Source organism: Garra rufa, chromosome 7 (assembly GCF_049309525.1).
Source record: "Garra rufa chromosome 7, GarRuf1.0, whole genome shotgun sequence".
In the NCBI taxonomy this organism is placed as follows: domain Eukaryota; kingdom Metazoa; phylum Chordata; class Actinopteri; order Cypriniformes; family Cyprinidae; genus Garra; species Garra rufa.
In genome coordinates, this window is record NC_133367.1 from 40,046,094 (window position 1) to 40,118,182 (window position 72,089).

General features: G+C 37.3%; 2 protein-coding genes and 1 long non-coding RNA gene across 5 annotated transcripts; 1 reads left to right on the forward strand and 2 right to left on the reverse strand.

Moving 5' to 3' along the window:
* Positions 1-35,813: 35,813 nt before the first annotated feature.
* On the forward strand, positions 35,814-42,688 carry LOC141339039 (uncharacterized). 3 transcript variants are annotated; one of them, XM_073844662.1, is made up of 9 exons: positions 35,814-36,657; positions 38,178-38,343; positions 38,999-39,472; positions 40,218-40,247; positions 40,379-40,446; positions 40,722-40,765; positions 40,967-41,654; positions 41,765-41,845; positions 42,061-42,688. In XM_073844662.1, the coding sequence occupies exons 1-7, from the start codon at positions 36,451-36,453 to the stop codon at positions 41,013-41,015; spliced, it is 1,038 nt and encodes a 345-aa protein (XP_073700763.1). In that variant the 5' UTR covers positions 35,814-36,450; the 3' UTR covers positions 41,016-41,654; positions 41,765-41,845; positions 42,061-42,688. The 3 variants fall into 3 exon arrangements, with proteins under 3 accessions (XP_073700763.1, XP_073700764.1, XP_073700762.1); XM_073844663.1 differs by lacking the exons at positions 40,218-40,247; positions 40,379-40,446; positions 40,722-40,765; ... (1 more) ...; positions 41,765-41,845; positions 42,061-42,688 and adding an exon at positions 40,055-40,202; XM_073844661.1 differs by lacking the exons at positions 40,218-40,247; positions 40,379-40,446; positions 40,722-40,765; ... (1 more) ...; positions 41,765-41,845; positions 42,061-42,688 and having other exon boundaries at positions 38,999-39,902.
* Positions 42,689-46,591: 3,903 nt separating this feature from the next.
* Positions 46,592-47,165, reverse strand: LOC141338348 (uncharacterized). The gene is made up of 2 exons (XR_012355834.1): positions 46,980-47,165; positions 46,592-46,843 (listed from the first exon to the last, which is right to left on the reverse strand). It is a non-coding gene; the product is annotated as an uncharacterized lncRNA (long non-coding RNA).
* A 174-nt stretch (positions 47,166-47,339) lies between these two features.
* Positions 47,340-52,853, reverse strand: LOC141338160 (uncharacterized). Its single transcript, XM_073843716.1, has 17 exons — positions 52,578-52,853; positions 52,010-52,124; positions 51,546-51,626; positions 50,933-51,131; positions 50,603-50,772; positions 50,423-50,524; positions 49,936-50,168; positions 49,677-49,855; positions 49,494-49,584; positions 49,213-49,357; positions 48,787-48,986; positions 48,520-48,637; positions 48,349-48,440; positions 48,163-48,274; positions 47,888-47,974; positions 47,623-47,805; positions 47,340-47,536 (listed from the first exon to the last, which is right to left on the reverse strand). Exons 1-17 carry the CDS (start codon positions 52,677-52,679, stop codon positions 47,340-47,342), a joined length of 2,406 nt encoding a protein of 801 aa, XP_073699817.1. The 5' UTR covers positions 52,680-52,853.
* Positions 52,854-72,089: the final 19,236 nt, after the last annotated feature.

Below are 72,089 nucleotides of genomic sequence, written 5' to 3' on the forward strand. Positions count from 1 at the left end.
TTCTGACATTTCAGGCTCTAACTTCAAAAATCATGCAAAACACTTCTAACACCTTCAGATATGTTTCTCTGTGTTGCAAAATAGGTTTTATTCATGCACAGACTGATATTTTAAAGTGGGACCAAGATTCAGCTTGCATTGCTGGAACCAAGTTTGTTCTGCGCTGAAACGCTGTTTTCTGACATTTCAGGCTCTAACTTCAAAAATCATGCAAAACACTTCTAACACCTTCAGATATGTTTCTCTGTGTTGCAAAATAGGTTTTATTCATGCACAGACTGATATTTTAAAGTGGGAGAGAGATTCAGCTTGCATTGCCTGAACCAAGTTTGTTATGTGCTGAAAAGCCGTTTTCTGACATTTCAGGCTCTAACTTAAAAAATCATGCAAAACACTTCTAACACCTTAAGACATGTTTCTCTGTGTTGCAAAATAGGTTTTATTCATGCACAGGCTGCAATTTTAATTTTGGACCGAGTTTCAGCCTGCATTGCCAGAACCAAGTTTGTTATGGGCTGAAACGCTGTTTTCTGACATTTCAGGCTCTAACTTCAAAATTCATGCAAAACACTTCTAACACCTTCAGATATGTGTCTCTGTGTTGCAGAATAGGTTTTATTCATGCACAGACTGCTATTTTAATTTTGGACCGAGTTTCAGCTTGCATTGCCTGGACCAAGTTTGTTATGGGCTGAAAAGCCGTTTTCTGACATTTCAGGCTCTAACTTCAAAAATCATGCAAAACACTTCTAACACCTTCAGATATGTTTCTCTGTGTTGCAAAATAGGTTTTATTCATGCACAGACTGATATTTTAAAGTGGGACCAAGATTCAGCTTGCATTGCTGGAACCAAGTTTGTTATGTGCTGAAAAGCCGTTTTCTGACATTTCAGGCTCTAACTTCAAAAATCATGCAAAACACTTCTAACACCTTCAAATATGTTTCTCTGTGTTGCAAAATAGGTTTTATTAATGCACAGACTGCAATTTTAATATTGGACCGAGTTTCAGCCTGCATTGCCAGAAGCAAGTTTGTTCTGCGCTGAAACGCTGTTTTCTGACATTTCAGGCTCTAACTTAAAAAATCATGCAAAACACTTCTAACACCTTCAGATATGTTTCTCTGTGTTGCAAAATAGGTTTTATTCATGCACATACTGATATTTTAAATTGGGACCAAGATTCATCTTGCATTGCTGGAACCAAGTTTGTTCTGCGCTGAAACGCTGTTTTCTGACATTTCAGGCTCTAACTTCAAAAATCATGCAAAACACTTCTAACACCTTCAGATATGTTTCTCTGTGTTGCAAAATAGGTTTTATTCATGCACAGACTGTTATTTTAAAGTGGGACCAAGATTCAGCTTGCATTGCTGGAACCAAGTTTGTTTTGCGCTGAAACGCTGTTTTCTGACATTTCAGGCTCTAACTTCAAAAATCATGCAAAACACTTCTAACACCTTCAGATATGTGTCTCTGTGTTGCAGAATAGGTTTTATTCATGCACAGACTGCTATTTTAATTTTGGACCGAGTTTCAGCTTGCATTGCCTGGACCAAGTTTGTTATGGGCTGAAAAGCCGTTTTCTGACATTTCAGGCTCTAACTTCAAAAATCATGCAAAACACTTCTAACACCTTCAGATATGTTTCTCTGTGTTGCAAAATAGGTTTTATTCATGCACAGACTTCAATTTTAATTTTGGACCGAGTTTCAGCTTGCATTGCCTGAACCAAGTTTGTTATGTGCTGAAAAGCCGTTTTCTGACATTTCAGGCTCTAACTTCAAAAATCATGCAAAACACTTCTAACACCTTCAGATATGTTTCTCTGTGTTGCAAAATAGGTTTTATTCATGCACAGACTTCAATTTTAATTTTGGACCGAGTTTCAGCTTGCATTGCCTGAACCAAGTTTGTTATGTGCTGAAAAGCCGTTTTCTGACATTTCAGGCTCTAACTTCAAAAATCATGCAAAACACTTCTAACACCTTCAGATATGTTTCTCTGTGTTGCAAAATAGGTTTTATTCATGCACAGACTGATATTTTAAAGTGGGACCAAGATTCAGCTTGCATTGCTGGAACCAAGTTTGTTCTGCGCTGAAACGCTGTTTTCTGACATTTCAGGCTCTAACTTCAAAAATCATGCAAAACACTTCTAACACCTTCAGATATGTTTCTCTGTGTTGCAAAATAGGTTTTATTCATGCACAGACTTCAATTTTAATTTTGGACCGAGTTTCAGCTTGCATTGCCTGAACCAAGTTTGTTATGTGCTGAAAAGCCGTTTTCTGACATTTCAGGCTCTAACTTCAAAAATCATGCAAAACACTTCTAACACCTTCAGATATGTTTCTCTGTGTTGCAAAATAGGTTTTATTCATGCACAGACTTCAATTTTAATTTTGGACCGAGTTTCAGCTTGCATTGCCTGAACCAAGTTTGTTATGTGCTGAAAAGCCGTTTTCTGACATTTCAGGCTCTAACTTCAAAAATCATGCAAAACACTTCTAACACCTTCAGATATGTTTCTCTGTGTTGCAAAATAGGTTTTATTCATGCACAGACTGATATTTTAAAGTGGGACCAAGATTCAGCTTGCATTGCTGGAACCAAGTTTGTTCTGCGCTGAAACGCTGTTTTCTGACATTTCAGGCTCTAACTTCAAAAATCATGCAAAACACTTCTAACACCTTCAGATATGTTTCTCTGTGTTGCAAAATAGGTTTTATTCATGCACAGACTGATATTTTAAAGTGGGAGAGAGATTCAGCTTGCATTGCCTGAACCAAGTTTGTTATGTGCTGAAAAGCCGTTTTCTGACATTTCAGGCTCTAACTTAAAAAATCATGCAAAACACTTCTAACACCTTAAGACATGTTTCTCTGTGTTGCAAAATAGGTTTTATTCATGCACAGGCTGCAATTTTAATTTTGGACCGAGTTTCAGCCTGCATTGCCAGAACCAAGTTTGTTATGGGCTGAAACGCTGTTTTCTGACATTTCAGGCTCTAACTTCAAAATTCATGCAAAACACTTCTAACACCTTCAGATATGTGTCTCTGTGTTGCAGAATAGGTTTTATTCATGCACAGACTGCTATTTTAATTTTGGACCGAGTTTCAGCTTGCATTGCCTGGACCAAGTTTGTTATGGGCTGAAAAGCCGTTTTCTGACATTTCAGGCTCTAACTTCAAAAATCATGCAAAACACTTCTAACACCTTCAGATATGTTTCTCTGTGTTGCAAAATAGGTTTTATTCATGCACAGACTGATATTTTAAAGTGGGACCAAGATTCAGCTTGCATTGCTGGAACCAAGTTTGTTATGTGCTGAAAAGCCGTTTTCTGACATTTCAGGCTCTAACTTCAAAAATCATGCAAAACACTTCTAACACCTTCAAATATGTTTCTCTGTTTTGCAAAATAGGTTTTATTAATGCACAGACTGCAATTTTAATATTGGACCGAGTTTCAGCCTGCATTGCCAGAAGCAAGTTTGTTCTGCGCTGAAACGCTGTTTTCTGACATTTCAGGCTCTAACTTAAAAAATCATGCAAAACACTTCTAACACCTTCAGATATGTTTCTCTGTGTTGCAAAATAGGTTTTATTCATGCACAGACTGATATTTTAAAGTGGGACCAAGATTCAGCGTGCATTGCTGGAACCAAGTTTGTTCTGCACTGAAACGCTGTTTTCTGACATTTCAGGCTCTAACTTCAAAAATCATGCAAAACACTTCTAACACCTTCAGATATGTTTCTCTGTGTTGCAAAATAGGTTTTATTCATGCACAGACTTCAATTTTAATTTTGGACCGAGTTTCAGCTTGCATTGCCTGAACCAAGTTTGTTATGTGCTGAAAAGCCGTTTTCTGACATTTCAGGCTCTAACTTCAAAAATCATGCAAAACACTTCTAACACCTTCAGATATGTTTCTCTGTGTTGCAAAATAGGTTTTATTCATGCACATACTGATATTTTAAATTGGGACCAAGATTCATCTTGCATTGCTAGAACCAAGTTTGTTCTGCGCTGAAACGCTGTTTTCTGACATTTCAGGCTCTAACTTCAAAAATCATGCAAAACACTTCTAACACCTTCAGATATGTTTCTCTGTGTTGCAAAATAGGTTTTATTCATGCACAGACTGTTATTTTAAAGTGGGACCAAGATTCAGCTTGCATTGCTGGAACCAAGTTTGTTTTGCGCTGAAACGCTGTTTTCTGACATTTCAGGCTCTAACTTCAAAAATCATGCAAAACACTTCTAACACCTTCAGATATGTGTCTCTGTGTTGCAGAATAGGTTTTATTCATGCACAGACTGCTATTTTAATTTTGGACCGAGTTTCAGCTTGCATTGCCTGGACCAAGTTTGTTATGGGCTGAAAAGCCGTTTTCTGACATTTCAGGCTCTAACTTCAAAAATCATGCAAAACACTTCTAACACCTTCAGATATGTTTCTCTGTGTTGCAAAATAGGTTTTATTCATGCACAGACTTCAATTTTAATTTTGGACCGAGTTTCAGCTTGCATTGCCTGAACCAAGTTTGTTATGTGCTGAAAAGCCGTTTTCTGACATTTCAGGCTCTAACTTCAAAAATCATGCAAAACACTTCTAACACCTTCAGATATGTTTCTCTGTGTTGCAAAATAGGTTTTATTCATGCACAGACTTCAATTTTAATTTTGGACCGAGTTTCAGCTTGCATTGCCTGAACCAAGTTTGTTATGTGCTGAAAAGCCGTTTTCTGACATTTCAGGCTCTAACTTCAAAAATCATGCAAAACACTTCTAACACCTTCAGATATGTTTCTCTGTGTTGCAAAATAGGTTTTATTCATGCACAGACTGATATTTTAAAGTGGGACCAAGATTCAGCTTGCATTGCTGGAACCAAGTTTGTTCTGCGCTGAAACGCTGTTTTCTGACATTTCAGGCTCTAACTTCAAAAATCATGCAAAACACTTCTAACACCTTCAGATATGTTTCTCTGTGTTGCAAAATAGGTTTTATTCATGCACAGACTGATATTTTAAAGTGGGAGAGAGATTCAGCTTGCATTGCCTGAACCAAGTTTGTTATGTGCTGAAAAGCCGTTTTCTGACATTTCAGGCTCTAACTTAAAAAATCATGCAAAACACTTCTAACACCTTAAGACATGTTTCTCTGTGTTGCAAAATAGGTTTTATTCATGCACAGGCTGCAATTTTAATTTTGGACCGAGTTTCAGCCTGCATTGCCAGAACCAAGTTTGTTATGGGCTGAAACGCTGTTTTCTGACATTTCAGGCTCTAACTTCAAAATTCATGCAAAACACTTCTAACACCTTCAGATATGTTTCTCTGTGCTGCAAAATAGGTTTTATTCATGCACAGACTGTTATTTTAAAGTGGGACCAAGATTCAGCTTGCATTGCTGGAACCAAGTTTGTTCTGCGCTGAAAAGCCGTTTTCTGACATTTCAGGCTCTAACTTCAAAAATCATGCAAAACACTTCTAACACCTTCAGATATGTTTCTCTGTGTTGCAAAATAGGTTTTATTCATGCACAGACTGATATTTTAAAGTGGGAGAGAGATTCAGCTTGCATTGCCTGAACCAAGTTTGTTATGTGCTGAAAAGCCGTTTTCTGACATTTCAGGCTCTAACTTAAAAAATCATGCAAAACACTTCTAACACCTTAAGACATGTTTCTCTGTGTTGCAAAATAGGTTTTATTCATGCACAGGCTGCAATTTTAATTTTGGACCGAGTTTCAGCCTGCATTGCCAGAACCAAGTTTGTTATGGGCTGAAACGCTGTTTTCTGACATTTCAGGCTCTAACTTCAAAATTCATGCAAAACACTTCTAACACCTTCAGATATGTTTCTCTGTGTTGCAAAATAGGTTTTATTCATGCACAGACTGATATTTTAAAGTGGGACCAAGATTCAGCTTGCATTGCTGGAACCAAGTTTGTTCTGCGCTGAAACGCTGTTTTCTGACATTTCAGGCTCTAACTTCAAAAATCATGCAAAACACTTCTAACACCTTCAGATATGTTTCTCAGTGTTGCAAAATAGGTTTTATTCATGCACAGACTGATATTTTAAAGTGGGAGAGAGATTCAGCTTGCATTGCCTGAACCAAGTTTGTTATGTGCTGAAAAGCCGTTTTCTGACATTTCAGGCTCTAACTTAAAAAATCATGCAAAACACTTCTAACACCTTAAGACATGTTTCTCTGTGTTGCAAAATAGGTTTTATTCATGCACAGGCTGCAATTTTAATTTTGGACCGAGTTTCAGCCTGCATTGCCAGAACCAAGTTTGTTATGGGCTGAAACGCTGTTTTCTGACATTTCAGGCTCTAACTTCAAAATTCATGCAAAACACTTCTAACACCTTCAGATATGTTTCTCTGTGTTGCAAAATAGGTTTTATTCATGCACAGACTGTTATTTTAAAGTGGGACCAAGATTCAGCTTGCATTGCTGGAACCAAGTTTGTTCTGCGCTGAAACGCTGTTTTCTGACATTTCAGGCTCTAACTTCAAAAATCATGCAAAACACTTCTAACACCTTCAGATATGTGTCTCTGTGTTGCAGAATAGGTTTTATTCATGCACAGACTGCTATTTTAATTTTGGACCGAGTTTCAGCTTGCATTGCCTGGACCAAGTTTGTTATGGGCTGAAAAGCCGTTTTCTGACATTTCAGGCTCTAACTTCAAAAATCATGCAAAACACTTCTAACACCTTCAGATATGTTTCTCTGTGTTGCAAAATAGGTTTTATTCATGCACAGACTTCAATTTTAATTTTGGACCGAGTTTCAGCTTGCATTGCCTGAACCAAGTTTGTTATGTGCTGAAAAGCCGTTTTCTGACATTTCAGGCTCTAACTTCAAAAATCATGCAAAACACTTCTAACACCTTCAGATATGTTTCTCTGTGTTGCAAAATAGGTTTTATTCATGCACAGACTTCAATTTTAATTTTGGACCGAGTTTCAGCTTGCATTGCCTGAACCAAGTTTGTTATGTGCTGAAAAGCCGTTTTCTGACATTTCAGGCTCTAACTTCAAAAATCATGCAAAACACTTCTAACACCTTCAGATATGTTTCTCTGTGTTGCAAAATAGGTTTTATTCATGCACAGACTGATATTTTAAAGTGGGACCAAGATTCAGCTTGCATTGCTGGAACCAAGTTTGTTCTGCGCTGAAACGCTGTTTTCTGACATTTCAGGCTCTAACTTCAAAAATCATGCAAAACACTTCTAACACCTTCAGATATGTTTCTCTGTGTTGCAAAATAGGTTTTATTCATGCACAGACTGATATTTTAAAGTGGGAGAGAGATTCAGCTTGCATTGCCTGAACCAAATTTGTTATGTGCTGAAAAGCCGTTTTCTGACATTTCAGGCTCTAACTTAAAAAATCATGCAAAACACTTCTAACACCTTAAGACATGTTTCTCTGTGTTGCAAAATAGGTTTTATTCATGCACAGGCTGCAATTTTAATTTTGGACCGAGTTTCAGCCTGCATTGCCAGAACCAAGTTTGTTATGGGCTGAAACGCTGTTTTCTGACATTTCAGGCTCTAACTTCAAAATTCATGCAAAACACTTCTAACACCTTCAGATATGTGTCTCTGTGTTGCAGAATAGGTTTTATTCATGCACAGACTGCTATTTTAATTTTGGACCGAGTTTCAGCTTGCATTGCCTGGACCAAGTTTGTTATGGGCTGAAAAGCCGTTTTCTGACATTTCAGGCTCTAACTTCAAAAATCATGCAAAACACTTCTAACACCTTCAGATATGTTTCTCTGTGTTGCAAAATAGGTTTTATTCATGCACAGACTGATATTTTAAAGTGGGACCAAGATTCAGCTTGCATTGCTGGAACCAAGTTTGTTATGTGCTGAAAAGCCGTTTTCTGACATTTCAGGCTCTAACTTCAAAAATCATGCAAAACACTTCTAACACCTTCAAATATGTTTCTCTGTGTTGCAAAATAGGTTTTATTAATGCACAGACTGCAATTTTAATATTGGACCGAGTTTCAGCCTGCATTGCCAGAAGCAAGTTTGTTCTGCGCTGAAACGCTGTTTTCTGACATTTCAGGCTCTAACTTAAAAAATCATGCAAAACACTTCTAACACCTTCAGATATGTTTCTCTGTGTTGCAAAATAGGTTTTATTCATGCACAGACTGATATTTTAAAGTGGGACCAAGATTCAGCTTGCATTGCTGGAACCAAGTTTGTTCTGCACTGAAACGCTGTTTTCTGACATTTCAGGCTCTAACTTCAAAAATCATGCAAAACACTTCTAACACCTTCAGATATGTTTCTCTGTGTTGCAAAATAGGTTTTATTCATGCACAGACTTCAATTTTAATTTTGGATCGAGTTTCAGCTTGCATTGCCTGAACCAAGTTTGTTATGTGCTGAAAAGCCGTTTTCTGACATTTCAGGCTCTAACTTCAAAAATCATGCAAAACACTTCTAACACCTTCAGATATGTTTCTCTGTGTTGCAAAATAGGTTTTATTCATGCACAGACTGATATTTTAAAGTGGGACCAAGATTCAGCTTGCATTGCTGGAACCAAGTTTGTTCTGCGCTGAAACGCTGTTTTCTGACATTTCAGGCTCTAACTTCAAAAATCATGCAAAACACTTCTAACACCTTCAGATATGTTTCTCTGTGTTGCAAAATAGGTTTTATTCATGCACAGACTGATATTTTAAAGTGGGACCAAGATTCAGCTTGCATTGCTGGAACCAAGTTTGTTATGTGCTGAAAAGCCGTTTTCTGACATTTCAGGCTCTAACTTCAAAAATCATGCAAAACACTTCTAACACCTTCAAATATGTTTCTCTGTGTTGCAAAATAGGTTTTATTAATGCACAGACTGCAATTTTAATATTGGACCGAGTTTCAGCCTGCATTGCCAGAAGCAAGTTTGTTCTGCGCTGAAACGCTGTTTTCTGACATTTCAGGCTCTAACTTAAAAAATCATGCAAAACACTTCTAACACCTTCAGATATGTTTCTCTGTGTTGCAAAATAGGTTTTATTCATGCACAGACTGATATTTTAAAGTGGGACCAAGATTCAGCTTGCATTGCTGGAACCAAGTTTGTTCTGCGCTGAAACGCTGTTTTCTGACATTTCAGGCTCTAACTTCAAAAATCATGCAAAACACTTCTAACACCTTCAGATATGTTTCTCTGTGTTGCAAAATAGGTTTTATTCATGCACAGACTGCAATTTTAATTTTGGACCGAGTTTCAGCTTGCATTGCCTGGACCAAGTTTGTTATGGGCTGAAAAGCCGTTTTCTGACATTTCAGGCTCTAACTTCAAAAATCATGCAAAACACTTCTAACACCTTCAGATATGTTTCTCTGTGTTGCAAAATAGGTTTTATTCATGCACAGACTTCAATTTTAATTTTGGACCGAGTTTCAGCTTGCATTGCCTGAACCAAGTTTGTTATGTGCTGAAAAGCCGTTTTCTGATATTTCAGGCTCTAACTTCAAAAATCATGCAAAACACTTCTAACACCTTCAGATATGTGTCTCTGTGTTGCAGAATAGGTTTTATTCATGCACAGACTGCTATTTTAATTTTGGACCGAGTTTCAGCTTGCATTGCCTGGACCAAGTTTGTTATGGGCTGAAAAGCCGTTTTCTGACATTTCAGGCTCTAACTTCAAAAATCATGCAAAACACTTCTAACACCTTCAAATATGTTTATCTGTGTTGCAAAATAGGTTTTATTCATGCAAAGACTGCAATTTTAATTTTGGACCGAGTTTCAGCTTGCATTGCCTGAACCAAGTTTGTTATGTGCTGAAACGCCGTTTTCTGACATTTCAGGCTCTAACTTCAAAAATCATGCAAAACACTTCTAACACCTTCAGATATGTTTCTCTGTGTTGCAAAATAGGTTTTATTCATGCACAGACTTCAATTTTAATTTTGGACCGAGTTTCAGCTTGCATTGCCTGAACCAAGTTTGTTATGTGCTGAAAAGCCGTTTTCTGACATTTCAGGCTCTAACTTCAAAAATCATGCAAAACACTTCTAACACCTTCAGATATGTTTCTCTGTGTTGCAAAATAGGTTTTATTCATGCACAGACTTCAATTTTAATTTTGGACCGAGTTTCAGCTTGCATTGCCTGAACCAAGTTTGTTATGTGCTGAAAAGCCGTTTTCTGACATTTCAGGCTCTAACTTCAAAAATCATGCAAAACATTTCTAACACCTTCAGATATGTTTCTCTGTGTTGCAAAATAGGTTTTATTCATGCACAGACTGATATTTTAAAGTGGGACCAAGATTCAGCTTGCATTGCTGGAACCAAGTTTGTTCTGCGCTGAAACGCTGTTTTCTGACATTTCAGGCTCTAACTTCAAAAATCATGCAAAACACTTCTAACACCTTCAGATATGTTTCTCTGTGTTGCAAAATAGGTTTTATTCATGCACAGACTGATATTTTAAAGTGGGACCAAGATTCAGCTTGCATTGCTGGAACCAAGTTTGTTCTGCACTGAAACGCTGTTTTCTGACATTTCAGGCTCTAACTTCAAAAATCATGCAAAACACTTCTAACACCTTCAGATATGTTTCTCTGTGTTGCAAAATAGGTTTTATTCATGCACAGACTTCAATTTTAATTTTGGACCGAGTTTCAGCTTGCATTGCCTGAACCAAGTTTGTTATGTGCTGAAAAGCCGTTTTCTGACATTTCAGGCTCTAACTTCAAAAATCATGCAAAACACTTCTAACACCTTCAGATATGTTTCTCTGTGTTGCAAAATAGGTTTTATTCATGCACATACTGATATTTTAAATTGGGACCAAGATTCATCTTGCATTGCTGGAACCAAGTTTGTTCTGCGCTGAAACGCTGTTTTCTGACATTTCAGGCTCTAACTTCAAAAATCATGCAAAACACTTCTAACACCTTCAGATATGTTTCTCTGTGTTGCAAAATAGGTTTTATTCATGCACAGACTGTTATTTTAAAGTGGGACCAAGATTCAGCTTGCATTGCTGGAACCAAGTTTGTTCTGCGCTGAAACGCTGTTTTCTGACATTTCAGGCTCTAACTTCAAAAATCATGCAAAACACTTCTAACACATGATGTTTCATTAACAAAGTTCGGGAGAAGCGCGTCAGATACTTAGCGTAAACAGCACAAGAGGAGCCCACTCAAGTCAATCAGCGCCATAGGTTTAAATACAGCGGACTCACCTCCATTCACTTGATGGTTTATCAGTAACTGGTTCGCCCGTCCGCTACTACGTCGCAAAGACAAACTGCCACAAGAGAAGACGATTCCGACTCTCCTCCGGCCGGCTCCAGGACCGTGTCTTCCCCGCATTTCGCTTCAATTGAGCCCCAGGCCTCATCTCGCGGCCGCCGCTCGGCCCAGACCGCCTCACAACGCCTCGGCCTGCCCTCGCCTCCATCGGCGAGAACACCAGCCGATTCCCCAGCATCATCCGCTCGGTCAGGCAATCAATTCCGCCCATAGACAAACGGACTATGGCGAGTATGAAACTAGCGCTGGCAAAATCCGATGTCCAGCCTTCACGCAAGTTAAACAAAACAGAATTATTTAACTTGTACAATAATCTGCAACTAACTAAACCTCTAACCCCGAAGTCGACCAAAAGGAAACACAAACCTCCGGCCGCGCCGACGCCAATGTCTTTCTCCCGTGCGAGGCCTCTCACAGGGCTGGGAATCGATTCCAAAGAATCGATTCCGAAGCATTAGGAATCGAGAGTCGATTCCAAGTTTGGAAGTTTGGAATCGATCCCATCAAGGGGAATTGACTCCTTATTCAGAGCCGTGTTCAGTTCAACAACTTATATCTATGTACATAGATGCCTGTCAAACGAAAGACTGCATCCCACGAAGGCTGCATATCTCAGCTGCTAGTCATCAAATGTTGCCGAACGTTTTCGGCGATCCATGAAAATAAACTGAATGAAACGATCATTACAGAGCTCGTCTGAAGCACCCATTAATTCGGCTCTTGCTCACTGATAATTATTAAAATTCTGTTAGATCGTTTTAATAAACTAGTCCAAAAAACTATAAGTTATTTTACGATGGGAGTCACCCATGTTGTCCACAAATTTGAGCGCTGCACGACGGAATAGACGTGAGAATGCAGAGAGCACCAATCAGTGGTCTCTAGAACGCACCTGATTGACAGCTAATCCACAAGCTCTAACATTGGTGTTGTTGTTAAAGTTGTTTATTTTGTTTCACTGTATCGTTTGCTAATTTTGTGCGACGCATACGGTTAAAGTAAATATCATTCAGCTGAACTGTGGACATTAGACACTTCAAGACTTGTTTTAGTATTGCAATAAATGCATGTCCACTGCTGAGCCCTGGGTTATGACTAATTCCATGGGCAATGCAGACAAATTACAATTTAAAATCTGTCAGAGCTACAAAAATATTGTACATTTTCATATTTTTACAATGAAGCTTCATATTATGAGAAAGCTACTTTCTTTGACTTCAATATCCTGCAGTCATTGCAAAATTAGCTTCATCCAATTTAAATGGCAAGAATTGAAAACAACAGTGAGGAAATCGATTCTGAACCAGGAATCGAAATTGATTCCAAAAATTTCGGAATCAAACAACCCTACACAGAACAATGGCCGCAGCCCAGCCCTCCACCGCAGCTCCTCCTCAAGCAATGCCTGGGCCCGCAGCCCAAGCCAGCGTTTGGCCGCTTCGTCTGCCAATCGCAGCCCTGGCCACCAACCTTTTTTCTCGTGGAGTTCGCAGCCCAAGCAAGCGCTTGGCCACCAGTCTCAGCTCCGCCGCCCGCCCCCGGCAGCTCGGGGCTCACAGCTCAAGCGAGCGCTTGGCCACAATGGCCGCCTCACACAGCCCCGCCTCTAGCTGCAGTCAGCTCGGATCTCGCAGCTCAAGCGAGCACCTGGCCGCACTGGCTGTCACACACAGCCCCGCCTCCAGCTCATGTCAGCTCGGATCTCGCAGCTCAAGCGAGTGCTTAGCCGCACTTGCCGCCTCACACAGCCCCGCCTCCCACTGCCGTCAGCTCGGATCTCCCAGCTCGAGCGAGTACCTGGCCGCACTGGCTGTCACACACAGCCCCGCCTCCCTCTGCCGTCAGCTCGGGGCTCGCAGCTCAAGCGAGCGCCTGGTCGCACTGGCTGCCTCACACAGGCCCTCCACCAGCCTCCTACAGCTCACTCCTCCAACCACAGTACTCGCTCTTCACTGCAACACCAATGCCGAAGCCAAAAGACCTGCTAATCGCTTCTGGTTCCAAAAACATCTCAAGTCCGTCCTGCAATCATCAGGCATCCCAGCAGGAAATTTCTCAAGCCACTCTTTTCGCATCGGGGCAGCAACGTCAGCAGCCCAGAAAGGCCTCTCTAAACAGCAGATCCAAACCCTAGGAAGATGGTCATCAGAAGCCTTTCAGAGCTACATCAGAACTAGCCAGTCACATATCAAAGAAGCCCACCAAACCCTCATCAGCCCATAAGCCACCCAAAGTAACCTTCTCCAGGTCTCCCTATCCCCCCGCCTGGTGCAATGCTAGGAGTCTTGATCTCCCACCATTGCCATGAGAGCCCTCCCAGGCGGGTCTTTTTCTCCCTCCCGGCCCGGCGGGCCTAACCCTACACCTTTCCCCTGCCTGGTGCAATGCTAGGAGTCTTGATCTCCCATCATTGCCATGAGAGCCCTCCCAGGCAGGTTCTTTCACTTTCCCTTCCCGCCTGGCCGGCCAGACTCTACGCCTCCTCCCCCCGCCTGGTGCAATGTTAGGAGTCCCGATCTCCTATCATTGCCATGAGAGCCCTCCCAGGCGGGCTTGTCTTTCCGCCTCCCGCCCAGCGGGCCAAACGTCATGCCTTCCTCTGTCCGATGCAACGTCCCTGCCTGGTGCCATGCTAGGAGTCTTGATCTCCTATCATTGCCATGAGAGCCCTCCCAGGCAGGTTCGTTCAGTTTTCCCTTTCCACCCAGTGGGCGGGCCAAACGCTACACCTTTCCCCTGCCTGGTGCAATGCTAGGAGTCTTGATCTCCTATCATTGCCATGAGAGCCCTCCCAGGCAGGTTCGTTCAGTTTCCCCTTTCCACCCAGCGGGCGGGCCAAACGCTACACCTTCCCCCTGCCTGGTGCAACGCTAGGAGTCTTGATCTCCTATCATTGCCATGAGAGCCCTCCCAGGCAGGTTCGTTCAGTTTTCCCTTTCCACCCAGCGGGCGGGCCAAACGCTACACCTTTCCCCTGCCTGGTGCAATGCTAGGAGTCTTGATCTCCTATCATTGCCATGAGAGCCCTCCCAGGCAGGTTCGTTCAGTTTCCCCTTTCCACCCAGCGGGCGGGCCAAACGCTACACCTTCCCCCTGCCTGGTGCAACGCTAGGAGTCTTGATCTCCTATCATTGCCATGAGAGCCCTCCCAGGCAGGTTCGTTCAGTTTTCCCTTTCCACCCAGCGGGCGGGCCAAACGCTACACCTTTCCCCTGCCTGGTGCAATGCTAGGAGTCTTGATCTCCTATCATTGCCATGAGAGCCCTCCCAGGCAGGTTCGTTCAGTTTCCCCTTCCCACCCAGCGGGCGGGCCAAACGCTACGTCTTCACCCTGCCTGGTGCAATGCTAGGAGTCTTGATCTCCTATCATTGCCATGAGAGCCCTCCCAGGCAGGTTTTTCTCTCATCCCCCCCGCCTGGTGCAACGCTAGGAGTCTTGATCTCCCATCGTTGCCAAGAGAGCCCTCCCAGGCGGGCTTTTCATTCTACCTCCCCGCCGGTGAGAGCCCTCCCGGTCGGGCCTACATACTCGCCGCCCACAAGCGAGACTCATCTATCCAACGCCACGTGCCATAATCTCCCGCCTATCATCTCAGTAGTCCTTCCGACCCCAAACCACGTACTCCAACATCAACAGCTGGCAGGGCCTACCTGACTGTAGCCTCAAACCAGAGCACTCTGGCCTGCCTACCTGCCATCTTCCCGATCATCAGCCCCCGTCACATTAGTGTCTATTTTGGGGGGTGTCTTTAATCCGGCGGCTGTCCTTCTATCTATTTGCTTTTTGGGGGGTACTCTGGGTTCGGGCCATCCCCGAGCTCGGAGCCCTTCACCGGACAGCACGCCAAACATGCATTTCTATTCTCCGGCTAATTATATGTAAGCGCGAACTCGTGAAATGATGTTTCATTAACAAAGTTCGGGAGAAGCGCGTCAGATACTTAGCGTAAACAGCACAAGAGGAGCCCACTCAAGTCAATCAGCGCCATAGGTTTAAATACAGCGGACTCACCTCCATTCACTTGATGGTTTATCAGTAACCCTCCACCACCCCATCTCCTCACTCCGAGTTCTCACTACTTCTATTGGGGGGGTACTCTGGGTTCGGGCCATCCCCGAGCTCGGAGCCCTTCACCGGACAGCACGCCAAACATGCATTTCTATTCTCCGGCTAATTATATGTAAGCGCGAACTCGTGAACTTCAGATATGTTTCTCTGTGTTGCAAAATAGGTTTTATTCATGCACAGACTGCTATTTTAATTTTGGACCGAGTTTCAGCTTGCATTGCCTGAACCAAGTTTGTTATGTGCTGAAAAGCCGTTTTCTGACATTTCAGGCTCTAACTTCAAAAATCATGCAAAACACTTCTAACACCTTCAGATATGTTTCTCTGTGTTGCAAAATAGGTTTTATTCATGCACAGACTTCAATTTTAATTTTGGACCGAGTTTCAGCTTGCATTGCCTGAACCAAGTTTGTTATGTGCTGAAAAGCCGTTTTCTGACATTTCAGGCTCTAACTTCAAAAATCATGCAAAACACTTCTAACACCTTCAGATATGTTTCTCTGTGTTGCAAAATAGGTTTTATTCATGCACAGACTGATATTTTAAAGTGGGACCAAGATTCAGCTTGCATTGCTGGAACCAAGTTTGTTCTGCGCTGAAACGCTGTTTTCTGACATTTCAGGCTCTAACTTCAAAAATCATGCAAAACACTTCTAACACCTTCAGATATGTTTCTCTGTGTTGCAAAATAGGTTTTATTCATGCACAGACTGATATTTTAAAGTGGGAGAGAGATTCAGCTTGCATTGCCTGAACCAAGTTTGTTATGTGCTGAAAAGCCGTTTTCTGACATTTCAGGCTCTAACTTAAAAAATCATGCAAAACACTTCTAACACCTTAAGACATGTTTCTCTGTGTTGCAAAATAGGTTTTATTCATGCACAGGCTGCAATTTTAATTTTGGACCGAGTTTCAGCCTGCATTGCCAGAACCAAGTTTGTTATGGGCTGAAACGCTGTTTTCTGACATTTCAGGCTCTAACTTCAAAAATCATGCAAAACACTTCTAACACCTTCAGATATGTTTCTCTGTGTTGCAAAATAGGTTTTATTCATGCACAGACTGATATTTTAAAGTGGGACCAAGATTCAGCTTGCATTGCTGGAACCAAGTTTGTTCTGCGCTGAAACGCTGTTTTCTGACATTTCAGGCTCTAACTTCAAAAATCATGCAAAACACTTCTAACACCTTCAGATATGTTTCTCTGTGTTGCAAAATAGGTTTTATTCATGCACAGACTGATATTTTAAAGTGGGAGAGAGATTCAGCTTGCATTGCCTGAACCAAGTTTGTTATGTGCTGAAAAGCCGTTTTCTGACATTTCAGGCTCTAACTTAAAAAATCATGCAAAACACTTCTAACACCTTAAGACATGTTTCTCTGTGTTGCAAAATAGGTTTTATTCATGCACAGGCTGCAATTTTAATTTTGGACCGAGTTTCAGCCTGCATTGCCAGAACCAAGTTTGTTATGGGCTGAAACGCTGTTTTCTGACATTTCAGGCTCTAACTTCAAAATTCATGCAAAACACTTCTAACACCTTCAGATATGTTTCTCTGTGTTGCAAAATAGGTTTTATTCATGCACAGACTGATATTTTAAAGTGGGACCAAGATTCAGCTTGCATTGCTGGAACCAAGTTTGTTCTGCGCTGAAACGCTGTTTTCTGACATTTCAGGCTCTAACTTCAAAAATCATGCAAAACACTTCTAACACCTTCAGATATGTTTCTCAGTGTTGCAAAATAGGTTTTATTCATGCACAGACTGATATTTTAAAGTGGGAGAGAGATTCAGCTTGCATTGCCTGAACCAAGTTTGTTATGTGCTGAAAAGCCGTTTTCTGACATTTCAGGCTCTAACTTAAAAAATCATGCAAAACACTTCTAACACCTTAAGACATGTTTCTCTGTGTTGCAAAATAGGTTTTATTCATGCACAGGCTGCAATTTTAATTTTGGACCGAGTTTCAGCCTGCATTGCCAGAACCAAGTTTGTTATGGGCTGAAACGCTGTTTTCTGACATTTCAGGCTCTAACTTCAAAATTCATGCAAAACACTTCTAACACCTTCAGATATGTTTCTCTGTGTTGCAAAATAGGTTTTATTCATGCACAGACTGTTATTTTAAAGTGGGACCAAGATTCAGCTTGCATTGCTGGAACCAAGTTTGTTCTGCGCTGAAACGCTGTTTTCTGACATTTCAGGCTCTAACTTCAAAAATCATGCAAAACACTTCTAACACCTTCAGATATGTGTCTCTGTGTTGCAGAATAGGTTTTATTCATGCACAGACTGCTATTTTAATTTTGGACCGAGTTTCAGCTTGCATTGCCTGGACCAAGTTTGTTATGGGCTGAAAAGCCGTTTTCTGACATTTCAGGCTCTAACTTCAAAAATCATGCAAAACACTTCTAACACCTTCAGATATGTTTCTCTGTGTTGCAAAATAGGTTTTATTCATGCACAGACTTCAATTTTAATTTTGGACCGAGTTTCTGCTTGCATTGCCTGATCCAAGTTTGTTATGTGCTGAAAAGCCGTTTTCTGACATTTCAGGCTCTAACTTCAAAAATCATGCAAAACACTTCTAACACCTTCAGATATGTTTCTCTGTGTTGCAAAATAGGTTTTATTCATGCACAGACTGATATTTTAAAGTGGGACCAAGATTCAGCTTGCATTGCTGGAACCAAGTTTGTTCTGCGCTGAAACGCTGTTTTCTGACATTTCAGGCTCTAACTTCAAAAATCATGCAAAACACTTCTAACACCTTCAGATATGTTTCTCTGTGTTGCAAAATAGGTTTTATTCATGCACAGACTGATATTTTAAAGTGGGAGAGAGATTCAGCTTGCATTGCCTGAACCAAGTTTGTTATGTGCTGAAAAGCCGTTTTCTGACATTTCAGGCTCTAACTTAAAAAATCATGCAAAACACTTCTAACACCTTAAGACATGTTTCTCTGTGTTGCAAAATAGGTTTTATTCATGCACAGGCTGCAATTTTAATTTTGGACCGAGTTTCAGCCTGCATTGCCAGAACCAAGTTTGTTATGGGCTGAAACGCTGTTTTCTGACATTTCAGGCTCTAACTTCAAAATTCATGCAAAACACTTCTAACACCTTCAGATATGTGTCTCTGTGTTGCAGAATAGGTTTTATTCATGCACAGACTGCTATTTTAATTTTGGACCGAGTTTCAGCTTGCATTGCCTGGACCAAGTTTGTTATGGGCTGAAAAGCCGTTTTCTGACATTTCAGGCTCTAACTTCAAAAATCATGCAAAACACTTCTAACACCTTCAGATATGTTTCTGCAAAATAGGTTTTATTCATGCACAGACTGCTATTTTAATTTTGGACCGAGTTTCAGCTTGCATTGCCTGAACCAAGTTTGTTATGGGCTGAAAAGCCGTTTTCTGACATTTCAGGCTCTAACTTCAAAAATCATGCAAAACACTTCTAACACCTTCAGATATGTGTCTCTGTGTTGCAGAATAGGTTTTATTCATGCACAGACTGCTATTTTAATTTTGGACAGAGTTTCAGCTTGCATTGCCTGGACCAAGTTTGTTATGGGCTGAAAAGCCGTTTTCTGACATTTCAGGCTCTAACTTCAAAAATCATGCAAAACACTTCTAACACCTTCAAATATGTTTATCTGTGTTGCAAAATAGGTTTTATTCATGCAAAGACTGCAATTTTAATTTTGGACCGAGTTTCAGCTTGCATTGCCTGAACCAAGTTTGTTATGTGCTGAAACGCCGTTTTCTGACATTTCAGGCTCTAACTTCAAAAATCATGCAAAACACTTCTAACACCTTCAGATATGTTTCTCTGTGTTGCAAAATAGGTTTTATTCATGCACAGACTTCAATTTTAATTTTGGACCGAGTTTCAGCTTGCATTGCCTGAACCAAGTTTGTTATGTGCTGAAAAGCCGTTTTCTGACATTTCAGGCTCTAACTTCAAAAATCATGCAAAACACTTCTAACACCTTCAGATATGTTTCTCTGTGTTGCAAAATAGGTTTTATTCATGCACAGACTTCAATTTTAATTTTGGACCGAGTTTCAGCTTGCATTGCCTGAACCAAGTTTGTTATGTGCTGAAAAGCCGTTTTCTGACATTTCAGGCTCTAACTTCAAAAATCATGCAAAACATTTCTAACACCTTCAGATATGTTTCTCTGTGTTGCAAAATAGGTTTTATTCATGCACAGACTGATATTTTAAAGTGGGACCAAGATTCAGCTTGCATTGCTGGAACCAAGTTTGTTCTGCGCTGAAACGCTGTTTTCTGACATTTCAGGCTCTAACTTCAAAAATCATGCAAAACACTTCTAACACCTTCAGATATGTTTCTCTGTGTTGCAAAATAGGTTTTATTCATGCACAGACTGATATTTTAAAGTGGGACCAAGATTCAGCTTGCATTGCTGGAACCAAGTTTGTTCTGCACTGAAACGCTGTTTTCTGACATTTCAGGCTCTAACTTCAAAAATCATGCAAAACACTTCTAACACCTTCAGATATGTTTCTCTGTGTTGCAAAATAGGTTTTATTCATGCACAGACTTCAATTTTAATTTTGGACCGAGTTTCAGCTTGCATTGCCTGAACCAAGTTTGTTATGTGCTGAAAAGCCGTTTTCTGACATTTCAGGCTCTAACTTCAAAAATCATGCAAAACACTTCTAACACCTTCAGATATGTTTCTCTGTGTTGCAAAATAGGTTTTATTCATGCACATACTGATATTTTAAATTGGGACCAAGATTCATCTTGCATTGCTGGAACCAAGTTTGTTCTGCGCTGAAACGCTGTTTTCTGACATTTCAGGCTCTAACTTCAAAAATCATGCAAAACACTTCTAACACCTTCAGATATGTTTCTCTGTGTTGCAAAATAGGTTTTATTCATGCACAGACTGTTATTTTAAAGTGGGACCAAGATTCAGCTTGCATTGCTGGAACCAAGTTTGTTCTGCGCTGAAACGCTGTTTTCTGACATTTCAGGCTCTAACTTCAAAAACCATGCAAAACACTTCTAACACCTTCAGATATGTTTCTCTGTGTTGCAAAATAGGTTTTATTCATGCACAGACTGCTATTTTAATTTTGGACCGAGTTTCAGCTTGCATTGCCTGAACCAAGTTTGTTATGTGCTGAAAAGCCGTTTTCTGACATTTCAGGCTCTAACTTCAAAAATCATGCAAAACACTTCTAACACCTTCAGATATGTTTCTCTGTGTTGCAAAATAGGTTTTATTCATGCACAGACTTCAATTTTAATTTTGGACCGAGTTTCAGCTTGCATTGCCTGAACCAAGTTTGTTATGTGCTGAAAAGCCGTTTTCTGACATTTCAGGCTCTAACTTCAAAAATCATGCAAAACACTTCTAACACCTTCAGATATGTTTCTCTGTGTTGCAAAATAGGTTTTATTCATGCACAGACTGATATTTTAAAGTGGGACCAAGATTCAGCTTGCATTGCTGGAACCAAGTTTGTTCTGCGCTGAAACGCTGTTTTCTGACATTTCAGGCTCTAACTTCAAAAATCATGCAAAACACTTCTAACACCTTCAGATATGTTTCTCTGTGTTGCAAAATAGGTTTTATTCATGCACAGACTGATATTTTAAAGTGGGAGAGAGATTCAGCTTGCATTGCCTGAACCAAGTTTGTTATGTGCTGAAAAGCCGTTTTCTGACATTTCAGGCTCTAACTTAAAAAATCATGCAAAACACTTCTAACACCTTAAGACATGTTTCTCTGTGTTGCAAAATAGGTTTTATTCATGCACAGGCTGCAATTTTAATTTTGGACCGAGTTTCAGCCTGCATTGCCAGAACCAAGTTTGTTATGGGCTGAAACGCTGTTTTCTGACATTTCAGGCTCTAACTTCAAAATTCATGCAAAACACTTCTAACACCTTCAGATATGTGTCTCTGTGTTGCAGAATAGGTTTTATTCATGCACAGACTGCTATTTTAATTTTGGACCGAGTTTCAGCTTGCATTGCCTGGACCAAGTTTGTTATGGGCTGAAAAGCCGTTTTCTGACATTTCAGGCTCTAACTTCAAAAATCATGCAAAACACTTCTAACACCTTCAGATATGTTTCTGCAAAATAGGTTTTATTCATGCACAGACTTCAATTTTAATTTTGGACCGAGTTTCAGCTTGCATTGCCTGAACCAAGTTTGTTATGTGCTGAAAAGCCGTTTTCTGACATTTCAGGCTCTAACTTCAAAAATCATGCAAAACACTTCTAACACCTTCAGATATGTTTCTCTGTGTTGCAAAATAGGTTTTATTCATGCACAGACTGATATTTTAAAGTGGGACCAAGATTCAGCTTGCATTGCTGGAACCAAGTTTGTTCTGCGCTGAAACGCTGTTTTCTGACATTTCAGGCTCTAACTTCAAAAATCATGCAAAACACTTCTAACACCTTCAGATATGTTTCTCTGTGTTGCAAAATAGGTTTTATTCATGCACAGACTGATATTTTAAAGTGGGACCAAGATTCAGCTTGCATTGCCAGAACCAAGTTTGTTATGGGCTGAAACGCTGTTTTCTGACATTTCAGGCTCTAACTTCAAAATTCATGCAAAACACTTCTAACACCTTCAGATATGTGTCTCTGTGTTGCAGAATAGGTTTTATTCATGCACAGACTGCTATTTTAATTTTGGACCGAGTTTCAGCTTGCATTGCCTGGACCAAGTTTGTTATGGGCTGAAAAGCCGTTTTCTGACATTTCAGGCTCTAACTTCAAAAATCATGCAAAATACTTCTAACACCTTCAGATATGTTTCTCTGTGTTGCAAAATAGGTTTTATTCATGCACAGACTTCAATTTTAATTTTGGACCGAGTTTCAGCTTGCATTGCCTGAACCAAGTTTGTTATGTGCTGAAAAGCCGTTTTCTGACATTTCAGGCTCTAACTTCAAAAATCATGCAAAACACTTCTAACACCTTCAGATATGTTTCTCTGTGTTGCAAAATAGGTTTTATTCATGCACAGACTGATATTTTAAAGTGGGACCAAGATTCAGCTTGCATTGCTGGAACCAAGTTTGTTCTGCGCTGAAAAGCCGTTTTCTGACATTTCAGGCTCTAACTTCAAAAATCATGCAAAACACTTCTAACACCTTCAGATATGTTTCTCTGTGTTGCAAAATAGGTTTTATTCATGCACAGACTGATATTTTAAAGTGGGACCAAGATTCAGCTTGCATTGCTGGAACCAAGTTTGTTCTGCGCTGAAACGCTGTTTTCTGACATTTCAGGCTCTAACTTCAAAAATCATGCAAAACACTTCTAACACCTTCAGATATGTTTCTCTGTGTTGCAAAATAGGTTTTATTCATGCACAGACTGATATTTTAAAGTGGGAGAGAGATTCAGCTTGCATTGCCTGAACCAAGTTTGTTATGTGCTGAAAAGCCGTTTTCTGACATTTCAGGCTCTAACTTAAAAAATCATGCAAAACACTTCTAACACCTTAAGACATGTTTCTCTGTGTTGCAAAATAGGTTTTATTCATGCACAGGCTGCAATTTTAATTTTGGACCGAGTTTCAGCCTGCATTGCCAGAACCAAGTTTGTTATGGGCTGAAACGCTGTTTTCTGACATTTCAGGCTCTAACTTCAAAATTCATGCAAAACACTTCTAACACCTTCAGATATGTTTCTCTGTGTTGCAAAATAGGTTTTATTCATGCACAGACTGATATTTTAAAGTGGGACCAAGATTCAGCTTGCATTGCTGGAACCAAGTTTGTTCTGCGCTGAAACGCTGTTTTCTGACATTTCAGGCTCTAACTTCAAAAATCATGCAAAACACTTCTAACACCTTCAGATATGTTTCTCAGTGTTGCAAAATAGGTTTTATTCATGCACAGACTGATATTTTAAAGTGGGAGAGAGATTCAGCTTGCATTGCCTGAACCAAGTTTGTTATGTGCTGAAAAGCCGTTTTCTGACATTTCAGGCTCTAACTTAAAAAATCATGCAAAACACTTCTAACACCTTAAGACATGTTTCTCTGTGTTGCAAAATAGGTTTTATTCATGCACAGGCTGCAATTTTAATTTTGGACCGAGTTTCAGCCTGCATTGCCAGAACCAAGTTTGTTATGGGCTGAAACGCTGTTTTCTGACATTTCAGGCTCTAACTTCAAAATTCATGCAAAACACTTCTAACACCTTCAGATATGTTTCTCTGTGTTGCAAAATAGGTTTTATTCATGCACAGACTGTTATTTTAAAGTGGGACCAAGATTCAGCTTGCATTGCTGGAACCAAGTTTGTTCTGCGCTGAAACGCTGTTTTCTGACATTTCAGGCTCTAACTTCAAAAATCATGCAAAACACTTCTAACACCTTCAGATATGTGTCTCTGTGTTGCAGAATAGGTTTTATTCATGCACAGACTGCTATTTTAATTTTGGACCGAGTTTCAGCTTGCATTGCCTGGACCAAGTTTGTTATGGGCTGAAAAGCCGTTTTCTGACATTTCAGGCTCTAACTTCAAAAATCATGCAAAACACTTCTAACACCTTCAGATATGTTTCTCTGTGTTGCAAAATAGGTTTTATTCATGCACAGACTTCAATTTTAATTTTGGACCGAGTTTCAGCTTGCATTGCCTGATCCAAGTTTATTATGTGCTGAAAAGCCGTTTTCTGACATTTCAGGCTCTAACTTCAAAAATCATGCAAAACACTTCTAACACCTTCAGATATGTTTCTCTGTGTTGCAAAATAGGTTTTATTCATGCACAGACTGATATTTTAAAGTGGGACCAAGATTCAGCTTGCATTGCTGGAACCAAGTTTGTTCTGCGCTGAAACGCTGTTTTCTGACATTTCAGGCTCTAACTTCAAAAATCATGCAAAACACTTCTAACACCTTCAGATATGTTTCTCTGTGTTGCAAAATAGGTTTTATTCATGCACAGACTGATATTTTAAAGTGGGAGAGAGATTCAGCTTGCATTGCCTGAACCAAGTTTGTTATGTGCTGAAAAGCCGTTTTCTGACATTTCAGGCTCTAACTTAAAAAATCATGCAAAACACTTCTAACACCTTAAGACATGTTTCTCTGTGTTGCAAAATAGGTTTTATTCATGCACAGGCTGCAATTTTAATTTTGGACCGAGTTTCAGCCTGCATTGCCAGAACCAAGTTTGTTATGGGCTGAAACGCTGTTTTCTGACATTTCAGGCTCTAACTTCAAAATTCATGCAAAACACTTCTAACACCTTCAGATATGTGTCTCTGTGTTGCAGAATAGGTTTTATTCATGCACAGACTGCTATTTTAATTTTGGACCGAGTTTCAGCTTGCATTGCCTGGACCAAGTTTGTTATGGGCTGAAAAGCCGTTTTCTGACATTTCAGGCTCTAACTTCAAAAATCATGCAAAACACTTCTAACACCTTCAGATATGTTTCTGCAAAATAGGTTTTATTCATGCACAGACTTCAATTTTAATTTTGGACCGAGTTTCAGCTTGCATTGCCTGAACCAAGTTTGTTATGTGCTGAAAAGCCGTTTTCTGACATTTCAGGCTCTAACTTCAAAAATCATGCAAAACACTTCTAACACCTTCAGATATGTTTCTCTGTGTTGCAAAATAGGTTTTATTCATGCACAGACTGATATTTTAAAGTGGGACCAAGATTCAGCTTGCATTGCTGGAACCAAGTTTGTTCTGCGCTGAAACGCTGTTTTCTGACATTTCAGGCTCTAACTTCAAAAATCATGCAAAACACTTCTAACACCTTCAGATATGTTTCTCTGTGTTGCAAAATAGGTTTTATTCATGCACAGACTGATATTTTAAAGTGGGACCAAGATTCAGCTTGCATTGCCAGAACCAAGTTTGTTATGGGCTGAAACGCTGTTTTCTGACATTTCAGGCTCTAACTTCAAAATTCATGCAAAACACTTCTAACACCTTCAGATATGTGTCTCTGTGTTGCAGAATAGGTTTTATTCATGCACAGACTGATATTTTAAAGTGGGACCAAGATTCAGCTTGCATTGCTGGAACCAAGTTTGTTCTGCGCTGAAACGCTGTTTTCTGACATTTCAGGCTCTAACTTCAAAAATCATGCAAAACACTTCTAACACCTTCAGATATGTTTCTCTGTGTTGCAAAATAGGTTTTATTCATGCACAGACTGATATTTTAAAGTGGGACCAAGATTCAGCTTGCATTGCTGGAACCAAGTTTGTTATGTGCTGAAAAGCCGTTTTCTGACATTTCAGGCTCTAACTTCAAAAATCATGCAAAACACTTCTAACACCTTCAAATATGTTTCTCTGTGTTGCAAAATAGGTTTTATTAATGCACAGACTGCAATTTTAATATTGGACCGAGTTTCAGCCTGCATTGCCAGAAGCAAGTTTGTTCTGCGCTGAAACGCTGTTTTCTGACATTTCAGGCTCTAACTTAAAAAATCATGCAAAACACTTCTAACACCTTCAGATATGTTTCTCTGTGTTGCAAAATAGGTTTTATTCATGCACAGACTGATATTTTAAAGTGGGACCAAGATTCAGCTTGCATTGCTGGAACCAAGTTTGTTCTGCGCTGAAACGCTGTTTTCTGACATTTCAGGCTCTAACTTCAAAAATCATGCAAAACACTTCTAACACCTTCAGATATGTTTCTCTGTGTTGCAAAATAGGTTTTATTCATGCACAGACTGCAATTTTAATTTTGGACCGAGTTTCAGCTTGCATTGCCTGGACCAAGTTTGTTATGGGCTGAAAAGCCGTTTTCTGACATTTCAGGCTCTAACTTCAAAAATCATGCAAAACACTTCTAACACCTTCAGATATGTTTCTCTGTGTTGCAAAATAGGTTTTATTAATGCACAGACTGCAATTTTAATATTGGACCGAGTTTCAGCCTGCATTGCCAGAAGCAAGTTTGTTCGGCGCTGAAACGCTGTTTTCTGACATTTCAGGCTCTAACTTAAAAAATCATGCAAAACACTTCTAACACCTTCAGATATGTTTCTCTGTGTTGCAAAATAGGTTTTATTCATGCACAGACTGATATTTTAAAGTGGGACCAAGATTCAGCTTGCATTGCTGGAACCAAGTTTGTTCTGCGCTGAAACGCTGTTTTCTGACATTTCAGGCTCTAACTTCAAAAATCATGCAAAACACTTCTAACACCTTCAGATATGTTTCTCTGTGTTGCAAAATAGGTTTTATTCATGCACAGACTGCAATTTTAATTTTGGACCGAGTTTCAGCTTGCATTGCCTGGACCAAGTTTGTTATGGGCTGAAAAGCCGTTTTCTGACATTTCAGGCTCTAACTTCAAAAATCATGCAAAACACTTCTAACACCTTCAGATATGTTTCTCTGTGTTGCAAAATAGGTTTTATTCATGCACAGACTTCAATTTTAATTTTGGACCGAGTTTCAGCTTGCATTGCCTGAACCAAGTTTGTTATGTGCTGAAAAGCCGTTTTCTGACATTTCAGGCTCTAACTTCAAAAATCATGCAAAACACTTCTAACACCTTCAGATATGTGTCTCTGTGTTGCAGAATAGGTTTTATTCATGCACAGACTGCTATTTTAATTTTGGACCGAGTTTCAGCTTGCATTGCCTGGACCAAGTTTGTTATGGGCTGAAAAGCCGTTTTCTGACATTTCAGGCTCTAACTTCAAAAATCATGCAAAACACTTCTAACACCTTCAAATATGTTTATCTGTGTTGCAAAATAGGTTTTATTCATGCAAAGACTGCAATTTTAATTTTGGACCGAGTTTCAGCTTGCATTGCCTGAACCAAGTTTGTTATGTGCTGAAACGCCGTTTTCTGACATTTCAGGCTCTAACTTCAAAAATCATGCAAAACACTTCTAACACCTTCAGATATGTTTCTCTGTGTTGCAAAATAGGTTTTATTCATGCACAGACTTCAATTTTAATTTTGGACCGAGTTTCAGCTTGCATTGCCTGAACCAAGTTTGTTATGTGCTGAAAAGCCGTTTTCTGACATTTCAGGCTCTAACTTCAAAAATCATGCAAAACACTTCTAACACCTTCAGATATGTTTCTCTGTGTTGCAAAATAGGTTTTATTCATGCACAGACTTCAATTTTAATTTTGGACCGAGTTTCAGCTTGCATTGCCTGAACCAAGTTTGTTATGTGCTGAAAAGCCGTTTTCTGACATTTCAGGCTCTAACTTCAAAAATCATGCAAAACACTTCTAACACCTTCAGATATGTTTCTCTGTGTTGCAAAATAGGTTTTATTCATGCACAGACTGATATTTTAAAGTGGGACCAAGATTCAGCTTGCATTGCTGGAACCAAGTTTGTTCTGCGCTGAAACGCTGTTTTCTGACATTTCAGGCTCTAACTTCAAAAATCATGCAAAACACTTCTAACACCTTCAGATATGTTTCTCTGTGTTGCAAAATAGGTTTTATTCATGCACAGACTGATATTTTAAAGTGGGACCAAGATTCAGCTTGCATTGCCTGAACCAAGTTTGTTATGTGCTGAAAAGCCGTTTTCTGACATTTCAGGCTCTAACTTAAAAAATCATGCAAAACACTTCTAACACCTTAAGACATGTTTCTCTGTGTTGCAAAATAGGTTTTATTCATGCACAGGCTGCAATTTTAATTTTGGACCGAGTTTCAGCCTGCATTGCCAGAACCAAGTTTGTTATGGGCTGAAACGCTGTTTTCTGACATTTCAGGCTCTAACTTCAAAAATCATGCAAAACACTTCTAACACCTTCAGATATGTTTCTCTGTGTTGCAAAATAGGTTTTATTCATGCACAGACTGATATTTTAAAGTGGGACCAAGATTCAGCTTGCATTGCTGGAACCAAGTTTGTTCTGCGCTGAAACGCTGTTTTCTGACATTTCAGGCTCTAACTTCAAAAATCATGCAAAACACTTCTAACACCTTCAGATATGTTTCTCTGTGTTTCAAAATAGGTTTTATTCATGCACAGACTGATATTTTAAAGTGGGAGAGAGATTCAGCTTGCATTGCCTGAACCAAGTTTGTTATGTGCTGAAAAGCCGTTTTCTGACATTTCAGGCTCTAACTTAAAAAATCATGCAAAACACTTCTAACACCTTAAGACATGTTTCTCTGTGTTGCAAAATAGGTTTTATTCATGCACAGGCTGCAATTTTAATTTTGGACCGAGTTTCAGCCTGCATTGCCAGAACCAAGTTTGTTATGGGCTGAAACGCTGTTTTCTGACATTTCAGGCTCTAACTTCAAAATTCATGCAAAACACTTCTAACACCTTCAGATATGTTTCTCTGTGTTGCAAAATAGGTTTTATTCATGCACAGACTGATATTTTAAAGTGGGACCAAGATTCAGCTTGCATTGCTGGAACCAAGTTTGTTCTGCGCTGAAACGCTGTTTTCTGACATTTCAGGCTCTAACTTCAAAAATCATGCAAAACACTTCTAACACCTTCAGATATGTTTCTCAGTGTTGCAAAATAGGTTTTATTCATGCACAGACTGATATTTTAAAGTGGGAGAGAGATTCAGCTTGCATTGCCTGAACCAAGTTTGTTATGTGCTGAAAAGCCGTTTTCTGACATTTCAGGCTCTAACTTAAAAAATCATGCAAAACACTTCTAACACCTTAAGACATGTTTCTCTGTGTTGCAAAATAGGTTTTATTCATGCACAGGCTGCAATTTTAATTTTGGACCGAGTTTCAGCCTGCATTGCCAGAACCAAGTTTGTTATGGGCTGAAACGCTGTTTTCTGACATTTCAGGCGCTAACTTCAAAATTCATGCAAAACACTTCTAACACCTTCAGATATGTTTCTCTGTGTTGCAAAATAGGTTTTATTCATGCACAGACTGTTATTTTAAAGTGGGACCAAGATTCAGCTTGCATTGCTGGAACCAAGTTTGTTCTGCGCTGAAACGCTGTTTTCTGACATTTCAGGCTCTAACTTCAAAAATCATGCAAAACACTTCTAACACCTTCAGATATGTGTCTCTGTGTTGCAGAATAGGTTTTATTCATGCACAGACTGCTATTTTAATTTTGGACCGAGTTTCAGCTTGCATTGCCTGGACCAAGTTTGTTATGGGCTGAAAAGCCGTTTTCTGACATTTCAGGCTCTAACTTCAAAAATCATGCAAAACACTTCTAACACCTTCAGATATGTTTCTCTGTGTTGCAAAATAGGTTTTATTCATGCACAGACTTCAATTTTAATTTTGGACCGAGTTTCAGCTTGCATTGCCTGAATCAAGTTTGTTATGTGCTGAAAAGCCGTTTTCTGACATTTCAGGCTCTAACTTCAAAAATCATGCAAAACACTTCTAACACCTTCAGATATGTTTCTCTGTGTTGCAAAATAGGTTTTATTCATGCACAGACTTCAATTTTAATTTTGGACCGAGTTTCAGCTTGCATTGCCTGATCCAAGTTTGTTATGTGCTGAAAAGCCGTTTTCTGACATTTCAGGCTCTAACTTCAAAAATCATGCAAAACACTTCTAACACCTTCAGATATGTTTCTCTGTGTTGCAAAATAGGTTTTATTCATGCACAGACTGATATTTTAAAGTGGGACCAAGATTCAGCTTGCATTGCTGGAACCAAGTTTGTTCTGCGCTGAAACGCTGTTTTCTGACATTTCAGGCTCTAACGTCAAAAATCATGCAAAACACTTCTAACACCTTCAGATATGTTTCTCTGTGTTGCAAAATAGGTTTTATTCATGCACAGACTGATATTTTAAAGTGGGAGAGAGATTCAGCTTGCATTGCCTGAACCAAGTTTGTTATGTGCTGAAAAGCCGTTTTCTGACATTTCAGGCTCTAACTTAAAAAATCATGCAAAACACTTCTAACACCTTAAGACATGTTTCTCTGTGTTGCAAAATAGGTTTTATTCATGCACAGGCTGCAATTTTAATTTTGGACCGAGTTTCAGCCTGCATTGCAGTAAGGGCTGGCTCAAACTGCGGCATCGGCATCTCTCAGCGGCACTTCCGGCGGCATCTCGAGATGCCGCTGTTTTTCTCCGGCAGGTGCCGCTACAGCGGCATCTCCAGATGCCAGAGCGGCATCGGCATCTCGCAGCGGCATCTAGCAGCGGCATCGGCATCTCACAGCGGCATCTTGCAGCGGCATCTCACGCCGGCATGTCCAGCAGGCGTACTTTCTTCTTATTAAAAAAAAAAATACATTTCAACAAAATAACATAATATACCACAGGACTGTTATTTCTTAAGTATTTATCATATAATGTGTTTATACTGATGCTGGAGCAGAGCGTGTGTGTGTGTGCGTGCGTGCGTGTGTGTGTGTGTGTGTGTGTGTACCTGGTATTCATCACGTTGTGGGGACCAAATGTCCCCACAAGGATAGGAATACCAGTAAATTTTGACCTTGTGGGGACATTTCTCAGGTCCCCATGAGGAAACAGGCTTATAAATCATGCACAATGAGTTTTTTTGAGGAAGTAAAAGTGTGCACAATCTCCTGTGAGGGCTAGGTTTAGGTGTAGAGTAGGTGTAGGGCCATAGAAAATACGGTTTGTACAGTATGAAAACCATTACGCCTATGGAATGTCCCCATAAAACATGTAAACCCAACGTGTGTGTGTGTGTGTGTGTGTGTGTGTGTGTGTGTGTGTGTGGGCTATATCTCCAGCAATAAGTATGTGTCAATATCACAGTTATGTTTCAGTACAACGAAGTTAGTAGATCACATTCCTTAATAAAATATATGATTTGTATTACATACAATGGCAAGCCGTTTTGAAATTTAATCAAAAATTCGTGCTAGTATCTATTTAATAAGCATTACTATCTAATTAATTAGTACTAGTAGCCTATCTATTTAATAAGTACTAGTATATAATTAATAGTGTATCTAATTAATAAGTACTAGTATCTAATTAATAAGTACTAGTATCTATTTATAAGTACCAGTATCTATTTAATAAGTACTAGTATATATTAAATAGATACTAGTATCTAAAGAATAAGTACTAGTATCTAATTAATAAGTACTAGTAACATGAAAATAGATACTAGTACAGGTAACTCTGTACAAACAAAATGTATGACAAAAACTTACAAATGACAGTCCTGTGTTATATTATGCTTTTTTATGGCAAGTCATTTTAGCCTAAAATATACTATGCGTTACTCGTCCTAATTGCATTTTTACTAGTAACAATTCAATTAGAGAACTCTATAATTAAATTTTTACTAGTACCAATGGCAATAAGAGATCTCTCTAATTAAATTCCTACTTGTAACAATTATAATTAGAGAGCTCTCTAATTCAATTACAGTTTTTTTACAATCGTTTTTGCACTAATAACAGAACCGTAATGTCATTTTTCAAAACTCTAGACACATAATACACTACCAATGATCAAAATGCACATTTTTCAAACCACTTAACACATTTTTCAAATGCTTGGATACAATACACATAAGCCAAAGATAATTTGTTTATTGAACTTAAATCACCTTTTCAAAATGACACAACTTAACATCAAAGTATTAATATTTCAAAATGCAACTCACATTACATCTGAGATGAGTGTGCATTCATTTTATTACAAAGATTAAACTATCAGTTGATACATCTGCTTAAAATGATAAGTAACTGTTGCATTACCCTTGAAGCATAGCTTTTATGGAAAATAGTGCATGTTTCAGGATAGATCATTTGACACCAGTTACCACAGAATATGACCCAGATGGACTACACTACACTCTCAGAAAAAAAGGAACAAAACTATACCTTTTAGGGTACCAGTAGCTGTCACTGGGGTGTTACCAAGGGTACAATAAGGACCCATTGTGTACCTTTAAAGGTACCTTTATATGTTTTGTTGCCCAGGAACAAAATTGTACCTCTGCAGTACCTTTTTTTTTTTTAACTGTGTATCTATGGATGTCATATTTCATTCTTTATCAGATAGTTTCTATGGCCCCATATGTACCTCTTTTATAGAACACATTTTCATATTCAACATTACTGAATGCAAGATGTCATTTTATTGTTATTGCTTTTGGGCTTTTAATGAGTTAATGGCTACCCTGGTGAAAAAAAAGACATCTAAAACCAGCCTAGACTGTTTGGCTGTTTTTGCCAGCCTGGATTTAGCTGGTCATAGCTGGTCAGTGGCCACTTTTCTGTCTGGTCAGGCTGGGAAACCACCAAATAAAACCAGCCTCACCAGGCTGGAAACCAGTTAAACCATCTACTTCCAGCTTAAACCAGGCCTAGGCTGGTTTTAGCAGTTTTTCTTCAGCAGGGTACAGTATACTGTAAACTGTATACTGTACCCTGCTAAAAAAAAAAAAACAGCTAAAACTTTGATTCCAAATTTTTCCTTTAGAAAACCTATGCTGAGATTTATTTTATCAGTAAATTCCACATTACAGTATTTCAATGATACCACTGTGTCTGTACTGTTCCAATTCTACAGTAAAAAAAAAAAAAAAAAAAAAGAAACCTGTATCACATATTTTGTACAACTATATTTAATGTTTGTACTAGCAAAAACACATTGAAACTATGGGTAACTTGTGTATGGGTGATCTAAAGTAATGTTCCTATGATATTTCATTATAAATTAGTTTTTTGAAACAATGCTTCTGCTAATGCAAGGCTTCTTTAAAGATATGAACGCAATATGCAAAGTTTTGAACACTGGACAGCCTGTGTTACAAATAATGACTGTTTTGAGTTTTGTATCTAGAGTTTTGAAAAATTACATTACAGTTCTGTTATTAGTGCAAAAACGATTGTAAAAAACTGTATTACTAACAATTCCAATTACAGAGCTCTCTAATTCAATTCGTACTAGTAACAATTCCAGTTAGGGAGCTCTACAAATTAATTTCTACTATGTCTCCATTGTATTCCATTCATTTTTAATTACAGAGCTATACAATTGAATTCTTACTAGTACGAATTACAATTAGAGAGCTCTACAACTGAATTCTTACTAGTAACAATTACAATTAGAGAGCTCTCTAAATCAATTTTTACTAGTAATAATTCCAATTGCAGAGCTCTCTAATTCAGTTTTTACTAGTTACAATTCCAATTTGAGAGCTCTCTAATTTAATTATTACTTGTAAAAATGCAGTTACACAGCTCTACAATTAAATTTTTACCAGTAAAAAACAAATTAAAGATATGTTTAATTGCAGAGCTCTGTAATTGAATTAAAGAGCTGTCTAATTAAGTTCTTACTAGTGACAATTGAATTAGAGAGCTCTCTAAAAGGAATTCTTACTAGTAAAAACTGAATTAAAGAGCTATGTAATTGGAATTATTACTAGTAAACATTGATTTAAAGAGCTCTCTAATTGTAATTGTTACTAGTAGGAATTCAATTGTAGAGCTCTTTAACTGAAATTCTTTCTAGTAGAAATTATGTTGTTAAGCTCTGTAATTAAAAATAAATGGAAGTCAATGGAGACATATGACTAGTAAAAATACATTTGTAGAGCTCTCTAATTGGAATTGTTACTAGTAAGAATTAAATTAGAGAGAACTGTAATTGGAATTGTTACTATTAAGAACTGAATTAGAGAGCTCTTTAATTGTAATTGTAAATAGTAAAATAGGCCTATCATTTAAAGAGCTCTTTATTTGAAATTGTTACTAGTAGGAATTAAATTATAGAGCTCTCTAATTGAATTGTTACTAGTAAAAATGCAATTACAACGAGTGACGCTAAGTATATTTTAGGCTAAAGTAAGAGCTGCGATATGTTTTGTGCAGCATAACAAACTAATTTCTGTATTAACATTTTATATTCATAAGTAGTAACATTTCAAAGCAGTATTTGAAATAGACAAATACATTAAAAACACTGCATTTTTAATTTATTATCGTTTGTGATCTACTAACTTTGTTGGCACTGAAACGAACTGAAAATGAAAAATTAATACACTTACTGCTGGATCCTATATATACACACACATACACATGCTCTGATCCAGTATAAACACATTATGTGATAAATACTTAAGAAATGACAGTCCTGTAGTATATTATGTTATTTTGTTGAAATGTATTTTTTTTTAATAAGAAGAAAGTGCAACCCAGTCTCACGGCAGTTCGTGATATAGTCACGTAATTTAATCTATTTTTTCGTGGCAGGGGCACGTTTATTTCGCTATTTTCGTAAGTCCAGCACGTTTTTTGAAACTAATGCATTTCAATTGGATGCATATTTCGTGAAACTGCACGATTCTTTCTGCCAGTCGGGCTGCAGCAGAGAAGCTTTTTAATCAACATTTTTTCACGAGATCTTATCATGGATTATATATGTGCAGTGCTGCTGCTAGCCATTTCGGTGCCCTAACCATAATTTCTTTATGATTTTAAACATAAAGAGAGCTTAGTCTTTTATATACCTCCTACTGTCAAAGTCAAACTTGGCGCAAACCAACCGACCACTCCAGAGCAATTAAATACTCTTTGCTGAAAGGTGCCTAATAATATATAATGAAATAATATCGGAATTATAATTATTGACTATGATTATTGATTTTTCATTAGGCTAGTTTTGGTACCCCTCAGCACTGCGCGTGGTGGGAGTGGCGGCGTTGTATATTAATTATTATTTATTATTATTTCGGTCTTTTTCGGTTATTATTCCGAAGCAGGATTGCTTTGCTGTTTATTTATATTTTTAAAACTATAACGCTACATCTATGGGCATTTGTTATCATTGTATCCATTCATTTCTTTATTTTAATAATATTATTTGGGTCTTATTACCGGTGAAATGTTGCAGTAAGCCATCAGCGATAAGCGGGTCATTAACGACACTATAGGCTATCGCATTAAGCAGCCTTTACAATATATTTAGAGTCTAAAGAAAAAAAAAGAAAAAAAAAAATTTGAAAAGCCCAAAGATCTGTAGGCCTATCTTTGCTAAATGAATTTAACATACGTTTGTGATGCCCTTTATTTTAAGTTTCTTTTTTCTTTTCTTTTTTGGTTCTTTTTATTTAAACTATATTGTTACTAAATTTGAAAATGTGTAAAAGTAATGTGTCAAGGACTTGATATTGAATTCTGTCATTTTAAAAATTCAATAAAAAAATAAGAATAAAACAGTTTAAAAAACGAAACACTGCGCATCTTACAGAAAAAAAAGACATTTAATCTGTGTTTTTGTCACCAGCAGTACAGTATGTTGCTCAGTTTTGTTACAGTAAGTTAAGCTCCGATTTTTTTTTAAGTTCCAGTAAGTTTCTTCTGTTCTCCTGTTGGAGAAAAAAAAATAGTTTAATTTAATTTTTCACCTTTTTTTTTTTTTTTTTTTTGCACAACAATATCCGGGTGACGGCGCTACCGCCAATTAGCTACTTAACGTTACGTCCTTTGGAGTCGTTGAGTAAGGTAAGATAAAATTATTGGCAACCTCATGAACAAGTAGACTATATAATTCGATGAAATATGTATGCAAAAGTGTATTAGTCAAGTATGTTGCTGGAGTATTGTCATGACTGCCTTATGCTCTATTTTAACTTCTTGTGACATTGTTTTGGTGTTTCCATTTGTCTGATATAAAACGCTATAAGTGCTAACTGCATGTCACATGTTAGTGTAACTAGTTCACAAAAAAATTCTCAACTCTTCCTTTTCGATTTTCGTGTAATTTAATAATGTGATATTCATAAGGCGTTCAGTAGACATTAAAATGTCACATTTTTCTTTTATCAATAGGACTATTTTCGGTCTCTCATATGGGCAACACACACACAGTGTATTACTGTGTAAATAGCAGTTAAAAATCAGAGAAATGTTTACCCTTATCACAATGTCATCACGAACAAAGTTCAAAACTCAGAAGAATGACTGGTTAAGACAATTTGACCATTGAAATTAAGAAAGCACATAGCATCCCTTACATAGTGTGATTTTAAGTCCTATAGTGTGATATTAATTCAGAATGTTTCAATGGGTAGCCTATATTATACATAAATAACTTTCTCTTTTTTCTTTCTTTTTTTCTCAGACAACATGGTTTCTAATAAGAAGAAATGCCCCAACTGCCCTCAGGTCATGCCCTGTGCCACTAAGGTCTGTAAGGCCTGTGGGGCAGAGCAGCCCAAGAAGGCACGTTTGTTGAAGAGACTGCAGGCCCTTGATATGAAGAAGGGGGAGTGGCTTGGCAATCTTAAAAAAAAACACAATGAGGCAGCCATGCGTGATGAAGCCATAATTTTGGTGTGTACAATTAACACTACCTTTTTTAATAGGGTCGCCACATTTACCAGTCCTGATTGAGTGACATTTTTGACAGAAGATCATAATATATTTTTCAAATGCTTTTATTTGTATTTATTTTAAAGAGGGATTTAAACCAGATTTCTGAAATATAGGGTTTACCTCTACCTCGACCTCTAAACAGAGTTTAAATACCAAATGCAACTTGAAGGTTCTCTTTCACACAGTTAAAGCCTAGTGCAGGCGTGTTAAACACATGGTGGTCCAAAATTAAAAACTGTCCAAGTTGCGGGCAAGGTAAATCTTTATTGAAAAACTGACTTAAATTGAGCATGTGATTCCACCTTTCAGTAGTATGTGATGAATTTAATGTAGTCATGGCATTCATGCAATAATAATAAGGAATTTAGGTACTACTGTTAAAAGTGGAGTTTAACTTTAAACACAGATTCTTCAGAATAGAATAGAATAGAATGCCTTTTATTGTTATTATACACATGTACAACGAGACTGAAGCAACTCCTTTTCCACTGTCAACATGTACATAAGAGAAATGTAACAACAAGGAATAAAATAAGTATTGCAAAAGAGGGGGGAGGGGGTGTAAGGTGCACAGTTCTGAGAAGCTATATAAATTAAAATAAAAAAATAAATTTGGTTTCTAAACTGATTTTGATTATATCAGAAGTATTAAGTATTACATATTAAGTATTAAATATTGAACAGTAATGAAGTTGCACAGAATAGCAGTGTTATCAAACGTATTAAATATTGCACAGTAGGTGGGCAGAAGAAAGTCTGGGGATTGGAGGGGAAGTGTGGAGTCAGTTCCTGTTCCTGAGTTCAAATTGGTTATGGCTTTTGGGAACAGGCCAGCAGAGTCAGAGTCACTGACTGTTAACTTGAAAGGCATATTAATGAACTAAATACCCATTGCCAAAAATTCACTCTCCAGAACATTCTCATTCACGGTTCCATGCTGGTGGAACGATCTTCCTACCATCATCCGGAATGCAGAATCCCTGACAACATTCAAAAGACAACCAAAAATTCATTTATTTCATGAGCACTTAACCTTGTAAAAAAAACATACAGTATGAATGGGTTTACCAAAGTAAACAACACAGCTATATTGTGTATTTTACTAAATCCTGTATCCTAGATGTACCATCTTCCGTCTCGTAGAACTAATCCCGTTATGTATTTGCAGTGTATTGAAATGCATTGATTTTCAGTGTAAACCTATTCATTTGGGGTGGTAAATATGAAATATGGATGGAAAAAATCTATACATCTACAGGGCTACCAAATTCATACAAGTGGCAACCAGATTTTGACTTTTAACATGTAACATTAAGTCCTGACCTGTTAATAATTCTAACATCAAATTCAAGCCAGAGATAATTTTTCATACAGAGTAAATTTGACAAAATAGAAAATTCAGTTTTGATGATGACTCAGTAATTTTGCTTTTGCTGGTTATAAGTGCATTTATCCTTTAAAAATAAATGTCTTTGCAGCTTGAGAAGCTACATGCAATGGGCTACAAGCCACTCCTCCTCCTTCAGAAGGAAGGCAATGGCAAAAAAACAAAAATAACTTCCCTCACCCCAAGATGCGAACTGGACCCACTGGCCACACAACACCTCAGCAAAATAACTGCCTTTTATGAGTTGGTTTGTGCAGGTGAGATGTAAAGTATATATTTTTTTCAGTCGTCTACTTGTACAGTTGATTGTCAATACTTCCCTATTTTTTCAGCACTTATCAAATATTTATAGTTTATACAACAAATGACAGCCTTATTACATTTCAACGTTGTGGAATGTTGGTTACATGGACGAGATAATTGTGGCAAACAAGACACTGTCCACTGAAGGTAGAACTACTTTTTGTTGCGTAGAAACTAAGTCGAAAATTAAATAAATAAACAATACTCTGGTGTTTTAAGATTATAATTCCAGCCATGTTCAATACATAGCCTTGTTAATATAGGTTACCAAGTGTAGTCTGAAAATTTGGTAAAACATAGTTTGGGTTTCTTAAGATGCCAGTTCGATATTTGATGTATGTTGTTGTAAGTTTCCCTGTTTTCCCCATTGTTTCGCCTTTAGCTATTCACACCTTAAACAAAATCATATAAACTTGCATCCCGTATGAAAAATAGCCTATAGTCAATGTTTTGCCTGTGTTTCAGAAATATGTAAATGCATACAAGCTAAGAAATATAGTCTTAAAATTCTTATGTGCGGCAATGTCAAATAATCTACCTGTTTGAATATTATAATACATTATAGTTCAGCCTCATTCCTACCATTTTTTTCTAATCAAATTTGAACAGGTTGGAAGGCAAGTGAGGACACTGTCCTCACCTTGACCCTCACCCCCTGTGACGAGCAGGGCACCTCAGGGGAGGTGGGGTCAGAAAATCTTGTGCAGGAGGCGGAGCTGGGAGGCCTCGTGGAGGAGGCGGAGCTGGAAGGCCAAGGTGCGGGGACTGAAGGCCTCGTGGAGGAGGCGGAGCTGGAAGGCCCAGGTGTGGAGACTGAAGGCCTCATGGAGGAGCCGGGGCTGGAAGGCCCAGGTGTGGAGACTGAAGGCCTCATGGAGGAGCCGGGGCTGGAAGGCCTAGGTGCGGAGACTGAAGGCCTCGTGGAGGAGGCGGAGCTGGAAGGCCCAGGTGTGGAGACTGAAGGCCTCATGGAGAAGCCGGGGCTGGAAGGCCCAGCTGTAGAGAGTGATGGCCTCGTGGAGGAGGCGGGGCTGGAAGGCCCCACTGTGGTGGGTGAAGGTGAAATACATCTACCTAAAAAAGGTAACTCTTACAGCGAACTTTTAAAGCTCTTAAAGCAACATTCCGCTGTGTTTTGTTTAATTCGCTCACTTGCTGTCTACCAGAGAGTTAGATTAGGGAGGGACATATACTTTTTTTGTATTTGTATGCAACATCCCAGTTCGACATATCCCCCTATTAGCCTAATTCAATTGAAGTTGGAGGGGCCGATTAGCATGTAAGCTAAAGGCTAGTTGTCTCCAACTGAAATCATTAGCTTAGCTAATGATGTCAGTTGTTACAATGGAGGTTATTGCACACATAAGAAAGAGTATGGTATGTACTGTATCCAACAAATTTTTCAGCAATTTTGCTGGGCAACTTCTCAACTGATTGATTTAGTTCTGATTGGGTGTTCATGTTCATTTTTGTGGTATGACATAGGTTACACATGAGGGTGTGTGCGTGTGTGTGTGTGTGTGTGTGTGTGTGTGTGTGTGTGTAAACACAACATGTGTGAATGTGTGCCTGTTTTAATGAATGTATAAAAAGACATACCTAGATAGTCCTTAATTGTTTTCCACTCCATACTTAGTTTGACATCTGACTTCTTTAAAACCACAGGGTCAACAAGGAAGAGAAAGGGGAAGTCAGGCATGTTTTGCATTTGTCAATTTTTTTTTAATGATATTGATATTTGTAATAAATGGTATGGTGAGCAAGACCGTTTTTGAATTGTTTGCCTTTTTTGAGTGAATATATGTCTGTTTTTTTTTTTATCCCACAGAGGCAGAAATGGATAAAAAAAAACAAAAAAGTAAGTTTAAATGACTTTTGTCAAATAAATACATTTGCATTTAGACTTGATGTTTGATCACTTTGATGTGAATGCTTGACCTGAATATGTTTATGATGTTGTGTTCGTAATCTGAGTTTTGATGCCTTCAGATTGCTCCTACCACACTGGCCTAGGTGTTTTTCCAATTAGGAGTGCTCTGAAAGAAAGAGTGAGAAAGGTAAGACATGCATAACAGAACACATACTACTCTTTATTTGTTCTATTTACGTCAAACTAATGTCAAGATGTTAAGTTAAAATACCTGTCAATCACAGAAGTAAAGCTGGCAAATAATCAAACAATGTAAATATTGTATACAGTATATACTACAGTCTCTTGACTAAAATAATTCAAATATAATAGTAAAACATGAAACAAAAAACATGGTGGCTGTTACCAAAGCCTGATGCAAAAAATATGTAAGGCAAGCATGTATTGTTGTTCCTGCCATAGGGTCAAACAGAATTGCTGATTGACTGGGAGCCTTGTGCAGCATGGTATGTTTTCTACTATATGACAAATACAGAAATAAGATTGCTCTGACTCTCTATTTTACTCTCAATCTCACACACGTTTTGAAGTCAATTGCGTTTACCTAGACCTGTTTTGAAGAATGTGCAAATGTGTTTGAAGTTAACATTCCCAATAGAATAATTGAAATATCACATGTAACTTAATTGTCTCCTTTTTGTTTTCAGTGGGAAACAGTGGACTCCTACTTGGGAGCCCAAGGAGTCATTTGTTTAAGTTAATTAATTTAGTAATATATGTTGTTTTATTTTTTTTATTGTACATTGCATATTCAATAAAGTTTTTTATAGCAATTTTGTGATATTTTTATACAAAGTAAAGTGTTGTTTACAAGCCCTGTGTTAAAGATGGTAGATGTTCAACATTTCCTGCCATTTCAGAACTGGATAATTCAAGAAATGCGTAACTCCATACAGAAACATGTTCTTCTTTTGATATGTGGTTTATCAAGAGGTTAGTAAATCATTCAACCGAGCAAAATGTGTGCACAAAGCAGGACTCTGTACATGCTGTAAGTCAGATGAAATTTATTGTAAATTTTAAAAAAATCCCTCACGAATGACAGTGTTAATAATTTAAAATGAATGTGCAATATCCATAATGGTCATCACAAACACGTTTCTATATGTAATATGCATGGCAGTTTCCAACATTCATACAACAGAAGGTAATGTAGTGTGATTATTTACAATATTTGTTGATTTAGGATTGGTTGGCTGAAACTTGTTATTCTTGGTGGTTTAAATTACCTTACATCTTTCCCCTTTACTGATGTTTTACCAGTCACTGCTGCTGATGTGGTCCCACTCCATTATTTGGTTGCAGTTCATCAGTGGTCCCTGGTAAGGTAGATAAGTAAGTGTTGTACTGTTTTGGACATCCTCAATTTTTTACTTTACCAACTTCTGTACACACACTGGAAAATGTCAGCTGAGCATTACATATTTGTCCCCCCCCCCCACCAGAAACAAGCTGAAGAAGCCGGTCTTTGTCGTGCCACACTTCCCTGTAGTAGTCCCACTCCACTGTTTGGTCGTTGATCCTTGGTAAGTACATGTTTCACTTTCATTTCACAGCCACACGATATGTCTGTGAATGACTAGTAATTTAATAAGTAAGGGATAATGTGCAGAACGCCAGTCATTATATTGAAAATAACTCCCTACAAGGCGAACAGGTCTTGCTTTATCCTAAAGGGACTTATTTCCCAATAATGACCAGCATTTTGGGCATAAATCTGTTTTTCCAATTTGATTTTTAGGCTCTCCTATTATATTGTGGTGGTGAGACTGTAGAAGGACCCAAAAAGAAGACCCAAGAATGTTCCAGTGGACAATGGTGGTGGTGCTGCTGCTTTTACCTCATGCCGCTTTTTGGCTGTCCAATCAAACAGCCTCTTAAGCCTAAACACAATCCCCACCCCCACACACACTCCTGTTTTTCCACCTTTCATCTGCTTGCATCCCTGTAGTTTCCATTAAATGTATATTAAATAAAGTTTTTGCTAAATATTGAGAGATTTTTGTTACTTTCATACATATATGCATAGAGAAGACAATAATTGTCTTTTGTCACTTTCATATAGACAACAACATTCAACAAAGTACAAAATAATTAAAATAAGCAAACAATGTCTGTAAATGAAATTAGTATGCATTACATTAATAAACATGGAATAGTTTTTACACTTTGTTAACAGTGTTTTATTGTTAAAGGTAATTGTGCAGTTTGTGGTAATCGTGAGTTGATTTGATGGGTGTTGATGTTTACAGTCAAATAGAGTATGCCCACTACTCCGGGTGTGCCCCCAATGTGCGTGGAGTGGACACTCTTCCTCTGACTGAATATCCATGTATTGATAATCCATTGCATAAATAACAATAAAAAATATTTCCTTCTAACAATGATTTATTGCGTAATTGGGTGATAACAATATCATGATTCTAATGCATTGTAATTTAATGCATAGTAAATTATACATTTCTGTAGTTTCATGTAGCCCATTCATTGTTCTTTAGCCAAGCTGTACAGGGTGTGTTGCCTAGCAACAGGGGTCAGAAATACACATTTTTTATATATTTTGTTTAATTACACTGTTTATATTGTTTGTCATTGTATGCTGTGGTTCATATAACATGTTTGTAAATGAGATGGACCAATAACAGATATAATCATTATAATCATTATAAACCATATCTTAAGTGATTAGCATAACACATTCAAGGATTCAAGCCCTTTTGAATGTGTCATTTTTTATACCTTTGGTGGGCTCTACTGAGATAACCTGGGGTCCAGGGGCAGTAACATTTCATCAGATGCTTTCTTCTATCTGGTTAAATAACAGGTAATTTTATTGCCACACACACACACCAGTCATATCATATGCAGAGATACAGTACAATTTCATGAGCATAAAACATAAAGATATGTGCAATTTTGGCAAAATAAATTCTGATGTATATGTTTTGCTAAAATATATCCAGTTTCATAGCTGACCTGCTTTGGCAAGTCAAGGGCCCAGACATCCTCGCATCATAGGACAGCATGTGGGCAGTACTTTTCGGGACAGAACAGTTCCTAAATAATTCTCCAACCATTGACAGAACATTTACAGGCTATAGGGTTCTGGAAAAATGTGTGGTTTTGGTGGTTGAATCAGCTGTACCTCATTGGTAAATAGGCCAAAATGTACCACCTGTAAAGTTGGTTCCTCAATGTACAATATGGGGCTATGTAAACTGTAACCCATATGCTAAATGCCTATGCATGTCAATTCATGTGAATTAAGACATGTTCCATCTTCCAGCTTCGGTGCATCATACTGCATAGATAGCCCCATATTCTATATTGATGAACTAACTGTCCAACAGGGTTGGGGCCATTCATGATTGAATTGAGAATGAATGGTAAATTCAAATTCCCTTCCTGGAATGGAATTGGAATTGGAATTGCATGCAGCTGTCAGCTGACAGGAAATGGAATTGGAATTTAATTGGAATGTCAGGAAACAGAATTGAAATCAAATAAATTCCACTTGAGTTGCTAAATAAAAAAAATGTGACTTGATTTGCTTAATAGTTTAAAGTACATTAAATATTGTAAATCACATAAACAACAAACATATAAAAGAAACACAAAGTACTGTATGTTTAGTATGTTAAGCATGACCATTTCACATGCCAAATTTCAGCAAATTATGATAATTTGATGCAATAAAAAGTGAAAGAAATACATGAATGAACATGACTCATTTGTTTGTGAGTTGAGACATACACTATGTGGTAATCATACATTGAATGTATAGTGCATCCAGAAACTTATCACCACTGTCATTCAATTATTAATTCATAAAGTACAGTTCTCATTTTTATTTCCTTGCATTTGATCAACTCTGTTTCATACATTACTTGGTATTTGTAAAGCATCATAAATAAAGTTCAAATGTATGTCTCTAAATGTAATCACAAATAAATGCTTACTGCACTAAACAGCACTAAATGGAATTCAGTGGAATTTCCCTGAATTGAATTCCACTTCCTGTAATTCCAATTCAATTCCAACTCTGTTTCCTGTAATTGTTGTTCAATTCCAATTCCATTTCCTTCTTTGAATTGGAATTGTTGAGTTCATTCCTGCATTGACCCCAACCCTGCTGTCCAATGCATCAATCTCATCCATGCCCTCATCACCTCCAGACTGGACTACTGCAACAGTACAGGTGCATCTCAAAAAATTAGAATGTTGTGTTTAATTTATTTATTTTAAAGTTTAATTATTTCAGTAATTCAACTCAAATTGTGAAACTTCAATGCATTTAACAAAAACCCACCAATTCACTATCTCAACAAATTAGAATACCCAATAAAAAAAATAAGACCAATAAAATGTTTTTTTTTTTTTATTAAATTATTGGCCTTATAGAAAGTATATTAATTTACTCTATATGCACTCAATACTTGGTAGAAGCTCATTTTACTTTAATTACTGCCTCAATTCGGTGTGACATGGAGGTGATCAGTCTGTGGCACTGCTCTCTCATCTTCCTCTTGACAATATCCATAGATTTTCTATGGGGTTCAGGTCAGGCAAATTTGCTGGCCAATCAAGCACAGTAACACCATGGTTATTGAACCAGCTTTTGGTACCTTTGGCAGTGTGGGCAGGTGCCAAATCCTGCTGGAAAATGAAATCTGCATCTCCACAAAGCAGAAGGAAGCATGAAGTGGTAGATGGCTGAGTTGACTGTGGACTCCAGAAAACACAGTGGACCAACACTAGCAGATGACATACCAAATCATCACTGACTGTGGAAACTTAACACTGGACTTCAAGAAACATGGACTCTGTGCCTCTCCACTCCAGACTCTGGGACCTTGATTTCCAAATGAAATTCAAAATTTACTTTCATCTGAAAAGAGGACTTTGGACCACTGAGCAGCAGTCCAGTCCTTTTTGTCTTTAGCCCAGGTAAGATGCTTCTGATGTTGTCTCTGGTTCAGAAGTGGCTTGGTAGCCCTTTTCCTGAAGACGTCTGAGCGTGGTGACTCTTGATGCACTGACTCAAGCTTCAGTCCACTCCTTGTGAAGCTCTCACAAGTGTTTGAATCAGTCATCCCTGTTGCTTGTGCACCTTTTCCTACCCAAATTCTTTGCATTTAATATGCTTTGATACAGTACTCTGTAAACATCCACCCCTTCAGTAATGACCCTCTGTGATTTACTCTTTGTGGAGGGTGTCAATGTTTGTATCATTGCCAAGTCAGCAGTCCTCTCCATTATTGTCTCCATTATTGTGGTTTCAAAGAACAAGAGATACAGTGAATTTATACTGTAGGGATGGTCATTTGTTGAAACTCAAATGTAAATATTCTAATATTTTGAGATACTGATTTTTGACTTTCATGAGCTGTAAGCTCTAATCATCAAAATTACCCCCCCCCCCCCCAAAAAAAAACAACTTTGAAATGTTTTACTTTACATACAATGGATCTAAAATATCTGAAAGTTTCACTTTTTTAAATAACTTACAAGGAAAAAATGAACTTTTTCACAACATTCTAATTAATTGAGATGGACCTGTACTCTGTATTGCAGTGTTTCCCAACCCTGCTCCTGAAGGACCCCCAACACTCCACGTATTATTTGTCTCCCTAATCAAACACACCTGATTCAACTCATCAGCTCATTACCACATGGGTTAATGAGCTGAGGCGTTAAATGAGGTGTTTGATTAGGGAGACAAAGAAAATGTGCAGTGTTGGGGGTCCTTCAGGAGCAGGGTTGGAAGCACTGCTCTATGGTCTTAAAAAGCACTATACAAATTAAATGTTTTATTAGTATTATTTAATGCCTGTAGTGCTGCTCTGTATTAGCATATACATTTGATGTGTGTTTTATGTGCATTTAATCCACAAAATATCTTTTTGACATATTGGTGGCAAGCTTGATGCACCAGATATACTTCAATTCAAACACCCATATTGGCCAGAGAGGCCTAGGTAAGTGTTACACCCATTATTTCATGAAATGTTAGCATGTGGCACATATTGATACAGGGAATGATAAATTGTTAGTCAAATTTTAGACCTCCCGCTGCTTGTGTGTTGTCAGGAGGTGGAGCATAAGATTTAAAAAAAAATTTCTAGGAGGCACTATAGAATCAGTGAATGTGTAGTTGTGATTTTACTTAGCTCATGTATAAACCTTACAAGTCCAGAAAAATGGAACAACAGTGTAACCCTGACCAGGCTCCTTTTTGCCCAGGCAACATGAAATGGGAGACCACACGTGGATAAAGATACATAAAATAGTGATTTATTACAGTACATATGTGAGATGAAACCTGAGAAATAAGCAATAATCAGTATAAATGATATGGTATGAAATGAAAGTGTGATGTAATAAGTCATATGGCAAAAAGGCAAACAAAAAGCAAAACAATGTGATACAGGAGAGAAGGAATCCAGAATGGCACCCATGAAGTTCTTTTTACACTGCCCTGGCCGCAATCAAGCGATTACAGACACCTGCCCGGTAGCTCCTCACTGAGAGACACAGACACAAACAGACAGGAGTAGACATTTAACATTAAACAAATGTAGTATTAATGCTATCTTTACTCAATTTGACAGGTTACATAAATTAAGGATATTCAAATGACACTTTTCACATATTCATTACCTGCACTCCTCCTCTTCATTTTCACTGGTGTCTGGACTGCTGAAATCACTTTCATTCTCCTGTTTATCTTCCAGATCTATAGCAGAGCCCTGAGGGCCTAAAACAGTCTTGTATTGAAGGAGCACCTCTTTCAACGTATCCGAAACTTCAGACAGTCGTCTTCTGCAGAGACAGGAAAGGCCCTTGTTTCGCTTGTCTGTAAGTGAAAAGTGAAAAACAAATCCAAATTACCACAACATTGCTTTGTAATATTTGTTATAACTCACCAAAATTAGATGGTCAGTGTAATGTTTTTAGTAAGATTTCTAGTAAGATACATCTCTTGTTAGGTAAAGTTAAAGTATGGTGTCCTTATCACCATCACTTCCTTGTTTGATTGGTATGGTTACAAAGATGAAACTTGCCTTCCTCTGAAGTTTTTCTTCTAAGAGTTGCCTGCAAGTTCTGCAACCATGAGCAGTGCTGGGCCATCTCCTGAACAAGTATTGTCCTTTCCTCCTCCAGTCTCATTTTCAGCATGGCTTTGTTAAAAAATTTTAACTTTTCTTCGATTTGTGCTACAACAGAGGTAAAGAAAATGTATAAATACATTTGACTTGAGTCTTTACAAAATAAATCAGAGGCCTCGGGAAACTCCGCTTACCGCTGCCATGAATCTCCCACGGCCATGTTGGGGACGGGTTGTCTCCTGATAGCGACTGCTCCACTTCATTAAAATCAATTGGCATGGCAGGCTCATGACTGTTATAGGTCTCTATGTCTTTCATTAGCAGTCTCTTGCTCTCAGCAATTTTCCTCCGCAGGCGGTGACGGAACTTGCCACTATCTGTAAACACATGAAGCAGAAGGTAAAAAAAAAAAAGACCAAAAATACAGTGAGCAATTATTTATAGACTATGTAATTATACCATTTTGGTGGTATAGAGCCTGCTTCCGCTGCCTCACGTTAAGGTAACGTCCCTCAATGGACTGCTCTAGGGAAGTACCTGTTGTTTCTGGAAACACAACACAAAAACACAATAGTGTAAAGAAGGACGAGTCGGGAGGAGGTGGGTGCCAAAAAAGGATTACAGAGATAGTGGCATGCAGCATAGTAAGCAGTAGGCAGCTTAAATATCATGATCTTAATGATCGCTGCCAATGAGGAAGCACAAAGTGAAACACATTATTGGTTCAAACTTACCACCAGCTGCCCATTCCCTCACATCAGACACCCACACTGCTTCATCGGTGCAAGCCAAGCTTTCTTTAAGCTCCGCTAGACTTGCAGTCTCCTCCTGAAGTCTCTGGCAAGTCTAATGCGACAGTTAAACAATGCAGTTACACAAAGGTACACAATAACCACAAATTGAATTTACAGAGAACACACCTTCACATATCTTGCAGACAATGCCCGATGTAGTGTTGTGATTTTTTGGTAGTTCCAGGCCATAGCATGGATTGTAAGCATATCCACACGTGCTGTTGAGAGTAAATGTTGAGTGAATGTCATGCAAATAAGCAATAAAAAAATACATTAGAAGAGAAATACTACAATCACCTCCTTTCGACATGTATTTAGTCGTTAGGGCACAGCGGGAGAGGTAGCTGTTCACCTGTTCAACTTCCTCCCCCGCAGTTGACCCTGCTCCTTCTTGGTTTTTGCCACTCCATGTAATCTAGTAGTAAGAAGACATGTAAGGGATAATGTAATGTCCGCCGGTCATTATCGGATAATAAGTAATGACAAAACGAACCGGACCGTGACGTGCAGTAGAGGGACTTATTTTCTGATGATACAGTTAAACATAATAAACACTGAACATACCTCACACTTAGTGGAATGTGCTTTAGCATGCATGACGCTTAGGAAAGGCCTGATTGATGTTAGCCCCTGGAGATCAGGAAGGATGTTTGCTGATTTGTGTAAATATGGCCAGTATTTACACATTACATCCATGGCGATAAACCTTGGCTTTGAACTCATCAACTCCTTGTGCAGATACATGGGGTAGGCAAAGATTTCACCTAGGGATATACAAATTGTATTAGAAATGCAAATATCCTTTTATTGTACATTCTAAAGAGAGCATCATAATGGGAAACTCAACCATGCAGTGGTATAAGCTGCACTAATAGTGATAATTGAGATGCTTCTCCATATTATTATTTTATTTAGCTTTTGTCCAAAGTGACATACAAATAATAACAATACAAAGTTACATTTACAGCAAACAATTTATTATAATCTCACCTCTGAACATATTAAGCGCTTTAAGGAGGAAACCATGCCGACACACCGCAACCTCCATGCCCTCTTCGTCCAACTTGAAGGTCCTCCTAGAAGTCTCCTTCGCTGCTGTCCACGAGGAGCTCCCACATCTGCCTTGTCCAGGTTGCTGTGATGTAAATGAGACACACTATAAACATACTATATGTGCACCTTGTATTTTGAAGTTGAGGGCAGTTTTTCACCAATGCAATGAAAATCTGGAAAAACATAGTAATTTAATTAACAAATAATTTGAAACCTGCCTGTTTCACAGCTTTATGCAAGACATCAACAAATGCAGACACAGATGTGTCTTCTGCGACAAATGCCCCTTCAAAAAACGAAGAGTCGGAGCTGAGGAACAAAGAAACAGAAAATGTATCCATGCTGAATATAGAATCTAAAAAAATCTAGATCAATCTATACTGGTATAAAAAAAATATCACCTTCCGTTTCGGAGAAACCGGTATAGCTTCCTGTTGCCATCCACAGAGATTGCCAGCATGTCTGGAGTGCAAGCGGGGCAGGTGAAAGGTGCACCGCAGGACAAGTTATCTTCCTCAAAAGCACAATAGGAAAACTCCAGGAAGCTGCGCTGCAGCGTGTCCCCGCACACTGGTCCTGACTGAAAGATGCATTATATTAATTGTTACTTCGGAGATGTCTGCATATGTTAAACAATTCTATAATATGGTGAACATTTACCCGCCCACCACACTTTGTACGATGCTCCAGCAGCTTTGCAAAGGCTTGTCTGGACAGTGCCGGCGCGATGACTTTCAGTTCTCTTACACTGCTGAAAAGGTTGAGGGAATACAAAGTAGAAGAACTGGTGGAAGCTGGCCAATATCCACTGTTTACGAGGTCCATGAACTCTGGAGCCCACTGCTGCTGGCATGTTTGGCATGCAAACAATGGCTGGTGCATGTCATAACGCCCTTGGATTATAAGAAAACAAACCCATGGATACCTGAGCTTTTAGAAACAATCAGCTGGCACACTTTAAGACACTTGGACTACATCTTGAGTAGAATCACACCAGCATAGTTTAAATTAGTATATTTCTTTTGATTTATCATAGTGACAAGATGTATTCTGCAATTTTTGAGCACTGCTTTTTTCATTGCAACGCAAAGCCAAAAAAGGGGGAAAAGCTAAATATAGAAAAAAGATCAGAGTTTGGAAATATTACCATTGATGGAAATTAAAATGACTGCTTTGCCAGGTGACACAGTTATGCTGGGGACTTCACAGGGACATTTTTGAGTCACTCTCACCGTTGGCAAAATACAAGCTAGTAAAGGAAAGAAACACAAAATTAGCCTACCAGATTTATTAGACAAGAGTACAAAAGAGTTTTGCAATTACCTACCTTGGTCGTGTGAGCTGTATCCTCCTTCCCCTCTTACAAAATATGTGGATGGGGGAATAGCTTTAAAAAAGCCCTCAAGGACTGACTCCCTGTCGTGGAGTGGCCATCTCCTGTGATTCTTGGTATCGCAGGTTTCACAGAACCACTGATCTGGTAGACACTCTCTGCATCTAGGAACGAAATCAACGAACCAATTTAGTCATTGAATCAACTCTTTGAAACAGCCCTGATTCCACCATAAACATGGAGTTTATCCAAAACATGAAGACATCAATTAGTGATGCACTCAAAAAACCTACAAAGTATGAAAGAACATTAATGAGATCTCACCTAACAACCGCAGGCTTGCTGCAATGGCTACAAAATGGTTGGCCAACATCCTGAGTTTGGATGAGGCATTTAAGGTGGAATGGCCTTGCCTCCTTCCATCTTTGTGAAGCTTGCTGCTGCCTGAAAGTCCATGATGATGATGCCCTCTGGATTTCAGGGGAGTTAGAAATCATAGCAGAGAGGCTCTCCATGTTTTTTTCTGCAAAGACAAATATTAATTTAATTGACAAAGGACCATTTCTATGCAGACCCACTATTTCATAATAATGGGTAAATATCTTGCCAATGCTTTCAATAACATCAATTTCAGAACTTTTCCAAATCAACTTTCCCACAGTCTAGGGCCAAATTCAGCATAGTTTGAAACATGGATCAGGGTAAATTGTATCAACGTGAAAATTGAGATGGAATTTCTATTGGGATGAACTTGAAACTACTACAAAAAGTGGTTCAATAATAGAATTCAGCCTATTGTGGACACAATTCGTGGCTTTGCTGGTTTATAAAAAAAAAAACCCTGAAAACCCGAAAACCGCCACAGGTAACTAGGCATGGAAAATCTGCCTCAGAATATTACCTAATAATAATTTAAATGTATTTGACCATATTTTACCAAATTCCACTTGAGGATCAAGACTGGCTGCAGGAAGCTCTTCAGTGAGCAGGCAGTTCCCGATCTGGTTGTGTCTAACTACTGTACAACAGCACACAGAGGAATAAAACCAAGTTAGACCACCAATGCATACTTTTTTGGTTGAATCTACATATCTATACATTTCAAATATGGGGGAAATTACATTTAAAAATTAAAATAATTAAAATAAATAACAACAGAACTTGGAAATAATAAATGTAAATAATAGTACAGTTAACCTGTGGATGCAATAAGAAGTTGAACCATGTGGAATATGTTTATGCAGTATTTGATTTGATAACAGTATAAACATATTCCACATAGTTCAACCTCATTATAATGAGCTCATTATCTGGATACAAGTACATGTTACTTAAGTCTACCAGCAACACAACTTGATTTCTTGACAATAATGTGTAACCAATTACTATTAGTATTTTTACCGGTAGCTGAGGCTTTGGGCCGTCCTCCACGCCTCCCCCTTGGCTTGCCAAGCCCTAAACGCACCCTTTTTGGGACTGGCGGTGGGGCAACTTGCCTCTGCTCCTCAGATTCTTTCTGGGGGTTGAAGTGAAAATTATGATTAGGCTGTTAATTTATTTTTAACAAAAGATGCAATGGATATGAAAAAACTCTTATCATACCCTCTATATTTTGAGGGGGGGTGGGATTCAAGAAAGAATCCTTGATCAATGCATTGAGTTTGGCTGGACCAAGGAGTTCAAAAGTAAAAACCAACTCTACAACCCTTTCATGAAAATGTTTGAGAATTGAGAGCAGCTAGATGCAATAACAGACTGAATGAGTCTGAGGTACGTAGGCTTATATAATAGCCTTATATAACACTGTTTTCTGATAAGCTACAGAGTAATTATTATAGCCTAAACATTTCTTCAACTATTAAGATACAATGGATAGTGTTTTTTTGTACATGGCAATACATAGAATAGGACCCGATGTAGGCACTCTAATTCTCTGCATCTGAAAATTCAACACCTAAAAAGCACCTACCCTGGCTTCAGTCAGAGCATGTTCTAAGCTCATTTCAAGAGCCATCCGTCTCCCCTCCATGTAATAGCCATCTTGACTGTCGGTGACACGTGTAGTGTTCATCACAGAAACAGAGAAAGGGGCAGACAGACACTGAAATGGACAGAGGGGTAGACAAACACTCAGAGAGGGACAGAGGGGTAGAGAGAGATGAGAGACACAGACAGAAATGAGAGGTAGAGCACAAATCCAGATAGGCTGGCGCTTAAAAGGGCCTTTGGTTGTGGTGATTTACTGGTGATCTACTAGTGGGTAGGTTGGTAGAATCTAAAAAACAAAACAAAACAAACAAAAAAAACACTCGTTTAGAGGAAGGGAGTTAATGGGACCGAGACAGTTAATTGACTTAACAATGGATTAAATATAACATTTTTGTGACTGGTGCAGGTAAATACAACTTTTTAATGAACACTGAAGATCTCAAAACTAAAATGTAAGCAATTCTGTTCACTCGGAGTCTGGAGGACAACTTTCAATCCGCTGAAAGAAGTCCGGATAATTAAACAGAAGTAAAAAAAAAAAAAATGCAATAAGCAATAAAATCGTATATATCCATGTAATAGGATAATGTAGAGAGATGCGGTTGTTATAGTGGATACAACCCCGAGAGGGTGAAATGCAAACACCAAAACAATGTCACAAGAAGTTAAAATAGGGCATAAGGCAGTCATGACAATACTCCAGCAACATACTTGACTAATACACTTTTGCATACATATTTCATCGAATTATATAGTCTACTTGTTCATGAGGTTGCCAATAATTTTATCTTACCTTACTCAACGACTCCAAAGGAAGTAACGTTAGTAACTAATTGGCGGTAGCGCAGTCACCCGGATATTGTTGTGCAAAAAAAAAAAAAAAAAAAAAACGTGAAAAATTAAATTAAACTATTTTTTTTTTCTCCAACAGGAGAACAGAAGAAACTTACTGGAACTCGGAGCTTAATTTACTGTAACAAAACTGAGCAACATACTGTACTGCTGGTGACAAAAACACAGATTAAATGTCTTTTTTTTCTGTAAGATGCGCAGTGTTTCGTTTTTTAAACTGTTTTATTCTTATTTTTTTATTGAATTTTTAAAATGACAGAATTCAATATCAAGTCCTTGACACATTACTTTTACACATTTTCAAATTTAGTAACAATATAGTTTAAATAAAAAGAACCAAAAAAGAAAAGAAAAAAGAAACTTAAAATAAAGGGCATCACAAACGTATGTTAAATTCATTTAGCAAAGATAGGCCTACAGATCTTTGGGCTTTTCAATTTTTTTTTTTTTTTTTTTTTTTTTTAGACTCTAAATATATTGTAAAGGCTGCTTAATGCGATAGCCTATAGTGTCGTTAATGACCCGCTTATCGCTGATGGCTTACTGCAACATTTCACCGGTAATAAGACCCAAATAATATTATTAAAATAAAGAAATGAATGGATACAATGATAACAAATGCCCATAGATGTAGCGTTATAGTTTTAAAAATATAAATAAACAGCAAAGCAATCCTGCTTCAGAATAATAACCGAAAAAGACCGAAATAATAATAAATAATAATTAATATACAACGCCGCCACTCCCACCACGCGCAGTGCTGAGGGGTACCAAAACTAGCCTAATGAAAAATCAATAATCATAGTCAATAATTATAATTCCGATATTATTTCATTATATATTATTAGGCACCTTTCAGCAAAGAGTATTTAATTGCTCTGGAGTGGTCGGTTGGATTGCGCCAAGTTTGACTTTGACAGTAGGAGGTATATAAAAGACTGGCAAGCTCTCTTTATGTTTAAAATCATAAAGAAATTATGGTTAGGGCACCGAAATGGCTAGCAGCAGCACTGCACATATATAATCCATGATAAGATCTCGTGAAAAAATGTTGATTAAAAAGCTTCTCTGCTGCAGCCCGACTGGCAGAAAGAATCGTGCAGTTTCACGAAATATGCATCCAATTGAAATGCATTAGTTTCAAAAAACGTGCTGGACTTACGAAAATAGCGAAATAAACGTGCCCCTGCCACGAAAAAATAGATTAAATTACGTGACTATATCACGAACTGCCGTGAGACTGGGTTGATCTTTCATGTATCTGAGTTATTTTTCGTTGAGGGATTACATTTCATTATATTTTAAGGGCATAATATGATACGTTCTTATGATATGAGTAAAAATGATCATAAAGATCATCATGGTAACTATGAAAACTATTTAGTTGTTAGTAGTTGCCTACTTTTATTGTGACCATAACGTACACCATAAATCCTAAAATCCCCATAAAAATGAAGTAACTTATAATTTGGACAACAAACAAGTTGTAGAATTTATCATTTTTGTAGTTGCTTTTACAAAATGAGAAGCTGCACATTTTTGCTTTTAAAGGCAAAAAAAAAAAAAAAAATTATATATATATATATATATATATATATATATATATATATATAATTTTTATTATTTATTATTTAAATTAGGACTGTTGATTTGAATACAATTAATAATAATAATAATAATAATAATAATAATAATAATAATAATAATAATAATAATAATAATAATAATAATACTAATAATAATTCATCACACCCCAGACTTATTTAGTATGAAAAAAAACAATGAATGAAAAGTATGAATAAAATTATTTGGGTAGCATTTTATTTTACAGAGTCATTTTACCTATTTGAAATATTATTTTTTATTACTTATAATATAAATTAGGACTGTTGATTTTAATACAATTAATAATTATTATTATAATAATTATAATAATAATAGTAATCACACCCAGACTTATTTAGTATGAAAGGAAGGAAAAAAGAAAGAAATAATAAATAAATTAATTAATTAATAGCAATGAATGAAAGGATTATTTTGAATGAATTTATTTTGGTAGCATTTTATTTTCCAAATTTTCCTTATTTTTAAATATTATTTGTATTACTTATTATATAAATTAGGACTGTTGTTGTTAATAAAATTATTATTAATAATAATAATAATAATAATAATAATAATAATAATAATAATAATCACACCCCAGACTTACTTAGTATGAAAAGCAAATGAATAAATAAATAAATAAATAAATAAACTGGCTAATTAAAATGAAAACAGAAAATAATTTAAAAATACAAATTCAAAATATTAATGAAAAATAACAGTATCTCAATGATCAGAGATGGGCATAAATACATAGAAATGTATTTAAAATAAAAATACAAAATACTGAGTGGAAAAATGTATTTAAATACAAATACAGTATTTTGTATTTTTAAAATACACAAAATACATGTGAAATTGGCCATTCTGAATGCAAAACAAAAACATTTAGATGTGTACTACTGATTAGAAATGATCTTCCCTTCCCCTGCCCTGTTGTCACACCCCCGGACTTTCATGTTGGTTTCTCCCATTCTCCCCCGCAGTTCAGAGTGTGTTTGGTTTCTCCCTCATTGTCTCCACCTGTATGTGTAATCAGTCTGTCTATTTAGTGTGTGTGTTTACCCCTCAATGCTGTTGGTCTTTGATGTATTCTCCTGGTGTTCCTGTGTCTGCCTGTTTCCTTGTGGATTTATTAAATGTACGTCTTTTTACTACGTCGTTGTTCGTGTGTTCCTACCTGCGCCGTGACAGAAAGACCGACCTAATACAGTTTTTTTTTCTTTCTCCGCGTTTTGCCCTCGTTTTGTTTTTCATTCTTTTGTCTCAGTCTTTTGTTTCCGTCGTGTCATCATGAATCCCCTACTCCATCCAGAATTCATCCTCCTCCGGCTGAAGCAGGGGGATCTACCGCTCGAGGGATTTACCGTAATGTTCCAGCTTGTAGCAAACACCACCAGCTACCCGGACGACGCGCTCTGTGCGTTCTATGACGCTAGCCTCAACGCGTCATGCAGAGCGCCGTCGTCCGAGGACGGCCCTCGAGCGGATTTTGCCGCGTTTGTGGAGTGGACACTGGCGAGAAACAAACCCTCGTTTCCTGCCTGTTCCAAGGAGAATCTCGCCAGTGCCACTCCTGACCCAGAGCCCAGCCAGCCACCCCGACCCGCGGATTATGAGCCCTTCATAGACGGAAAGCCCGAGCCCGGAGCGACAGCAGTATGGAGTGCCGACGGGGTCAAAACTGCTGATCAGGTGCGTGAGCCGGCCATTACATCCGCGACGGTGGAGTGCTTCGTGGAGCAAGAGAGGGCGGTAGAGAGCCCCGTCCACTGCACCGCCACTGGGGGTGAGCAAGAGCACAACTCTGGGGACTTAATTGACTGTTTCACGGAAATACCCATCTGCCTGGATTTCCCTCCCACCCTCCCTCTTCTGCCTAAGCCTGAATCTCCGCTGGTTCCGCCCAGCCGTCCAGAGTCACCGCTGGTTCCGCCCAGCCTTCATGAATCCCCGTTGTCTGCTGTCTGTCCCCTTGCTCACCCTCAGCCCACCATCTGTGCGGTGGGTTCGCCGCGGGTCTGCCAATCTCCATCGGTGTCATGGCTGGAGGATCCCTCACCATCGCCTCCAGCCTCAGAGTCCTGGACTCCGCCTCGGCCCTCGACCCTGCGGCTCCACCCCGGCTCTCTGCTCCCTCGTCTCCGCTGTCGCCCGTCGGTCCACCAGCTCCACCGGGCTCCATCGTCCCTCCGGCTCCGCCCTGGTCAGTCGTCGCCCCACCTTCGCCTCTGGACTATACTCCTCCGGCTGTGCCTCGTCGCTCCGTCCCACCGGCTCGTTGGACCTCCTCCCTCCCCTCGTTGGACCTCCTGCAGGCACAGCCTCGGCCCTCTGTCGCTCCGGCTCTGCCGCGGACCTCCGGATCCGCGGTGTCACCCAAGATCTTCGGCTTTCCGTCTCCGCATCGGGCTCTCCCACCACCTGCTCCACCTCCGTCAGTCGGACCCATGGAGTCGTCAGCCTCCCCTCCACCATGGCTCCTCCCTTCATCGGCTCCACCGTGGGATTACATGGCTGTGTTCTGGGTCTCACCTGGCTCCTCCTGCTCCGGCCCCTTCCTGTCACCTCCTTGGCTCCTCCCTCCGTCATCACCTCCATGGACTATTCAGTCACCACCCTGGACTCCATCTTTTGCCCTCCTCCCGGGAGTCCGTCCTCCGCCGAAACATCCTCCTGAGACTGTTTGCTGTTTCCCTATTGTCGGCGCGAGGACACGCCTTCCAGGAGGGGGAGGTAATGTCACACCCCCGGACTTTCATGTTGGTTTCTCCCATTCTCCCCCGCAGTTCAGAGTGTGTTTGGTTTCTCCCTCATTGTCTCCACCTGTATGTGTAATCAGTCTGTCTATTTAGTGTGTGTGTTTCCCCTCAATGCTGTCGGTCTTTGATGTATTCTCCTGGTGTTCCTGTGTCTGCCTGTTTCCCTGTGGATTTATTAAATGTACGTCTTTTTACTACGTCGTTGTTCGTGTGTTCCTACCTGCGCCGTGACACCTGTAGGAAAAACAAAACTTTTTTTTTTTTTCCCCAAACATCTTTTATTACATTTTATCACCATCATGACTTCAACTCAGTAACAAGAACTCAATAACACAAAGTTGATAGTTTTTTTTTTTTTTTAAATCTATCAAAACTGATTGGTTAACAGGCAGCTAACGCTATTTTTCTCCTACACGTGTCGGTGCTTTTTTATTCTTTCATGTTTACTGAAGGCAAATCTGAATGATGCACCATTTTAACTTTAATCAACAAGGAATTGATCATGATGACACCCTTACCTTAATGCAGAAAACTGAGAAAAGTTGCTGATCCAATGCTGACTCTGCTGCAGGCAGCTCACGTGCATGAGTGTTAAAGGGATAGTTCACCCAACAATTTAAATTTGATGTTTATCTGCTTACTCCCAGGGCATCCAAGATGTAGGTGACTTTGTCTTTTCAGCAGAACACAAACGAAGATTTTTAGCTAAAACTGGTGCAGTCTGTCAGCCATATAATGGGAGTGAATGGGCACCAGACCTTTAAAAGAAAAAGAAAAAAACATGCACAGACAAATCCAAATTACACCCTGCGACTCGTGGCGATACACTGATGTCCTAAGACACGAAACGATCGTTTTTTTGCGAGAAACTGAACAGTATTCATTTTTACCTCTGATACACCACCACATCCATCTCTCCTGAGCACAAGCTCAGCATCCAACTTGTTACACGTGTACGCACTCTGGCGTAGTATACGCAAACGCCGGAAGTGATCTGTCGCGTGTATACAACACTCATTGTTTACACAGTGCACAGAGATTGTGGGTATAGCAGCTATTCAAAATGGTAATTACTTGTGATTTGTCTGTGCATGTTTTTTTCTTTTCTTTTAAAGGTCTGGTGCCCATCTACTGCCATTATTTGGCTGACAGACTGCACCAGTTTTAGCTAAAAATCTTTGTGTTCTACTGAGGAAACAAAGTCACCTGCATCTTGGATGCCCTGGGGGTAAGCAGATAAACATCAAATTTTCATTTTTGGGTGAACTATCCCTTTAAGGTTGGGGGAGGGGTGTGTCTGAACTAAATCAGTACCTTGATAAAGAGGTTGATTGGCACAAATGATTTTACGTATTTTGAAAATACAAAATACTCATCTTAAATGTATTTAAATACAAATTACATTAGATTTTTCCCAAAGGCTTTACAATACAAAATACAAAATAGTATTTTGTATTTCAAATACGTATTTTAAATACATTTATCTAAAATACTGCCCATCCCTGTCAATGATAATAAAATAACTGTCCATTTTGTTCTTTAATAGATTATTTTTTGTCAAAACATTTTAAAAAAATGTGTAATAAAATAATGATATATTATTTCACTCATATGCATTCATCACTGATCAGTAACTTAAACAGAAATTAAGTTACATTACAGTTTAATGTTTTATTGAGTGTATAATTAATACTTAAAAAAATCACCCCAAAAAAATCTAATTTTCTCAAGATGTAGATTTGTCATGATGTGGGAAATCAGATTATCCTTCGCAATTGGGTCTCTACATCTACTAATAATTATACCAAGGACATTAAAGGAATAGCTCACCCAAAAATTAAAAAGTACTCACCCTCAGGCTATCCAAAGATGTAGATGAGTTTGTTTCCTCATCAGATTTGGAGAAATGTAGCATTAAATCACTTGCTCACCAATGGAAGTGAATGGGTGCCGTCAGAATGAGAGTCCAAACAGCTGATAAAAACATTACATTAATACACAAGTAATCCAAACCACTCCAGTCCATCAGTTAACATCTTGAGAAGACAAAAGCTGTTTGTTGAAGTACATTAAACTTTTAGTACTTTTACTTGAGTAAAATTGAAAATGACTACTTATAATGTACTGGAGTAATGTTTTATTAGGGTATCTATTGCTTTTCCATATGTACTACATGTGTTTAGTTGGTCCACCAGTGGTTAAGATAAAGATATCACTTCATTGTTATTGTCTCAGTGTCCCGCCACAGCGCGGGCTGTGAAAGTGATGTTTAACACCCCAGGAATTAGCGGCGATGGAGCTGTGAGTTGTTGTAATTCCATACAACTGTTCCCGTGGGAGATGTTTTTGGCGGTGACTGACAGCATCAAAGCTGTCCTTTCCCGTCACCGCTCCCATGTGGCTCGTCAGATGGAGGTGCGCTCCTGAATCACAAAATCCAGCCTCGACTCCTCATAAACATCAGTAACCTCGTCAGACTCCGTTAAAGTGAAATCAAACTGTCAGCGCACTTAAATCATCATTTTCAAAAAAGTTTTTAAAACATTTAATGGTAAAATGATTTTTTTTTTTTTTTTTGCACCTCATAAATGTTAAAGTTTCTGGGGAGTTGCACACTTATTGACCTTGATTTATGAGAGTATGAGCTGTATTTTATATTTTTATTTTATATTACACTTAGTTGTGAAGGCAACATTTTAAATTTTTAAAGATGAACTACTAAAATTACGAAGTCTAAGACTGAAATATAAAAAATAAAGCTAAACAGAAATATTTATTTCAAAAGTTGAAAGTTATTTAAAAAAAAGAGTAAATACACTGTTTTCAGTAATTATAATAATAACAACAATAATAATATTTTAATAAAAATAATAATAATTTTAGTTAGCTGCAAGCCAACATTTCTAATTGTCATTTAAGTTGAACTGCTAAAACTGCTGAAATGAAAAAGGAGAGAGGAGAAAAAAAACTAAACTAAATATAAATTTATATTAATATAAATATATATTTTTAAAGAAAAAAAAAACTACAAATATTCAAAGCTAAATATAAGTATTTATAATAATAATAATAAGAAGAAGAAGAAGAAGAAGAAATGTGGTTAGCTGCCAAGGCAACACTCAATTTAAGTTGAACTACTAAAATTGCTAAAAGTTAGAGTGCTAATAATAATAATAATAATAATAATAATAATAATAATAATAATAATAATAATAATAATAATAATAAAAATAAAATAATACATCCTACAGAATTATTTTTAAAGAAAAAAAATAGTACAACTACAAACTTCAAAGCTAAACATCAGTATTTATAAAACAATATAATAAATAAATAAATAAATGATCAATAACATAAACCCTTTTTTATTAAATAGTAAAACAAAAAATATTCAAAGCTAAATATCAGTATTTATAAAAATATAATAATAATAATAATAATAATAATAATAATAATAATAATAATAATAATAATAATAATAATAAATTTAGTTCGCTGCAAAGGCAACACTTAATTTAAGTTAAACTACTAAAATTGCTAAAAGTAAAACTGGAAACAAAGAATAATAATAATAATAATAATAATAATAGACCTTACATAATTATTTTTAAATAAATAGCCAAATATCAGTATTTATAAAAAAATATAATAATAGTAATAAATAAATAAATAAATAAATTATCAATAAAATAAACCCTAAATAATTGTTTTTAAAGAAAAATAGTAAAACTATATAATAATAATAATAATAATAATAATAATAATAATAATAATAATAATAATAATAATAATAATAATAATAAATTTACAAAAATTGCTAAAAGTAAAACAATAAAATAAGCTAAAATATATTTAAAAAATAAATAAAAGTTTTTTTTCTAAATGAAATAATTATTTTAAAAAATAGTAAAACTACAAATATTCAAAGATAAATATTAGTTTTAATAATACATAACAACAATAATAAATAAATAAATAAAGGCAACAGTTAATTTAAGTTTAACTAAAATTTGCTAAAAGCAAAAAAAATATAAATAATTTTAAATAAAAAAAGTATTTATAATACTAGTATTTATAATAATAATAATTTTAGTTGGCTGCATTTCTAAATTTCATTTAAGTTGAACTACTAAAATTGCTAAAAGTACTAAACTAAATACATATTTTTGAAAAAAAATATATGAATACAAATATTCAAAATTAATATAAATATTTACAATAATACATTTCAATGAATAAATAATTACTAACATTACTAACAAAATTATTTTAAAATTACAATGGAAACTGAACTGGGGGGATGTATCAAACAAATTTAGAAAATGGAAATTAAAGATGTATTTAAGTCATTTGTGTTTATGAATTATTACCATTTTTAAATAAACAAATAGGACAAAATAATAATAATTTAGTGTTACATGACTGACCCACATAACTGACCTTTAATAGAGAGATATAAATCTTCGTTGTGTTTGTTTCTAAGGCCAGCTAGCAGCTCATGCTATAATCATCCTGATCCCGTCCCACAGGAAGAGTCTGATCCGGGCCAGGCTTTGCAGCAACAGGTGCAGCGCAGCAGTGTTTTCACATTACTGACTGGGACGTCTCTAGAGATCCGCGCTCCGGCATGGATTGATTTACCGATACTGTCAACTCCTATATTTCACTCTCCTCAAGAAAGCAGCCATCGCATTCGAAAACGATCAGGTTCTCCAGAGACCCGGGGGAGGCGCACAGAAACAAGGAGCGATTGGAGCGGTCAAGGCCGAGCTAAACCAGGCCAGAATGTCTGCCAGGAGGGATTACATGGGGCAGCTGCTGCGGGACTTTTTACATCAATAACGCAAGGCCACTTTGGGTCACCAACGACAAGCTCAGGAGCCACAAAGTCGCCCCTTCTCTCGACCTAGAAACCAGCCAAACCAGTTTCACCGCTGCTTTGAAAACCAGTGACCCTTTTGTGTCCAATCTTTGACCCGTCGCCACACCGTTGACCTTCTCTCCAAAACACTGAGGACTCTTCCCTCGGGTTGATGATGGAGAGCAGAACCTGCTGTCACCATGACAACCTCACAGGAACACTGCGGAAGCCAATCATATGCAGGATGTATGAGAGATCAAACAAACAAACCAAAAATAAATAAACAAATATATAAATAAGTAAGAATAAAAGATTAAATAAAAATGTCAAAAGCACACAACTAAAATTAAAATAAAACTGAAAATATAAAAATATTTAAAATAGCTAATTTATAATATAAATACTTTTTTTAAAATGTATTATTATATTATAAATATTATATATTTTTTGTACATAAGTCCCACAATAAATAATATAAAATCAAAATATAAATAAATAATATAATAGCATATAAATAACACATTGCAATATATTGCAGGACAATTGTATCACTTAATTATTTTTATTGGATAATGTAAAAAAAAAAAAAGACAATCATATATATATATATATATATATATATATATATATATATTTAAAATAATTTAACATTAAACATTAACATTAATTAATTGAAATGTATATGAAATGTTTATACACACACACACACACACACACACACACACACACATATTGTCAGAGTTATGTCTGTGTTTTGTCCTGTCCTGTTCAGTTCTCCTAGTGTTTTTCCCCCCATGTTTCTAGTTCATTTGGTTTAGTCCCTGTTTTCCCCCTTTTGAATTAGTCCTTTTGGTTCCTTCTATGCCCATATTTGTATTTCCCCCTCGTTATCTTGTTAGCTTGTTTGTGACCACGCCCATGTTTCAGTGTATTTAAGAGTCTGTGTGTTCACTCCCCATTTGTCCGTCAATGATTTCTGTTACCTCAGTTTGCTTGTGTTCATGTGCTCATCTTTTACTCCCGGTTTTTGTTTGTTTATGTTAGTTTCAGTGTTTCATTTAATAAACTGTTTACGTTTCATTTACTCCGGTTTCTCCTCATCATTCTACACTCCTCAACCCCGCCTGGATCGTGACACATATATACAGTGTATAAAATTATATTGTTGCCAAAGAACCATTTACCTAAAAAAAAAAACTACTAAAATGACATAAAAAACAACTAAAATTTTACCTAAAATTATAATGAAAAACTTAAATATATATAATAAAGTAAAATAAAATATACAAACAGAAGCTAATTCAAAATATAAATAATATAGTTGCATATACATAATGAAATAACACTGCAGGACAATGGTATCACCCTCATTATTTATTTACGTTATGCCAATAGAAAAATCTTCATACATATATACATACATATAATGTAGCTATTATACTTAGTAAGTTTAGTAATTATAGTTTACTTAAAAAAAAGTTACTTGAATAAACATTAACTGGAATATAATAAAATATAACAAAAAAAACTATACAGAAATGACACAAAGACTACTAAAACTTTATCTAAAATGACAATGAAACTGATATATATATATATATATATATATATATATATATATATATATATATATATATTAAAGTATCTCAGTGATAACAAAATACATACATTACAGATAACAGAAAATGCATTGTATATAATTATATATATATTATATAATTATGATAAAAAACATTTGGGGGACCTCCAACTCATTGCTAAATTACAAAATTAATACTGTCAGTTTCCAATAAAAAAAAAAAAAACAGATATATGTGACATATATCATAAGTGACTATGTGCAGGGCTAAAATTTATTTATGCTGATTCTAATTAAACTTAATTTAACAATAATTACTATTGTATCCAGATAATGTTTTTCACTACTATATTAAAATAAATATAGTTGCAAGCAGCAATTCAGGGGCGAAGCACAACAGAAGAAAGCAAGGCAGCAAGCATTAGACTAACAGTAGCAATGAGTAATTACTTTTAAAATTTTAGGATGATTTTTGGTCAGAAACATAAAAACATCCCCTAGCAATGTGATTTAATGGCTAATCACTTTTTAATCACATTTTGTGACTTTTGGCCAAAGCATTCAGAAGTTTTAAGCAAAAATAGCCATTTTTCATATCTCCTGACCACTAGTTGGCACTGTGCCGAAACTGTGCAGGTAGCCTCAGGTCATAAATATTATAACACACACCACTTTTAGTCTCAATATACCAAACCGTTGCGGAGATATGACCTCACATATATTTTTGCGTGCTTTTCGTCAAATTCATTTGTGCGTTAATCGAGAACGGTTTGACTAATCAACTTGTATTTCATAACATTTTGCCAACATGGTCTGAAGATGATCTGAGCCAATTTTGGTGAAAATCAGACAAACCGTCTAGGACGAGTTCAAAAAAAGTAGTTTTTCGAACAATTAAAAAATGGTGACTAATCTTTTAGGGATTAACATTTTGGTGTTCATTCGACTCTGCATGAACCAAAGAATCTGAGGAATGAAGAATCTGGATTATAAAATGTGATTCAAAAGTTATTAGTGTAAACGAATTAAACTTTGGACAAGTGGTGGCGCTACAGAATTTGAGTTAGAAACTTTAAACTTGCTATGGCTAATGTTCAGAATGTCCTCTATCAGTGTGCCAAATTTCAGAACTTTCCTGCAAGCAAATTTGGCACGCTGACAGAGGACAGTCTGAACATTAACCATAGCAAGTTTGGAGTCTCTAAGTCTAAGAAGTCTCAAGCTAAGTTTCCTCTGAATCTCTGTCTAAGTCAAATGGACACTAAAAAATTAGTAAGGTCAAGTTTTTTCGCTATTTTTATTAGTTCAGAAAATGTACTCTTTCAAACTTGTCCTAGACAGTTTGTCTGATTTTCACCAAAATTGGCGCAGATCATCTTCAGGCCATGCTGGCAAAAAGTTACGGAATTCAAGTTGATTAGTTGCACCGTTTTCAAATAACACACAAACAAATTCTACAAAAAGCATGCAAAAATGGATGTGAGGATATATCTTCGCAACGGTTTGGCGTATTAAGACCAAACTTGTTGTGTGACCTGAGGCTACCTGCACAGTTTCGGCGCAGTGCCACCTAGTGATCAGAAGATATGAAAAATTGCTATTTTTGCTTATAACTTTTGAATGGCCAAAAATAAAAAAAAAACTGGTCTACTTAGATTTAGCGGAGCTTGCTGAGTCAAACCATTTTTCCCATATCAGCCATTTTGGGTGTCGGCCATTTTGAATTTTGTCGTAAAATGCTATATTGGCATATTGTTACGAAACTCAGTATGTGTCTTCGAAACCATGCCCTGACAGGACTTGAAAAGTTTGGGGGCAGTGCCACCTTGTGGCCAAAAGTTATAAAGTAATTTCCAAATATGCTAATAACGTTTGAATAAATTGGGCTATTGTAATGTAACTGGTCTCAATATGTTCTTTTGTTCATGCTGAGAAGATTGATACTACTTTTGCCATAGTCAGCCAAACTTCCTGTCCACCATTTTAATTTATGTTGTAAACATACTTTTTCGAACTCCTCCTAGACTATTGGTCCGATTTTCACCAAAATTGAGTCAGATCAACTGCAGACAGTGATGATAAAACATTACGGATTTCATATTGATAGATAAAACCGTTTTTGTATAGTACCGCAACAAATCCGAGGTATAACGCCAAACTACGTCTGAGGCTTCATCTCTGCAAAGCTTTGACATATTGACAGTGAACTTTGTGTGCACCATTGTCACCTCACAATGAACACACCACAGCGATCTGATAAAAGCGCCACCTATTGGACAAAAGTGATAAAAATCATCTTAAAATGGCATCACTAAAATCATCTTAAAATGGCTTCAATTACTCGTTGTTGAGATGGTCTGATGCTCCATGCCATACTTAGCTCCTCATTTTGCCTCTATTGTGCCTGCATTAACCAAAGAATCAGAGGAATGAAGAATTTTGCTTATAAAATGTGATTCAAAAGTTATTAGTGTAAACAAATGAAACGTTGTACAAGTGGTGGCGCTACAGAGTTTGAGTTAGAAACTGAGTTAGACTGTCCTCTATCTGTATGCCAAATTTCATAACTTTCCTGCAAGCAAATTTGCACGCTGATAGAGGACAGTCTGAACATTAACCATAGCAAGTTTGGAGTCTCTAAGTCAAAGTCTCAAGCTAAGTTTCCTCTGAATCTGTGCCGCGTCAAATGTAGACCAACATTTAAAAAAAAATTGTAAGCTCAACTATTTTTAATAGTTCGAAAAGGTTACTTTTTCAAATGTGTCTGAGACGGTTTGTCTGATTTTCACCAAAATTAGCTCAGATAATTTTTAGACCATGCTGGCAAAAAGTAATGGAATTCAAGTTGATTAGTCAAACCGTTCTTCAATAACGCGCAAACAAATTCTATGAAAAGCACACAAAAATGGACATGAGGCTGTATCTCTGCAACGGTTTGGCATTATGAGCCCAAACTTGGTGTGTGTTACAACTATAACCTGAGGCTACCTGCACAGTTTCGGTGCAACACTACCTAGTGGGCAGGAGATATGAAAAATGACTATTATTGGTTAAAACTTTTGAATGGTTTGGCCAAAAAAAAAAAATTTAAATCACAAAACTAGTCTCTTTAGATTCAGTGCCGATTCGAACCATACCCAATTTTCCCATGTCAGCTATTTTGGGTGTCGCCCAGTTTGAATTTTGTCGTAAAATGCTATATTTTAGGAGCGCATTGTATCGTTATGAAACTCGGTATATCTTCGGTATCATGCCCTGACAGGATTCAAAAGTTCTGGGGGCAGTGCCATCTTGTGGCCAAAAGTTATAAAGAAATTTCCAGATATTCTAATAACATTTGAATAAATTGGGCTATTGTAATGGAACTGGTCTCAATATGTTCTTATGTTCATGCCGAGAACATCAATACTAATTTTGCCATAGTCAGCCAAACTTCCTGTCCGCCATTTTACTTTGTTAAAAAGCTACTTTTTCGAACTCCTCCTAGACTGTTGGTCCAATTTTCACCAAAAGTGAGTCAGATCATCTTCAGACAGTGCTGGCAAAACATTACGGATTTCATGTTGATAGATAAATCCATTTTTGTATAGCACCAACAAATTTGACGCCAGATTACATCTGAGGCTGTATCTCTGCAAAGCTTTGACATACTGACACCCAGTGTTGTGCCTGAACGAGTTCATTGAACGATCGTTCATGAACTCGTTCATATTCTGGGTGAACGTGAACTGAACGTGCAGTATATCTGCCTGATGAACGTGAACGTGAACGCGCTCATTCTGGCGTTTATGAACGTCGTTCTCTCGTAGTTCAATTTTGTTCTAGAGAGTGCCAGATTTCTATGGAGCCAGGCAAAATCCCGGCTATAACCACTGACTGCACAATATCTAGGCTACAACCGCTACAACACAATCTACAACGGGCCTTATTATATAGGGGAAAAGACCAGATCTGGCAACACCAGCCGCCACAGAGTCGCACCGCGCATGCGTCATCAAATTGCGAAAAATGAATAGAGGCAAAATCCAAAGTCTCAATGATGAATGAAACTTCATATGTCCACTTAAAATAATTTTTTGAAAAGGTCAGTGATGATCCAGGTGGGAAAAATCTTACCTTTTTGTGTAAACTGTGCCCGTCGGGTCTCAAGAAGCAACTAAAAGAACTATGAACTAGTTCATTTTGGAACCTGCGAACTTAGTTCAAAAAATTTGAATTATGAACTATGAACTGAACTAGTTCATTTTAAAATGTGTGAACTGAACTTTGAACTAGTTCATGTAGAAAATGAACTTTCCCAACACTGCTGACACCAAACTTTGTATGCGCCATTGTCACCTCATAGTGAACACACCACATCAATTTGATAAAAGCGACACCTATTGGTCAAAAGTGATAAGCCATTAAATCATATAACTAGTGGTTGTTTTAATGATTTTTCAGCTATTTTCACTAAAATCATCTTAAAATGGCTTCAATTACTCATTGCAACAATCAAAAGTATCAGTTTTCAAATCCCGCAGGATGTTAAAATTGTTTTGAAGTCATAACATAATATTCTGCAAGAAACTTTGTGAAAATTAGGCTTTATTAATCAAAACTGCACCTGTGATTCATAATTTGTGTGAAAAGGAATAAAAGTCATAGTCATTGTCAGAGTTTTACTGCCGCTAGTGTCCATTTCAACTGGAAACTGCAGTGATTCGTACATATAGGTACGTCTTTTCAGTTTTGCAGAAATTTATATAGATGCACGTATGTCCAATGAGGCTATGTTCATAGACAGATACATAGATAGATACATAGAAAGATATTTATACAAACCATTTACCATTTTTTTTGTAAAACATAAACATATGGCTATAGAGCAAAAAAAGTATATGCATATATGTATTTTAATAGCACAGAAGTCAGAGCGGAGGAGATTGTAACGTCAGTGGTCTGACAGGAGGTTAATTCCAGCACAGATGAAGGTTAACCGCAGGTGGCTGCTGGGTTTCTCACCGTTTCTCAGGAAAAACATCACCTTTGCCAGATTACTCAAAACAAGACGCATGAGTGACAGCGAGAGGCATATGATTCGTATTTTTGTACCAGCCAGTTCAACAACACTGCAAATCTAGTTTGTTGAAAGTAATAACGATGAGGCAAAAAAGATCACAGCATTTTAGTGATAATTAAACTTTTTTAGAGAAAAAAGCACTTGTTTTTTAAGAAGAAGAAAAATATTAAAGGACTAGATGATTAAACCACAGTATGTTTGGGATTGATGTGCTTGAGCTAAAAGAGTTTTGAGCTGAGCTGCTTTGCTAGTTGGTTAATTAGTGCTCAAATGCATCCTATTTAAAAGAAAAGTTCAAACTAAAATGAAAGTTAGCTGAAAATGTCATCAGCCTCAGGGCATCCAAGGTGTAGATGAGTTTGTTTCTTCATCAGATTTGGAGAAATTTAGCATTACATCACTTGCTCACCAATGGAAGTGAATGGGTGCCGTCAGAAGGAGTGTCCAAACAGCTGATAAAAACATCACAATAATTCAGGCCAATTCAAGACAGAATTGAAGAAACTGTGACAGATATAACTTAATATAAATGATAGTACTACTACTAATACAATTTTTATTAAAACATTATTTTTTTAATTAATGTGTACCAGAAAAATAATTTACCAGAATTTCTTTACTAGAAAATGTAAATACACAGCACAGTATTTCTGAGGGGGAAATAATAATAATAATAATTAATAATAATAAAAAAATCTTTTTGTTATAAAATCAAATAATTAGACATGCTTTTGATTATTAAAATTTAATCAAACCATTAAAATGGAATCTAGAAAATGAATGTAAAACACAGAATTTGGTCAAAATAAAACTGAATTTGAGAAAAAAAAAAGCAAAATGGATTTCATAGGGCCTTAAAAATTAAATTTCTGTTAAACCTTGCTAAATTCCTGTTAAATTGAGTATGTTTTATGATTTCAATTAATTAGACATGCTTTTTTTATTTAACCATTAAAGCCATTAAAAGTCTAGAAAAATTTAAACAGGGAAAAAATGTAATCCAGAAAAATTCAAATGTAATCCAGAAAAATTAAAACAGGACTCAAATAAATCCAGAAAAATTTGAAAATAAAAAAATAAAAAGACAAATAAAACGGAATCCAGAAAAATTAAAATGGAAAAAAACATAATTCATAAGAAATAAAACGGGGGAACAAAATGGAATCCAGAAAAATTAAAATAGGATAAAACAGAATTCAGAAAAATTAAAACAGAAAAAAAAAAAAATTAAATGGAATCCAGAAAAATTAAAACTGAAAAAACTTAATTCAGAAAAATTAAAACGGGAAAAAAATGGAATCCAGAAAAATTAAAACAGAAAAACAGAATCCAGAAAAATTAAAAAAGAAAAAAAAAAAACAGAATCCAGTAAAAAATTTAAACAGGAAACAAAATGGAATCCAGAAAAAGACACGGAAAAGAAAAAAATGAAATCCAGAAAAAATAAAAGAGACAAAAAAAAAAAAAAACTGAATCCAGAAAATGTTAAATGGAGGAAAAAAACGGAATCCAGAAAAAAATCTAATAAAATAAAAATTGGAATCCAGAAAAATTAAAACAGAAAAAAAAAATATTCCGAACATTTAAATGGAAAAATCGGGATCCAGAAAAAAAATCCAGAAAAAGACATGGAAAAGAAATGGAATCCAAAAAAAAAAAAAAAACGTCATCACAGCAAAAGTCATCACAATAATCCACAAGTAATCCACATGACTCCTGTCTATCAATTAACATATTGTGAAGCCAAAAGCTGTGTTGTTTGTTTGTAAAAAAAAAAAAAAAATCATTAAGACATTTTTAACTTTAAATAAGTGATAAGTGGGATAAGTGATTTTTCAGTCCTCTGGCACGGACAGGATGACAGCGCGTAAGTGACTACTTAAATTCTGTATTTTAAATAGGTGATTGTTGCATTTGTTGCTGCTAGATAAACACGTCCTTGTTTCTATTTATTGGCTTATTCGTTTCTACTTGCATTTCGTTGCTGCTAGAGAGTAGTTGTTCGTTTATGTTTATCTGTTTTCCTAGTGTTTTCGTTGTAATTGTAGTTTTGATTGCTCTTATTCAAATTGAAATACTGAGCCGACGGCCAAGGGAAGCTTTTGTTTCTGATAACGTTCCCTTCCTGAGCGCGCTTAAAAGTGCGAAGTGTGTTGCTTTTTCGTTTCGATTTGACCCATTTGCCTACGAGCCATTTGGGACTGACTCATCCGAGTGGGCGTGCCTAGCGAAGAGAACTGTTTAAATAGTTTGGTCACTTTTCATTTCGTGGGATAAGTGATTTTTCAGTCCTCTGGCGCGAACAGGACGACAGCGCGTAAGTGACTACTTAAATTCTGTATTTTAAATAGGTGATTGTTGCATTTGTTGCTGCTAGATAAACATGTCCTTGTTTCTATTTATTGGCTTATTTGTTTCAATTTGCATTTCGTTGCCGCTAGAGAGTAGTTGTTCGTTTCTGTTTATCTGTTTTCCTAGTGTTTTCATTGTAATTAGTTTTGATTGCTCTTATTCAAATTGAAATACTGAGCCGACGGCCAAGGGAAGCTTTTGTTTTTGATATCGTTCCCTTCCTGAGCGCGCTTAAAAGTGCGAAGTGTGTTGCTTTTGCACTGAAGCGTCAGCGGAAGCGTTCAGCCTCCTCGCGTGAAGACCGACGAGGGTAAAGACCTGCGACTTTTCCTGCGACTTCACCGAGCAATGACACCGACAACGCACTTAAGTATTCCTTTTCCTTTACTTCACTCTTCTTGCTGTCCTCCCCTATCATA

Bases quoted from the DNA above. Each gene is read 5' to 3' on its own strand.
- LOC141339039 (XM_073844661.1), top strand. From the start codon at position 36,451: ATGGTTTCTAATAAGAAGAAATGCCCCAACTGCCCTCAGGTCATGCCC. The intron at 36,658-38,177 runs GTGTGTACAATT...ATGTCTTTGCAG, and splicing joins GTGATGAAGCCATAATTTTG to CTTGAGAAGCTACATGCAAT. The intron at 38,344-38,998 runs GTGAGATGTAAA...AAATTTGAACAG, and splicing joins TTATGAGTTGGTTTGTGCAG to GTTGGAAGGCAAGTGAGGAC.
- LOC141338160 (XM_073843716.1), bottom strand. From the start codon at position 52,679: ATGAACACTACACGTGTCACCGACAGTCAAGATGGCTATTACATGGAG. The intron at 52,125-52,577 runs GTAGGTGCTTTT...TTCAACCCCCAG, and splicing joins ATGCTCTGACTGAAGCCAGG to AAAGAATCTGAGGAGCAGAG. The intron at 51,627-52,009 runs GTAAAAATACTA...GCTGTTGTACAG, and splicing joins GCCCAAAGCCTCAGCTACCG to TAGTTAGACACAACCAGATC.